Source organism: Rattus rattus, chromosome 6, assembly GCF_011064425.1.
Source record: "Rattus rattus isolate New Zealand chromosome 6, Rrattus_CSIRO_v1, whole genome shotgun sequence".
In the NCBI taxonomy this organism is placed as follows: domain Eukaryota; kingdom Metazoa; phylum Chordata; class Mammalia; order Rodentia; family Muridae; genus Rattus; species Rattus rattus.
Genome location: NC_046159.1, coordinates 39907921 through 39959484, shown reverse-complemented (window position 1 = coordinate 39959484; position 51564 = coordinate 39907921). Strand labels below are relative to the sequence as shown.

Here is a 51564-nt window from a genome sequence, read left to right as displayed (position 1 = left end):
TATCGTGTGTGTGTGTGTGTGTGTGTGTGTGTGTGTGTGTGTGTGTGTGTGTGTGTGTGTGTGTGTGTTTCTGTGTGAAGACCTACCTCAGGTCTTCAGACAAAAAAATATATGCTTTTGCATCTTGGCAGTAATTAAAACGACTTACAGGGCTGGGATGTAGCTCAGTAGGAGACACTTCCTTAGACTATGGAAGACCCTGATTAGACCTTAGCATTTCCACAAATAAATATTTTTTTTAAATTAATCAATACGATGAAGCTTTTCTTTAAAAATAAAAATTAAGTGACCAGATATTTTCCAAGTCTTACTCCAGTGCAGGCAAAGGAAAGACCTTCATTAAATGGATAATTTCTGAAAATCAATACCAGATACTCTTGCTTCTTATCTTATCTTACAAAGTCTTACTTAACACACTGCTCTTACTGCTCAAGTTAGAGGACTAACACATCAGCTGTAAACAGACAGCATATAGAAGGCATTCGATTCTTTCTCTCGTCCTTTCTTTTTTTCAAATAAACTTATCAGAGTTGTGCCAGTTTTCATCAAAACAATCCTGTCTCCTCCTTTTCCATGACATTTCCTCCCTATATAAGTGAATTTTTGTACCGATCATGGGCATGACCATGAAAGCAGACACGGCATTAGTCTTCTAAATTTTCAACAAGTCGGACATTTCAGGCTAAAGGGAAGCATTTCTAACGCAATAAGTCTGAGAAGCTCAGCTAACATACCCTTAATAACAACAGAGATAACTGCTGGTTCGAGTTATGAAAGCGGCATCTTTAGATGTCAGCATTTCCTGACATGATGCTCTATATGTCCTACCTTCCCTGCTTTCCATTAGCAGGAGTTCTAGGTCAGAAAAAAAAAAAAAAAGAAACCCTCACATTAATACACTGTCGTGACTTTTACTGTCTGGTAAAACAGGAAGTGTCTTAACACAGTGCTTGTAAAAATAACAAACATCTGTTTATCCTTTGCAATTAAATTGTTGAAGTAAATAATGACTCTGCTGAATATCTCAGTGGGGAAGTAATTGAATATTTTATATTAGTAAGCACTCTCCCCTAGAATTTACCTTGTCTTCTGATTTTATAGTGGCTGAAAATAGAATTCTCTTTCAAGTTTGGTCACTAAAACATTTTTTGAAACTAAGTTTTGGCCATTAACAGCAACATGATTTTTCGTACCTCCTGATTTTTTTATGCCTTAGGCAATGCTTTTGAGATATTGGACATCTCAAGGTGCCCAAATAGGCCACAAATATCTCAAAAATGAGCAGATAAATTTCGGCAAAGGCTGGATATTACCTGAGCTTTGGTATCTGAATATTTTGTTTCCTGTGCTTAGCTAACTCTGTTTCCCCAAGTTACTCTAGGTTTGGTCTCTTTGTGGCTTTTTAAAGCACATGAGTTTTCTGCAAGAGACATCATCTTTAGTTAGGGAAAAAGATTCATGCTTTTTTTCATACATTCAAAGTTTTATACTATTATCAAATGAGCTGTAAGTCGTCATATTAAAATATAGTTAATCTGGTAGCTTTACTTATTTATTTGTACAATCTCAAGATGACAATACGCCTAACTCATTTTTCTCTTGGCTACCAATTAAAATGAAATTCAAACCCATTACATTATTAAACTTTAGTGCAAATTCAGATTAAAGAGAATAAAGATTGCCTACCTACTGGCAGAAATCCATGCTCTCTATCTTTGAGGGTGATTGTAAGGAACTTGTTCATGTAACTTTTCTGTGAGTGATCTTAAATTTCTTGAGAGCCCTTCTTGAAATTTAGAAGACCAAAGGAGTGTGATCTTTTTCATGACAGATGTTTCTAGAAATTAAGTTGAGTCAGGCTTTAGCCATTAATGATGGACTTCCCCAATGTTCCTGAGAATCGGTCAAATTCTGTTGAAGTTCAGAAGTACGATTTTTCCCTTTCAACTTAATTTTTATGCCCGGAGTATTCATTTTACAACCAAAATTGTATTGGCAGCCCTGTTTTTAGAGCCTTTGTGTGTGACTTGTGGTAATGTTTAATTCCAAGCACAACCCGATTGGCAGAAATCGAAAAGCGGCTAGAAAGATTCATGCATTTTTAGTGTGTTACACGGAAAGATTTGCTTCCGCAGTTTAAGCCCGTACAGCGTAGTCAGCCAATTCTTTAGTGAGGGTTATGGAGACATAAAACAAAGGATGTGTTTAGCTAGGTACACCAGGTTACCCCACAGTGAAAAACTGGACATCCTCATAAAAATATAAATGAGAAATGAGATGACCCACACAGCACTTTATCTTTCCCACCAGCGGACTTCTGAATAATTGTTTAAACTATCCTAAAATACCACCCTCATTTTTAAGTTGTGGTCATAAACACAAACAGTCCATAAGACCAGACTCAAATACTTGCCACCCTCAGTATTCTGTACAGAGAGAAAATGTTTGCTACAAATACCTAACTCCCTCCCACCAATCTCATTTGGCACTAAGTATTATCCACATAGATGGTTCCTCATTGGTGGACATACCTGTCTGCAGATGATCCCTTCAGTTCCATGGGTTCTCAACATTAGAAGTTGAGAACCGCCACTGCCTGTGGTATCTGGCTTTCCATCATAGCTCCAGCGTGTATCACTCTACCGGGTCCAGGGCACATGCCTAATAGACTCGGTCCAGTGAAGAATGGGGACAAGTCATTACCCAGCCCCAATGAGGCAAGACAAGTCAGTTCAACATCAACAAAGAGATGGCTTAGATCAGCTGTGGGACTGTGCGGGGAACGCCTAGCAAGCCTAGCCTCTTGCATGCATTACTTAAAGACTTCCCCACATGCATGTTAAGTAATGCTAAACAAATGAGACAGTTTGATTTCTAAAACTTGATTATATTTCAAAATATAAATGTTTAGTAATCAACGACATAGATTGATCACCAGATAACTATTGAAGAGAGCATATGAACATGCAGAAATAACAGGTAATGAAATGCTCAAAATTATAATTCACTGAATTACGGTTTTTCCTGTCTTTCCACTCTTTTTCTGTTTATTTTATTTATTTATTTATTTAATTTTATTTTTTTAGATTCCTTTCCATTCATGCTTTCTATGTATCTGGAACATATATCTTCCCAGATATAGGTACCTAGTTTCTAAACGTAAAGCCAAAGGAGACATTCATCAGCCTTTTGTATATTTTAGATAAAATAAAAAACACAGATACCAAAGAAATTTCAGCAGACACCAGAAACAAAATAACTTGTTATACGATGACATCATTACCTCATTGTTGTTTGCCTCTGAATTTGTAACTTTTGAAATTGACTCTGAAACTTCTTCATGACTCTAACTACATCAATAACCTATTTTCTAAGCTCATATATTTTTGAAGAAGTCTTATCACTAGATACCTACTTCTTTTAATTTTGTAAACTCTTTGACAGCAGCAGGAAGCACATGTCTTCTACTTCCAGGGACGTTGACAAAACACAAGGTCTTACTTTAACAGGACTCACCTTGGGTGAAGTCACATTAGATACAGAAACACCACCAAAAATTGAACTGCATACCCCGACCTGTCCAGTGAGCTTCTTCAAGTTTGGTATCCCCAGTGTTAGCTCTGTGTCTGCTGATAACAGGGCTACAAAGTGTTCTGTTTCCTCTTTTCTCTATTGAAACATGTTCTGTGTTTACCAATTATTTCTCTTTTCCTGTCCCTCCTTTTGGTGGGGGGTCCTGGGTGTGTCTCCAGCCTAGTCATTGAAAAAGGTATTTATCTGCCCCACCAACGCCACAGTGAGTCAAGCTTACTGAGTTTGATTCCTGCTTACTGAGAAGTGGCTGTCACAATGTAAGCCAGCAGCTGTGCACCTCCTCTCTGGGTGCACTGGTGTTTGACTTGAAGGCAAGTTTTTTACTCTTTCATCATCAGAGCTGTCATAGTTAAGAAGACACCTGCAGTTTCTCTTACAATGGAAAGACCACATGACTGCTCTTTGGAGGAAGATTCCCAAGAGAGCAACCTATCAAAGCAGGCCCACACTGGAGTCTTAGTGATCGCATTGTTCACTGTCAAAAGCTTGCACGCTCCCCCACCTCCACATACACACACAAGCGAAGGTACTGTGTCTAGTCTTTATCCCAACAGTTGGCTCGTGAGTTGATAGGTCACAGGGCCTGACACATGGGCAGCTCCCTCCACCCTGATCCTGAAGTGTGCTTCTCAGGCCCTCCGACTCCTTCTGCTTTGTCATGAAGTTCTGAACCCTTAAGTGAACCTGTGGGGAGAGGAGTGCCTAGGAGTCTGGCTGTAATGAATTGCTAGAGTCTATCTAGCCTGACCCAGCTCATCCTTCATAAGCACTGACAGCGCCAGTTTCCCTGAAACATATCCCAGTGCCCAGTGTGGCACCCTGGCCTCTTTGTGGTGCTTAGGTTGACACAGACGCACTTCAAATCTCCTGCTTTTTGTTTTTTTTCTGGATGTCTCAGTCTGGGGGATTTCATGCTGAGTGACTAGCAGAACAAATACTTTCCCCTTTAACTATAGCTTAGATCAATGGTTCTAACAGCAACCATAAAATCATGTCCTTGCTACTTCACAACTGTAATGTTGCTACTGTTCCAAATCATAATGCAAATATCTGATATGCAAGATATCTGGTATGTGAGCCCTGTGGGGGTCACGTCCCACAGGTCTAAGAAGCACTGGCTTAAGAGTAAGAGTACACAAGAACTGTGTTCAGTGCATTATTATTTGAGCCAGATAATAGTACCTGCCTCCCAAAGGCCAGCTGCAGGCTCAGCTGTAGCAATACCTGGTACAGGACTCCTAGTCCCCAGAGAAGCCAGTACAGAAGCCTTTCAGAGAAGACGGGGCAGCCATCCCCTCTGAGCAGATACAGGGAGGCCATTGTGGAGGCTAGATCAATGTTTCTGTTTGTGAGATGATAAATGATAAGTCCCCTGAAGGAAGTTGCCACATGGTTCAGTGTCCGCATAGTGTAAGTACAGTACTCTGTGTGTGCCTAGGGTTCCCAAGGTAACCATCTGAAAGAGATGCCAAAATGAAACCAGATCAATTGTTGTTTGATGACCTGAACAATGTGATCTTCCTCGGGGAAAGAAGAAGTGAAACAAGAAGCAGAAAAAAAAAGAAACCTCCCGTTCTTTGCTGAGAGCTGTCCAGGAAAGTTTAGACAGAGTTTCAGCCATCTGGCTCGCTCTTCAGAGTACCGTATGTCTTAGTTTAGATGCAGCACATTCATTACTAAAGAGCACTGGAAATACTTGTTACTCATCCTGACCACAGAATGCTGTGTCCTGAAGGGGCTACTTTTAACATTTGCTGTATTTCTTACATGTGCTTATTCGAAATGTATTTACAGATAGATTTCAGATGTGCATAATGCCAGACCCTCTGAAGACTTTCAGAAAATTATTCTGGCTATGCCTCTGAATATCATTGTTTCCAGGGGTATGGTTTGATATTTTAACTTACTATACCAATAAAAATGAATAATATGCTCATAATTCTCCCATGTTTTCCTGTGAACTCAAAGGAAATAAACAAAGGCAAGAATCTGCATAGTTTATATTTTATGACATCAGTTTCATTCTTTAAGATAAAATATTAGTGTCCAAAGACCTAGCAGAAAATTCTAAAAGAATTCACAAAATTTATTGTTGCTTTGTTTTGTTTTGTTTTTTTTTTAATTTTCCTCCTTCCTTCAGAAGGAAAATAGTGAGGATTTAGCCAAATGGCTTAGGTGAAATCTGAATTGCAATTATATAGGAAGCAAGATTCACTGACTTCTCCTTGAGCTCTGGCTAAATGAGCTTATTAAAGTGTGATCTATAGAGCAAGGTTTATACAGAAGAGACTGAAACACATTGCAGGAAAAGAAATATAGGGATAGGTAAAAGACATACGGCTTCTTAATCTTAACTTGTGTGGATAATAAAATGGGTGATTATGATTGTGGTCAGCTTTTTATGGGTTTTTGTTTGTTTGTCTGTCTGTTTATTTGTTTGTCTAACCAGGGTCTTATGCAACCTAGACTGGCCTCAGACTAGCTGCATAGTCAAGGATAAGCTCAAACTTGTGATCTTCTTGTCTCTTCCTTCTGTATTCTGTATTCTGGGATTACAAAGATGTAGCACTTCCCATTATTATCAAGGACTTTTAATAAGTAGCTATTATAGGAAAAGAATGAGTGCGTGCATGCCGCATGCACACACATACACACACACACACACACACACACACACACACACACACACACACACACACACACACACACATTTTTGGGTTGTGAGCCTAGCCTTTAACGGCTGAGACATCTCTCCAGCCCCACACGCACACATTTTTAATGTTGTTTTAGTCAAATGAAGGATGGGAGGTTATATCTAAGTTGTAGGTGTCTTAGCTATTCACACAGCACAGACATGTTAGCTTAGCAGTGGTCATCACTGAAAGGCACCTGCTTCTCACCTGCATGTCTCATTTTTCACCGGAGTCTGGTTTATTTTGCATTGGGTTCCAGGTCACATAATGGGTTCAGGATTGATTCAGGCACCTACAGGACGTTTGGAAATAGGACTTCCCTAGGCATAGTGTTGTTACAAGGATAGCAGAAGTGACAGAGGGCAAAACCAACCATTTGAGCTCATGTTGAGTATCTGCCTAATTCTAAGGCTCAGAGCATACAGCAGGATAAAAACCAGAATCGAAAGTCTCACGCCTAAAGTGTTCTCTGTCATCCACACCTGTCAGGCCAAGGTAAAAAAACATGGATTTACAGAATGTACAGAAGGAGTAAAGTACTCCTTTGATGCAGCAAGATTAATATTTCTTTTACTTTATTCATGTTTCTTATATAGTACCTATAATACAAATGCTTTGTACAAATGCATGAACAAGACTTACTTAAAAATATTGGCAACATACTGATCTACTTAAAAATATTGAAAGCATACTGATCAGAAAAACAAAACTGACAGTTCAGAAGTAAACTCTTTGATTTATAGTCAATTAATATTTTTGGATATGATGTAAATGGTATGTATTTATGGGTGACCATGTACATGTATCTGTGTAACTTCAGAATTGACATCTAGTGTTGTCTTTGATTAATTTCCACTTTATTTATTGAGATAGGGTCTCCCAAATGAGTTCTGTAACTCAACAATCAGCTAATTTGACGAGCCAGCCTGCCCTAGAGCTCTCTGTCCACCTTAATGTACGGGCACTGTAGGTGGCTACCACAACACCCACAGCCTTTATGTAGGTTTGGGGGATCCAAACTCTTATCCTCCAAATTCTGGTCCTCCTGCTTGTACAAGAAGTACTTCATATGCAAAGCTGTCTCCCCTGCTCATGAAGTGATTTTTGAGAAGGAAACTAATACAATTCAATCAGGAATGACTGGTTCTTTCTACAAATAGTGCACTCTAAAGGGCAGAGAACTACATTGAACTTACTTTACAACATATACAAAGTCAACTGAATAGAGGTAAAAGACGTGAGCATAAGAGGTGTGATGGTTATCTTCAACTTGACTACACGTGGAATGAACTAAAGTCCAAGCACTGGGTACACCTGTATGAGATTGTTTTCTTCCTTTCTTCCTTATTTTCTTTGTTTTCTTTTGTTATTTTAAGACAAGGTTTCACTGTGTAGCCTTGGATGTCCTAGAATTTCCTCGGTAGACTAGATTGGCCTCTAAGTCAGAGAGATCTGTCTGCCTCTACCTCCCAGAAAAACTCACCTTTAATCTGGAACTTTTGAGACAGAAAGATCCACCTTTAATCTGGACCACAAGTTCTGGTAGCTGCCTATATTAGGAACACGGAAGAAGGGAGCTTTTGCTCTTTGCCTGCTTGCCCTTGATCTTGCCAATAAGTTCATTCTTCAGGATTCTAGCCTATACCAAAGACCAGCTGAGACATGTAGCCTCGTGGACGAAACAACTACTGGATTCTGGGACTTTCCTTTGTGTACAATTATTGTGAGACTAGCCTGATCTCAACCTGTAAGCCACTCTAATAAAGCCTGCCTGTCTGCCTATCTATATCTATCTGTCTGTCTGTCTATCTATCTATCTATCTATCATCTGTCTATCTATCTATCTATCTATCTGTCTGTCTGTCTGTCTGTCTGTCTGTCTGTCTATCTACCTACCTACCATCAATCAGGTCTAACGGTTCTGTTCCTCTAGAGAACCCTGACTAATAAAGAGGAAAATGTACAAAATACCCAGAAGAAAAGAAGTATAAGTTGCCAGAGTTTGGTGTCTTGAATAAGAATTGCCCCAATAAACTCATAGATTTGAATGCTGAATCATCAGGGAGTGGTGCTATTTTCAAAGGGTTTGGAGGTGTGGCCTTGTTGGAGGAAGTCTATCACTAGGGGTGGGCTTTTAGTTTCAAAAGCCCATAACAAGCCCAATGTCTCTCTTCTCTCTTCTCTCTTCTCTCTTCTCTCTTCTCTCTTCTCTCTTCTCTCTTCTCTCTTCTCTCTTCCCTCTTCCCTCCTCCCTCCTCTCTCTCTCTCTCTTTCTCTTCCCTCTTCCCTCCTCCCTCCTCTCTCTCTCTCTCTCTCTCTCTCTCTCTCTCTCTCTCTCTCTCTCTCTCCCCCCTTTGCCTATGGATCAGGATACAAGTCATTTTACATTTTCCCCGTCTACTGTTCCAGTGCCTATCTGCATGGCAGCATGCTTCCTGCTATGATAATAATGGACTAAACCTAAGAAACTGTAAGCAGGTCCCCTGCAATTAATTTCCTTGTTTTATAAGAGCTGCCTTGGTCATAATGTCTCTTTACAGCAATAGAACAGTGATCCATACCAAAAGCTTGAATGGCACAATGTTTGTTTTCTTATTTTAAGTAAATCATAAAACTACAAGCAACAAAACAGGGAGAGGTTTTCTGAGATTTCACCAAATATAACAGGGTCTGTACTTAGAAAAGTCCCACCAAGAATTTTTAAAGAATAGAGAATTTATAATTACAATTTTAAAATATGAACAAATCATAAACACATCAATAAAAAGAAAAATCATCTGTGTGAACTCATTAAAAATTTTTGAAGATATATATATTTAGAGAAAATTTATCAATAGTCAATGTGCATATGAAAAATTCTCAGATCATTAGCTATGAGAAATACTCAAATCAAACCACAGTGACACAACCTCTTTACACCCACTATGATGGCTAAGATAAAGAGGGTGACAAGTGTGGATGAAAACTTCCAATATCTTTCCTGAGATTGCAAATAGTGCCACCCACCCCTTTGGACTATAGCCTAGCAGTTCCTCACAAAGAAAACATCAGCTGCCTTTTATTCAGTGTTCCAAGGCAGACACCTACCCACCCTACCCAGAGAGTGGAAAGTATACAGTCAAAGGTTTATATGTGGTAGAACAGTGACACTCTCAGATTTCATTAAAGAACTAACTTTCTTTCTTTCTTTTCTTCCTTCCTTCCTTCCTTCCTTCCTTCCTTCCTTCCTTCCTTCCTTCCTTCCTTCTTTCTTTCTTCCCCTTTCTGTCTCTCTGTCCTCTCTTCTGTCTCTCTGTCTCTTGGCCTCATCTCTCTGTCTCTCTCCTCTCTCTCTCTCTCTCTCTCTCTCTCTCTCTCTCTCTCTTCTTTTTGTGGATAATGGCTAATACAGAAACTCAAAGTGCAGAGAAGGTGTCCATAGAGTTTATCACATCGGAATTAAACCCTTTATCCCCAACGCTCAGGGACCATTATGTAATAGGGGTGTGAAAAGATTTTAAAAGCCAGATGTCAGGGAAGACTAGGTCAAAGTAGTATTATCTGAACATTACAGGATTCTCCACTGATGAACTCATAGTAGCTGTGATTATCTGCATAAAACCTGCAAGATCAGGCCAGGCAACAGTTCAATACAGACTGAGGGACAGCTTACAATCCCCAACCCATAACTGAAGAGCTAGTGACTCTTGATGGAAGGTTTTGGAGGGAGACTCCATTTCCTTAAGGGTGTAAACTTTTATATGTCAGCCATGTTCCAGAGGATGGCCATATACCCAGGAGTATATGGACAGCAGCACAAAGATTACCAAAAAAGGAGATGTGAGGTTGGATGGGGTCATGGGAGTGAATATTGGAGGAGTTAAAATGAGGAAAGGGAATGAATGTGATCAAAATGCTGTCTTCATGCATGAAATTCTCAAAGAACCATCACAAACATATTAATGTTTATGCGATTATGCACAGCATTACCTGTAATAGCCAAGAAACGGGAACAAGTCAAACATCAATCAGTGAATAAACAATATGTGGTACAGAGCTTAGAAGATGATTCACCAAACAAGCACAAGGACCTGAATTTAAATCTATAGACCCCTCTTAAATCAACTGAATGCATGGTGTCTATAATCCCAGCAGTAATGGAACAAGATGGGAGGCAGAGGTAGGAGAGTACCTGCAACCTGCCATCCTGGAATATACAGCAGAAAAACAACAAAAGTGACTCTGATTGGAACAAGGTAGAAAATGAGGACTGCTACCTCTGCCTTACACAAGGCTACAGTGGTGTAGGTATCTCAGGCCTCTCTCACTGCACCTTCCCCTGCAGTCCACACACACACACACACACACACACACACACACACACACACACACACAGAGAGAGAGAGAGAGAGAGAGAGACAGAGAGAGACAGAGACAGAGAGACAGAGACAGAGAAACAGACACACAGAGATAGAGACAGAGAGAGACAGAGACAGAGAGAGAAACACAGAGACACAGAGAGAGAGACAGAGAGAGACAGAGAGACACAGAGAGAGACAGAGAGATACAGACAGAGACAGAGAGACACAGAGAGACACAGAGAGACACAGACAGAGACACAGACAGAGACAAAGAGACAGAGAGGAGAGGGGAGAGAGAGAGAGAGAGAGAGAGAGAGAGAATATATAGTACGAGCATCAATGGCACATTGATAACTAATAAAAAGGAAGAACTAATCCATGCTATAGAATAGATGAACCTTCAAAGCAGGAAGCTAAGTCAGGCTAGTCAGAGAGGACCAATGCGTGAATCCATTCTTTATATGAAGTGGCCAAAACAAGATAATTTATAGAGAAAGAAAATCAGCTAATGATGGGGAGTTCAGCTGTAGAGGGGACACAGTGGAGAAGAGACTGCAGAACGTGAGCAGTTGGGCAGTAACTGCTATCGAGTGTTAGTTTCTTGGGGTAATGAAAACATTTTATACCGTGTGGTGATAGCAACTCAACCGATTCCCTTAACTCATTGAGTTATATACTTTCCATGAATTCTATGACATGAATTATGTGCCAGTACAACTGTCATAAAAAATGCAAGAAAGATCTCGCTAACAAAATTTCATCAAAATCCCAGGCAGTTATTGAAAAAACCGTATAGTGTAAGCTTAGTGTGTGTAGGCTCACTGAGTTTCACTGAAATTCAAAGTTCATCTCTGTTCAGCAGGGACTCCCAGGAGCTGAAACTTCTCAGTTCTTTTTACAGCAGCCAGGGCTTTGCAAGTTAGACAGGAAACCAGCCAGATTGTTTAATAGCCAATGAAGGGGTAGGAGAGAAAGCTCCCAGCTAAGAGTATTCATATTCCCTGTGCGGCTGTGATGGCTTGAGTTTGGACACCTCTACTTCCATCAGAGGCTGAGTGAGGTCGTCCATGTGCCTGCAAACCCCAGTGTTGCAGAAGTTAGAGACAGGAGAACTGCTGGGGCTTGCTGGCTGACAGCCCAACTGAAAAAATGTGAGTCTTAGGGAGAGATTTTGCTGCAAAGGATACAGGAGGGTGCTCAACACTCTCCTCTGACCTACCCAGTACATATGCACATACAACACACATAATACACAATCATACAAAGAAAGGAAAAACATAACAAAAGCTGTACAGTTAAACACTCTTAACAAAGCGTATTATTTCGTTTCAGTGAAGAAGCTCTTTTGTGTCTGAAGTTGTCCATTGCTGTGCATGTCTCACTCTAGCCCCATAAACACATTTTACAGGTGTGTAAACTGAGGCTTAGAGAATTTACATAGCACAGCCTCTTTGTGATGCCTCCCAAATCCCATCGCCTGGAATGGCAGAAATATTAATTCTACAAGTACTGAGGTTGTTCTAGAAGATGATAACTGTTTGATTTGGAAGGAATATTTAGTTAGTAATGGCTGGTAAGTTTTCTTGAGAACCCTCTGACTAATTCACTAATTCACAATTCAGTCTGAATGCCCTCTGGTCCATGAAGCCATTTCTTGCTTCCCTCCTCCTCACTGACCTGCTGCTTGTCCATTTCTCTTTTGTGCTGTTACCTGATGTTTGTACTTCTGTCTCCACTGCAGTGATGACTGCCAGTGCATCCTGTCTCTAGGTGGATCAGAGGACGCATGTTTGTTTTAGTCCAGCTTCAATATTTCAGAATCTTTGCTAGGAGATGGCACACACAGCAGGTTTGGGAACTGCAAGGAAGGAGGTGGTTTCTGCCTTGGCAGTAGATTGTCTCGTGTGAACCTCCACTTAGAGCTAAACAATGCAGTAAAGAACGACACTGTAAGAATCTCTTTAGACTCTTTCTTTCTCTGATCTGAGGCTGCAGAAAACTCAGAATTTTGAAGGTGATTATTTTCAGTCTTTACCCTTGGGCCTCTGTTCTCTTAACTGTTATTGAAGTCCCATCTTTTAAAATTAATGACCCGGTATGAAATTTCAGAGCAGCTAAAATTGATTCGTCTATTTACTTACCTCTTTTAAATGTAAAATAAAATTGCATTTGTGTGTAAAATCCCCCAGCACCAATGGAAACTGCGATTCTACATTTGCTGAGAAATATCTTTATTTGTCCTCTGGGAGATCTTAAACTTTAGTTGGCTTCTATTAAACTTTTATGAGAACAAAACTAGAGAATGACTTTTCCTTCAAGCAGGTACGTTTTGTTGTTTCACAGAGGAGCACACATACCTGAAACAGAACTCCCCCACCCCCAACAAATTAGGGTGTGCCACTTACAAAGAAAAGATCCAAGGTAGGAAAGGGTAGGGGAGGAGACTAGCAGAACTCCTGAATTGCAGACTGTCACATCAGGTCACAATCTTTTCTTCATGACTTATCTAAATATTGCCTAAAATGTCTTCCTCAAGTGGATGACAATATTATCTCCTCACACAGTGAGAAGACTCCTTCTGGCATCTGTCAGTTCAAACTTCCCTGATTGATCATGGGTAAGCCAAAAGTTATCTACCTATTTCTCCTTCCCCAGTTCTGGTACTACAAGGCATGATGTGTGTGATCATGCCTGGCTTCATTTTATATGCGTTCTGGGTTCCAAACTTAGTTCCCCATGCTTGGATATCAAGCATATTACCAACTGAACTATTTTCCCACTCCTTCTGCCAAATTTGTACTGGAAATCACACAACCTGCCTAAAAGCCAAAAGGGGAAAGTACTCAGTATTATCTGAGGTGGCTAATGGTATTGCACCTTTATGGATATTCCCATGGTGTTCTTGTCCTCCCATCTGCTTAGTCACTCAAAATGTAGCAGGCTGATTAATAGGAGAACCCAGAGACCAGCCTCCTTCTGTAAAACACAGTTAAGGCGAGACATTTTCTGTAGATTGATTTTATGATATCTAGATAAGCAAATCCAGTTTTTAATATCCTCATGGCCTGGTGGCAGAAAAAAGCAGGGAGGAATGACCCTGTGCCCTGAGCTTTGAAGATAGAAAAAGGAATTCTCTTGGAGCCAGAAAAATCAATCTTGCTGAGTACTCAGAAGGAACACCACTCAATGGACTTGTTTTAGGGTTTTGACTTTGAGGTGGTTTGAATTAGAAGTCTCCCATAGGCTCAGACATTTATATCCTTGGTCTGCAGTTGGTAGTGCTGTACGGGGAACTTTAGATGTGGCCTTGCTGGAGGAAGTACATCATTGGGAACCAGCACTGAGACTTGGTAACATCCAAGCCCCGCTTACAGTCTGCTTTCCTCGCTTGCCTCTTATTGCTGTGCTTCTCCACAATGATGGAGGCTAATCTCTGAAACCATAAGTTAAAATAAACTCCCCTTCCATAAACCTTTTCTGGTCCTGGTGCTTTTTCACAGCAGAAGAAAAGTAACTAACACAGATGTCCAGAGACGTGAAATATATATATTTATGTGGTTTCAGTCTTATATTTTGAGTAGTTGGTTACAGCAGCCATGGGAAGCTAATGCAGCGGTTGCCAGTCATTTCCTCTCCTCGGTTCATCTTTGTCTTTTCTCAGTTTTCTTATAGTTACCATTCATCTCCCCCCCGCCCCTGCCATCCTCCCCAGTGCCACCAACATGGCCCATGCACATAAAGATAGCAGCTTCAGCCTCCTTCCTGGGCCTCCATGCATCAGTGATCACCCTTGGGAAAACACAAATGGGTTTATAGAAACCCCTGCTTCAGTAAAACCATCAACTCCTTACTATGAAAGTTAAAAATAGGTTCAGTGTCATCCTGTGTGATCTGATCTCTGTGGCCTCCCCCTATGTAATCATTGTTGAGTAACAGTTCTGAATCAGAATGTTTGAAGTAAAAGCATCAACTCCTTACTATTAAAGTTAAAAATAGGTCCAGTGTCATGATGCACAGTGTCATCCTGTGTGATCTGATCTCTGTGGCCTCCCCCTATGTAATCATTGTTGAGTAACAGTTCTGAATCAGAATGTTTGAATCCAAAATTCCACTTGAAGTCTGTGATGGCTATTCTTGGTTGTCAACTTGACTACATCTGAAATTTACTGAAACCCTAGGGGCTGCAGAGGATTTTTACTAATTAAATCATTTGAAATGGGAAGACTCTTAATCTGGATCTTTAGAGGTAGAAAGATAAACCTTAATCTGGATCTTTTGAGATGGAAAGAGGTCCCAACATCTACTTGTAGCCTATATAAAGGACATAGAAGAAGGAAGCTTCTGCTTGCTGTCTCTATAGTTGGGAAGTACATTTTTTCACTGTCAGTAGATCCTACTTCTTTGGGATTCTGTTATCCTGAAGACCAGCTGGTATATACAGACATCCAGCCTAATGACCTGAATAAGTACTGGATTCTTAGACCTTCCACTGCTGGATTAATAGTCTGTAAGTAATTACACACACACACACACACACACACACACACACACACACATATACATTATATGTATATATGTATACATATGTATGTGTATATGTATGTGTATGTATATATGTATATATGTATATGTATGTGTATGTATATATGTGTAGGTGTAGATATATATGCATATGAATATATTTGTGTACACATATAAGTATATATACACATATTATATATAATGATAGACACACACACACACATATATATGTCTAGATGGCTTTTATTACATATTGTCTTCTAATTGATGATTAGTAGTCTTGACCGTGGTTTGTATCTGAAATAGTAACCTTACACAGACCCTTACACACTGTACTCTGTACCATACTTACCTCAGAGTATAAAGAACAAACTCAGAGAGAATTCTTCCTGGGCTGTTTCTGTACTGAATACCAATTCTTCTGACTATGGAGTTTCCATTTCCTTTAAGGTTGGTTTGTAGTAAGAGATCATAGTAAATATCTTTTGGGAAGGAGAGAGTTTTGGATCTTCAGAGATCCTCATAGCATCCCGATAGTTCAATTGCACATTAGATGCATAAAAGTTTCTTTTAATTAAATAGCCTCAGAGTTCTTGATCTTGCTTTTGTAGACACTTCAATCGAAATACAAGCATTTGCTTTCAAGTGGAATTTTATGTTCTAATTGTTTTTCTAGTACATAAAAAGACATTTGGGGAGTTAAGTTATTTGATGTATGATTATGTACCAAAAAATTACCTTTTTTCAAAATCGTTTTTTAGTGTACTCTGTGTGTGTTGACAAGTTATATAGTCACAAGCTATGTCATCCCTAGGACAGTGCTTTCCTTTCCCTCCCTCTAACTTTTTTCCTGTTCTTTTGTAGTAATGGCTTCTTTTAGCACCTGTTAGCATGATGAGTTACCTCAACTGGTTTCTGAACTTTTTTTTAAACTTGGATATTTTTTAATTTACATTTTAAATGTTATTCCCTTTCCCAGTTTCTTGGACAAAAGCTTCCTATCCCATCCACCTCCCCTTCTTCTATAAAGGTGTTCCCTTACCCATAAATTCCCCTTTCCTGTCCTCTCCTCTCAACATTCCCCAACTTGGCAGGACTAAAGGCTTCTCCTTCCATTGGTGCTCAACAAGGCCATCCTCTGCTACAAGTGCAGTTGGAGCCATGGGTCAGTCCATGTATAGTTTTTGGGTAGTGGTTTAGTCCCTGGGAGCTCTGGTATTGTTGTTCTTATGGAGTTGAAAGACTCTTCAACTCTTTCAATCCTTTCTCAACATCTACTAACAAGGGGTTCTGTTTTCAGTTCTCTGGTTTGCTGCTAGCATTCACTTCTGTATTTAACATGCTCTGGCTGTGTCTCTCAATGAAACATCTATATTATTTATTGTCAGAATGCACATCTTAGCTTCATCAATCTTATCTAGCCTTGGTGGCTGTATATATACGGGGCACATGTGGGGCAGGTTCCTTCAGTCTCTGCTCCAAACTTTGCCTCCATATCCCCTCCTATGGAAGTTTTTGTTCCCTCTTTTAAGGAGTAAAGCATATGTGTTTTGGTCATCCTCCTTCTTGAGCTTCATGTGGTCTGTGGATTGTATCTTGGGTAATTTGAGCTTTTGTATACAAAATATCCACGTATCAGGGAGTATATACCATGTGGGTTTTTCTGTGATTGGGTTACCTCACTCAGGATATTTTCTAGCTCAATCCCTTTGCCTATAAATTTCATGAAGTCGTTTTTGATAGCTGAGTAATATTCCATTGTGTAGATGTACCACATTTTCTGTATCCATTCCTCTGTTGAAGGGCATCTGGGATCTTTCCAGCTTCTGGCTATTATAAATAAGGCTGCTATGAACATAGTGGAGCATGTCTCTTTGTTTTATGTTGGAGCATCATTTGGGTATATGCCCAGGTGAGGTATAGCTGGGTCTTCAGGTAATGCAATGTCAGAGCCTCCTGGGTCCCCTGCAATGTTTCACCCCCCTTGTCAGACCCTTCTGGGTCTCTTGCAGGGTTTGACCCCTGCTCAGCCCTGCTGATGCATTTGGAAGCCTTTTGTTCCTAACAAAGGAGTAGTTGGGTCTGGTACCAACACACCTGGGCGATGGTCAATTCATTCCTACCTTTTGTCTTCTCGGTCTTTGTCTTTGAGATTTAGGCTGGTCTTCCTGGATTTATCCCTAGTTAAATCAGGGCATGTAGTCTGTCTTTTGTTACCGAAGTCCCGAGTCAGGGTTTCCCACTGTGCTTCCCAGATATTTTCTACTTGGTGAACTTGGGATATATATTTGGTGAATAAAGCTACAGGACCAGGAGCCCCTTCCTCTTCTGGCTTGACACGAATAACCGTGTGTGTGTGTGTGTGTGTGTGTGTGTGTGTGTGTGTGTGTGTGTGTGTGTGTGTGTGTGTGTGTGTGTTTTTCTTTAATCCCGCAGGCTTTCGCCCATTTCTCGGTACCATGTTGGTGCAGGCATTGACAGTGCAATGTCCAAATTTTCTGAGGAACGTGGTTGTACCAGTTTGTAATCCCACCAACAGTGGAGGAGCGTTCCTCTTTCTCCATATCCTGGCTAGCATCTTCTGTGGACTGAGTTTTTGATCTTAGCCATTCTGACTGGTGTGAGGTGGAATCTCAGGGTTGTTTTGATTTGTATTTCCCTGATGACTAAGGATGTTGAGCATTTCTTTAGGTACTTCTCAGCCATTCGATATTCCTCCGCTGAGAATTCTTTGCCTAGATCTGTACCCCATTTTTCAATAGGTTTATTTGGCTCTCTGGAGTCTAACTTCTTGAGTTCTTTGTATTTTTTGGATATTAGCCCTCTATTAGGTGTAGGATTGGTAAAGATCTTTTCCCAATCTGTTGGTTGCTGTTTTGTCCTAATGACAGTGTCCTCTCTGCCTTACAGAAGCTTTGCAGTTTTATGAGGTCTGATTTGTCAATTCTTGATCTTAGAGCATAAGCCATTGGAGTTTTTTTTTTTCAGGAAATTTCCCCCAGTGTCCATGTGATTGAGACTCTTCCTCATTTTTTTCTTCTATTAGTTTCAGTGTATCTGGTTTGATGTGGAGGTCCTTGATTCACTTGGACTTAAGCTTTGTACAGGGCGAGAAAAATGGATGAGTTGCAATCTTCTACATGCTAACCTCCAGTTGAACCAGCACCATTTGTTGAAAATGCTATCTTTTTTTCCACTGGATGGTTTTAGGTCCTTTGTCAAAGATCAAGTGACCATAGGTTGCAGGTTCATTTCTGGGTCTTCAATTCTACACCACTGATCTACCTGCCTTTCTCTGTACCAATACAGTACAGTTTTTACCACTATTGTTCTGTAATACTGCTTGAGGTCAGGGATGGTGATTCCCCAAGAAGTTCTTTTATTGTTGAGTATAGTTTTCACTATTTTTTTTTTTTTGCCATTCCAAATGAATTCACAATTTGCTCTTTCTAACTCTATGAAGAACTGAGTTGGAATTTTGATGGGGATTGCATTGAATCTGTAGATTGCTTTTGGCAAAATGACCATTTTTAGTATATCAATCCTGCCAGTTCATGAAAAATATGGACCTGGACCGCTTCACGAATTTGTATCATCCTTGCGCAGGGGCCATGCTAATCTTTTCTGTATAGTTCCAATTTTAGTGTATATGCTGCCAAAGCGAGCACTGGTTTCTGAACAATAAGTCCAACTGGTATTTCTTAGATTCACTCCTAAATAATATTAAGAGCAAATCCTCCGTATGTTGTGAAATTCGGTTTGCTAATATTTTATTTTTGTTATTTGTTGATATTAGTTGGAGATTGTTAAACATTTTAAGTTATGTCCGTACAGTTATCTCTTTTTGTAGAATTTACCCAAATATCCACTTAAGTGTGCTGGGCCAAGGGATCTGAACTTAGTTTCCTTTCAGGCTTTGGACTTTGTCTCATCAGAGTTGGACAAGCAGTCTGTCGTTTCAAAAATTAAGACACCCATGTCCCCTGAAGATAAGAGACAGGGTAATAAGAAACAGAAATACTATGGCGTATGCACGTTTTTTTTCAAGGAAAACTAGGAAGATTAAGTCACAGGTCTGTTTTTCCATTCTCTGCCAGTCTCTCCACTCTGCATAGCACTGAATAAAATCCAAGTTCTTCACGTTGTACGCAAAGCTGTTAACTGCTTGGGTGGAGCGTTTTGACTGTGTCTCAAGCACCGAGAGAGGATCTTTGCTCCTTTTCTCCTTAAAGCCTTGGGAAGCAGGGGGGGTGGGGGGGGTGGGGTGGGGGGGGGGGGGGGTGGGGTGGGGGGTGGGTTAAGGAAACGCAGCCTCTCTTTCACGCAGGCGCAGGAGGATCGGGCGCCACTTAGTCAAACCGAGCCCTGTCCGGCGGAAGTGGGAGGGACCCGTAGTGCCGCCTCATTCGCTGCGGCTCTTTAGTGCGTGCAGACGTCACTGTGCCGCGACCCGGAAGTGCGCGTGCGGCCGGGACAGCGGGCGGGTAAGCCTGTCCTCAGAATAGGAACGCCGTTTCTAAGGCACCTTGCGACCCGCTGTGCAGCGTGCGTCCCAACGCGCCCTTGGGAGATGGCGGGAGGTGGAGGCTGCTCCCCAATCTAGGTGATGTCCGGTCTCTCTTCTTTGAACCGTGGGCGGCGGTCGTATCTCAGGGCCGTTTCCCCGCGGTTTTCAAGAGTTAGAGAAAGCAGGTGGTTCAGACCTGCCTGAGGGTAGCTGTCCTCGCGGCGCCGTACTTTCCTTGGGGTCCTTTAAGAGCTTCCAGCTCTTGGAGATCGAGCAGAAGGCGAGAACTGCCAAGGCAACCCCGCAAAGTTCCACACCCGGGGCAGTAACCTAAAGGCAGACGTTGGGTAGGGGAGGAGGGTGATGAGCACATGTAACTGATGTGTTCTGGAAACCTGCTCTTCCTGCCAGTCCAGTATTTTATTTTCTGGCACTCAAGTCCCTCCTGCTTCCGATATAGTAAACGTAGTAAGAGTACTTGGATAGCTGCCATCGAAGTGGTGTAGTGTTCCTTAAAGGATCACTTTGATGTTTTCGTACGCAGAGATGAGCTTGCTAGTTGAGCTGCCTGACAGCATTTGTTTGCCCTCCTTTTGGAGTTTAATTAGCATCCCCGTGTGTTTGCATCGTAGATGTGTGGTTGGTGACTTGTCTCCCGATGCAGAGCCTCTTGTACCCTTGGCACAGGCAGGTCCTGAGCTGTAGTTGGAGTAGATTGTGCCTTCTAAAGCGATACCTATTTACAATGAAGTTGCAGTCTCCAGAATTCCAGTCACTTTTCACAGAAGGATTGAAGAGCCTGACAGGTGAGACCTTAAGGTTGCCTTCCCGGCTTTGGAATTGTATACCACAGAAAATTAAAGGCAGATATTTTCTGCCAACATTTGAGATATTTTTGTGGCACCAATGAAAGAAAGACATGATATATTGAAAACAGTGGGAAGTTGACTGTAGCGTGAAGCACGACTTTTCTGTGTCCCCTCAAAAATTCCGCTTACCATACATTATGTAATGAGATCCAACACCTTTAGATATGTGTTCTCCTGAATGGAAGAGGAAACACATGCTTAGGAAGTGAAGTGTCTATCTGTTTGTCTGTTTCCCTAATAACTAATTGAAGGACTTAGATTTTAAATTACAGAGTCTGTCATACAGTTTGTTAACATAGAAGCTGTTTTCCTTTGTGTAATTGCTCTCTGAGAGAACAGAAGAAAATAGAAAAAAATTTCCCTCTATTTCTGTATATGCACCTAAAAAGCTTGTCTGTCAAGCAAACCGAAAATTGCTGCTGTCACCGTTTGGTCAGCATTTGGTTTTTAGGTGATCAAATGATGTTGAAGCAGCCTACAGCTGCAATTTAAAGCCTGCTGGTATGTCAAAAATGGCTTCCAGAAATACGTTGTGTGGTTGTGTAAACCACCTCAGAGACTTACATGCACTTGAGATGCCTTTTTATTACTGGGGTGAGCAGGGTGCACGTTCTATGTTGAGCTCAGGAGACTATTTGGAGGGGTCAGTAGTCTCCACTGAATGTGTGTTCCAAGAATGCAACTCAGTTATCAGCCTTGGTGACAAGGACTCAGACATCTCCTAGGCCCTTGAAGTACTTTTAAAACAAATGCTGGGATTCCAGTGCCCCTTAGAAGGATGAACAACTATTAACTTCGGTTTTGCTCCATAAATTAGTTATGTTGAAAAAACTAGGGAAAAACATTGCTTTAGGACTAGGCTACTCCCAAGACTACTTTTCTGCTCTTGAAATGAGATAATGGTATTTTAGGTACCAACTGAGGAGAACATTTAAGTTCTTTAGATGAAGTAGAGGGTTTCAATGCAAGGTTATGATGCCGTTTACACTGTGTTTTAATCAGGTTGGAAAATGCCAGAAATTCTCTGTCCAATAGAAAACTAAAAAGTAATGAGTGAAATTAATAGTGTATGTAGAATATATCTAATGCATATAACATGTCCATCAGACTGACAAATTTCAAGTGCTGAGTAACCATAAGTGGTTGGCAGTGCCTAAACCCTGCAGATATAACAGTTCCAATTTGGGCTAATTAAACCTGTTACTTTTTTCATATCTTCTCCCAGCCCCTAGTTTTCCCAGTCTCTGTTGCCTCTCCTTTAGAAACAATACTTAAGATGTTAAATATTATAGTTTCTTGAATATTTTTTAAAGATATTTTCCTTTTTTGAAAGTTTCATACAATTTGATCAGAATGAAACTAATTCTTAGTTTTTTCTCCCAAGTTCCTTTTTAAAAAATAACCCATCAATTCCAGTTTGTGCAGCCCATGTATTCATCTTACCAAGAGCCATACGTTTAAACACTATCTCACTGTCTTCTGTAAGTAGTTGATGTTACTGGACAGGAAGTTTGACCACTAGCCAGTGAGCAGGATTGAACAGGGCTGCCTAGAGTGAAGTACTCAAGGCCAAAAGAGTTGGAAGTGAACTGCAAGGAGAGTTTGTTGTAGGTAAAGTGTGAAGCAAAGATCAGAGAGAGGAGACAGAAGTTGGACATGGGAGCGTTTGTTTACTGTGCTGGAGAACTCAGACACTGCAGTGATAGTCTGTGGGAGAAGTACTTGCGAGTGTTTACTCTGGGGCTTTAGAGTAAGCCAGCCATGGAGGCTGGAGTTAAGGGGCCAGTGGCTTGGTGCTGGAGCAAGGAGGTAAATGAAGACACCTAGAGCTCTGGATCAGAATAAGCAGAGGATGGCAGACTGCTCTAGGAATTAAAGGTTTGCACAGCTTTTCTGTTGTTTGGGACATGAATGTCTCCATTAATCTTATGAACTTTGGAGATATAGTTTTTACATTTTAAAGACTCTTAACTGGGGAATGGGTTGTGAGACTTGATTGGGAATTGAGGGGACGTGAACCCTTATTGTAGAGAGCTTATGGAAGTGTTACCTTGTACCAGAGCCCTTGTTTACCTAAGGCAAGACTGCTTAGTCAAGCCATTTTAGAAAATCTACAGAGGGAGGCAGTTTGATTAGAGTAGGTGGAAGAGTAGGATTCAACAACACACGTTGAGGATTATATTGTGAGTTGTGATTAGGGAAGGGTTAGGCTGAATGCATGATCCCCAAGGATACACCAAGCTGCTTCTCGCAGGAAAAGACGAATGCTGCCTACACTGGCCCACAGGAAGACTTTGGAACTGACTTTACAACATTGGGACCGAGATTAGTTTGTTTTGGAAAGAATTTTGGAAGTGGAATCTGCATTATGGTTTCAGAAAGTAGAGACTATCTTTGATTACCAACTTATAATCTACAGCTCTCTATTCTAAAGGGCATCCATTTTAGTGTCCATATCTGAGAAAAACAGATTTAGGTTACCCCAAATTCATATTTCAACATGGAAGCAGGTTCATGAAGTTTTATAGTTCTACAGAACAGAGAAAGTCATAAGTCAATGCAAGTTTAAAATACACACAATGGGTGTACATCCTCTGATGTATTTTTCATAGCTACAATGAACTGAGGGGAGCTGTTCTATAGGACCAGGTTGCTATCTGATGGCATTCTTAGCTTTTGGATTGATAGAAGCTATTTGCTTTGTAGGCTGTCTTGAGCTTGTAGCTGGATGGTGAGAACTCAGATTAAAACTGAATAGAAAGCCAGGGTAGTCCTTCATGAACTGTGCAAGGCATGCCTTGGATACTGTTCCCACTGTACACAGAACAAGTACATGTTGGTTTCAAATAATATATAATTTGATGTTTTAAAAGATTTATTTATTTATTATATATAAGTACACTGTAGCTGTCTTCAGACACACCAGAAGAGGGCATCAGATCTCATTACAGATGTTTGTGAGTCACCATGTGGTTGCTTGGATTTGAACTCAGGACCTCTGGAAGAGCAGTCAGTGCTCTGAGCCACTGAGCCATCTCTCCAGCTCTATAGTTTGATTTTTTTAAGGGTTCTTTGCTATAATATTTTTCATAGGTTTCCTGCATAAGGGTACTGTGTCTACATTGTCTCAAAGAGGAATAAGAGTTCCATTCTGCAGTATATACACACATACACCATAGAGAAGCATGCGCAATTGTTTTCATTGCTTTTTTTTCTGCTGTGATAATCATACTTACAGTGATGATTCTAAGGCCTCTTAGAATTCTGAACTGTCTTCCTGATAAGAAAGAAATCTCAAAGACCTCTCCTGCAGTTCTAAGGGCCAGTCTGCAGAAGGAGAATCATTTCCGGAGATAGGACGTGCTTTCGTTCTCACACAGACTGCTCAGTTCAGTGATCTGGATTACTTGTAATATATGACAAGACCTTGTCCTTATATGATTCTTAGTCTTTAATCACACATTGTGCTAAAACAAAACAAAAACCAGAAAATCCTTCTTTCCTCAGAATTATTTGCCAAAGAGAATCATGAATTAAGAATAGCAGGAGGGGCGGTGAGGGATTTACTAAATGGGGTGAAGCCTCAAGATGTGGATTTTGCCACCACTGCCACCCCTACTGAGATGAAGGAGATGTTCCAGGCGGCTGGCATTCGCATGATAAACAACAAGGGCGAGAAGCATGGGACCATCACTGCCAGGGTGAGTGAAGCTGACCTCACTAGTTGTGCTAGTCTGTGACTATTGAAGTGTAACGTTTTTGTCCAATTTCTAAAAAGTTTAATAGAAATGTGCATGCCACCTATCCTCTGGAATCTTCCATACTCTTCTTCCATTGGAGCTACTTACGTAAGTTTGATACTTTGCTCACTTTTACATTTTCTGAGGAAAAACCAAGTTCTCTGTTGTAGATTATGTTTTTAATTTGTAGGTTGGAAGATGTTCTTCATTCCTGTGATTTAGCTTCCTTGCCACCCCTTTCTCCACAGCAAGCCCATATAGTTCCCCTTTGCCCATCTTTCTAGGGTATTGATACTGTAGTTTTTAATTCAGGTTCAGAGTTTGCATTTATGATGAGTTATTTATAGTTGCATTCTGGAAATGTATTCAGGCAGGTCTCCTGGGCTATTCCACGGGACACTATTCTTATCGTGGGAAGGACAACTCCAACTGTATAACTCCATAAGACCTTTCCCTGGGCCACAGTGATGCTGCTGATCCTCTCCACCCTTTCCTTCCCCATAGAATTAAACCAATCTGGGCTTTTTTTTTTAAAAGGAGGGAGTATGATTTACAACAGGACATAAACTTTTTATAGTTGTATCTTTTTTTTTTTTTTTTTTTTGGTTCTTTTTTTCGGAGCTGGGGACCGAACCTAGGGCCTTGCGCTTCCTAGGCAAGCGCTCTACCACTGAGCTAAATCCCCAACCCTTATAGTTGTATCTTAAGTTTCAAAAACTATTGTAAAAAGTTTTAAGTAAATGATATGAAATTGCCTAACAACAAATTTCTTAGAATATATCTCCTTTTTAAATGAATGACATTTGATATACATTAAAGTAACTATAAGAAATGTAGTGTGGTAAATACAGAAACTAGTAAAGAGTTTGTGCAGGCCAGTGTCGTGGCTCAGTAGGGAAAGGCACCTGCTCCCAAATCTGATAACTTGAATTTTGTTCCCAGAACCCCAGTAGTGGAAGGAGACAACAAATTTGGGTACATTGGCTGTGCCATGCACATGGATACTTAACTAAAAGTTCAGACAATAACAACAAAAACTTGTGTTTAATTACAGCTTCATGAAGAAAATTTTGAGGTTACTACACTCCGGATTGATGTTAGCACTGACGGAAGACATGCAGAGGTAGAGTTCACAACTGACTGGCAGAAGGATGCTGAACGAAGAGACCTCACTATAAACTCCATGTTTCTAGGTAATCTCTTGAGAAGATGGGACAGGTCTGTCTGAGTGCTTCCTTTCTGTGTTAAGCTTGTGCTATGAAAATGTTATCCAGCATTTAATAAGCTGAACTTACCAGAGTCTGATGGCTGAAGTTAACATCACTAGCTGTAAATGGAGTGTTTTGGTCAGTTTCCATTTTAGTACTGTAGTGAAGATTAAGGAAATGTCAGTGCTTAATGACAGGGGGAGATGAATAGAGGGGGAGGGAGGGAGGGAGAGAGGGGGGAAGGGGGGAGGGGGGGAGGGGGAGAGAGAGAGAGAGAGAGAGAGAGAGAGAGAGAGAGAGAGAGAGAGAGAGATTGCTTGCTTGCTTGAGAGATTTTAATAGGCTCACAGAGTACAGTGGAACCCAGAGTGAGGAAAATCTGAAAAACTTTTCAAAAACTTGTATTTTGACTTAAGGCTAAAATGTTATTTTTTGAGTTCTGGATTTTATTTTTTAACTTGTATTTTATTTATATGGTCTGCTTTTTGTTTTTGAATTTTGAATGTGTTCAGGTTATCTTAGAAACTCTTCTCAGTGTCTTGAATGCTGAATTAATATATGTTTTGCCATCTTGGTCTGTTGTTTTTTTTTTTTTCAAAATAGCTTTTGCATATTAGGGAAATTAACCATTAGTATCTTAGTACTGAGATATTTTCCCCAGAATTTTACCCAAGTTTGTAATTTTCCCTTTTTTACTTTTTGCCAATAAACTCATTTATATTTTCAAAAACATTTAAACCTTTTTATTCTTTTTGTAAATTTCACATCATGGACCCCAATCCTACTCATCTCCCCCTCACCTTATATCAGCCCTCCACCCTTGTAACCTCTCAACCAGAGGGGGAAAAACAAAACCTCGTTGTGGAAGCTATACTGTTTCACAGTATACTGTTTTATCCACACTTCACTCCAATGAGTCCTTGGTCTGGTACAAGGCCTCTGGCTTGTGCCACACCATCAATACTGAAACCCCACTGGGACTCCTCTTGGAAATCCTGTTGTTGCCTTGGGTCATGAAAATCTTGCAGCCTTGGTTTTGTAGGACCAGCCTGTTCACATGCTCCAGCAGGTCAGAGATGGGGTAGATGTTTTTACTACCATGTCTGTTCCAGTGTTTTAAGAGTTTCTTGTTTCTGAGTGTATGCAGATGTGTGTGTGCAGAGGTTGGGAAAGGCACTGACCATTCTGCTTTACTTCCCACCTATTCAGGGTCTCTCCTGATATTCTTATTTTAGGAATATTAAGTCTTATATTTAGAAGATCATCTATTGCTGCCTATGTTCTGTGTCTATCTGGTAACTTCCCCTCTATCCTACTTTACAGACCTGTGGTAAATTGATTTTGTTTATTCTTGAAGGTTCTGTCTCTCATTTAGTAGTAATATACTTGAATACTGTTACAACCTAGGTTTTCATTTTTAAGTCTTACTCTTATTGAACTTTACTGCTGTGGTAGTTTTCAGATGATTTTTTCTTCCCACTAAATCCTTGCTAATGACTTTTCTTCGCTCTTTTCTGATGAATAGGTTTTGATGGTACACTGTTTGATTACTTTAATGGTTATGCAGATTTAAAGAATAAAAAGGTTCGATTTGTTGGACACGCTAAGCAGAGAATTCAGGAAGATTATCTTCGAATTTTAAGGTATTTCAGGTAAGAACTTATAAATTTCAATAGAAAATTTGTTTTTCATATTACTTCTTGAGGCACCCTACGTCTCTGTCTTCAGTGTTGAGTAGCACCCTTTGGCTTTTATTCTGAAGTAAACATAATTAAACCAATCTTTGTGGTATGTTCTGTATAAAAGCTTTAAATCATTAATGCCTTTTTTGTTCATTGATCCTGTGGTTTCAGTCCTTACCACAGCCCAGGTACTGTGCTAGGTGCTCTGATTACAAAGAAATGATTTAAAGTGTCTGCCTTCACAAGCTTAAGAGTCCAGATGCTCTAGAACATATCTGATGCCTCACCACAAAGTAACAGAAAAAGAGAATGCTATTAGTGAGTGGTACAACAAATCAGAGTATAAAGATACTTAAAAGTTGGATAAACTTGCTAAGTGTGAAATGCATTGATAGTTGTGTAGCTGTTAGTGGTTTTAATTTTTGTAAATTTTTAACTGATGCATAAACACTAGCTATACATGTGTCTGTACTTACTGTCTTGATAAATTGGAATTGAAGGTAAGCACATCTCTTCCCGTAAAGCTATCATGTTATGACAAAAGCATTCAATCCCCTTCTGAACTTTTTGGTTATCTATAGTCCCTCTACTCTGCAGCAGTGATGAGAATGTCACCGTGTGTGTCCCTGTCCCTGTCCTCATGAATATATCACCTAACATCCTAGTCCTCAGCTTGTGAGCTTAACCTAGTTTGGTTGCATGTGCATTATGCATTACTTAGCTTTTCGTGTCTTGATTATTTAACTCTTATCTCTAACTTTGTTTATTGTTATCAACGACAGGATATTGCTTCTAGAGTGGTAGATATGCCTATAGTCCTAACACCGAGGGAGCCTGAGGCAGGAAGGTCAACATCAGCCTTGGCCACACACTGACTTTGAGGCCACTGTACCACATTTTGGTGTGTTTCATTTTCTGTCAGTTGACCATCAGTCCATTTTCATTTTTTGGCCACAGTGAACACAGGAGAGGCAGATCACCCCCGACACTGACCTGACTTCCTTTGGTTTATATTAAACTCTAGGGTGCATCTCTGTTCAGAGGAGCTTCCCCAGTTTTCACAGTGCTTGTACTAGTTTAGTTCTGGTTAGCTTTGCGAGTGGGCTTCTGTATGAACCCCACTTCTCTTGAACTTGCTAACTTTGATAACAGCTATTCTTATTGGAATAAGATCCTGTAATTTCATGTGCATTTGAGTTTCTTCTATAAATAATGCCTCATCAGATGTACCATTTTAAACATATTTTTTAAGTTAGATCTTGATAGTTTCTGACCAATAACTTTTTTTTTTAAATCCAAATTCTAAGGGAACCACCCTCCCCCTAAAAAAAAAAAAAAAAGAAGTTCCTGGCTAGTAAACACCTAAGAACATTCATTGTCACTGATTGAGAGCTCAGAGCCATGTAGTACAGCATACTTTGTCAATAAGTCCAAGTTTTCTAAACTTGAGTCTATGCACACAGTCTATTTAAAACAGGCCAAACATCAAGGCTTAAAGGTGTAGCACTGTTTATGCTTGGTTGACCGATCCCTCACCTAGATGTAGACAGGACAACCCTAGTAAAAATGGAAAATATTGGAAGTTGTGCTCCAGGTGTGCACAGAAGTAACAAAACTCTGAGGGTATATCTCTTTTCTTTGTAATGAACTTAAAAGTCACACATCAAATGTCTTACAGATTTTATGGCAGAATTGTCGACAAACCCGGTGACCATGACCGTGAGACTCTAGAAGCAATTGCAGAAAATGCCAAAGGCTTGGCTGGAATATCAGGAGAGAGGATTTGGGTAGAACTGAAGAAAATTCTTACTGGTGCCCATGTAAACCATTTGATCCACCTGATCTATGACCTTGATGTGGCTCCTCACATAGGTGAGAACAGGTTAATACCATGTGTGAGAACGGGTCATACCATGTGTGAGAACGGGTCATACCATGTGTGAGAACGGGTTAATACCATGTGTGAGAACAGGTCATACCATGTGTGAGAACGGGTCATACCATGTGTGAGAACGGGTTATACCATGTGTGAATTTCTAGCAACAAAATACTTAGTGTAAAGAGTACTCTTACTCTTGGGTTTTGTGTTACATACCTAAGGAATTTAAAGTGGTGAAATGAAATTCTGAGATAAACTTGGGGATTAAGGATGGAAACCGTTTATTTATGGGTAAAGAATAGCTGAGAGAACACTTGAATTTGATGAAGCTGTGCCACTTTGCAGGTCAGGTTGGTTTATCATCAAAAGGTCCAAAATAAAAGTTACTTCACAGAAAGGAGGAGGAAGCAATAAGTTAATGCATAATAAGCGCTTTTACAAGAATACTTTATAGAAAGGAGATTCATAATTATAGCCAATATATTCTAGACAGTAACTTTGACTCTATTTCACAAGAACATAAAATTACCGAGTATGGAATGGGTGCAGACACGACCATAATGAAGACGGCATATGTTGTGTACCTGCCATGATCACAGCTCCTAAGCTTTGAACTACATCTTGCTGTGGGACACAAGAACATAAGATTTTTCTCTAGGAGTTAAGGGAGTGGCCAATGGGCTGATAGTGGGCAGTGGAGAAAGAACACTGTACATTCTTAAAAGTCTGCATAGTTGAAGAGATGAGTGAGGGTTTGTAGTTAACAAAAACATGACTTTTTCCTTTTTTTATACAGGTTTACCTGCTAATGCAAATTTAGAAGAATTTAACAAAGTCAGTAAAAATGTTGAAGGCTTTTCACCGAAACCAATGACTGTTTTGGCCTCTTTATTCAAAGTACAAGATGATGTCACAAAACTGGATTTGAGATTGAAAATTTCAAAAGAGGAGAAAAACCTGGGTTTATTTATAGTTAAAAACAGGAAAGATTTGATTAAAGCAACAGATAGTTCAGAACCATTGAAACCATATCAAGACTTTGTTATAGATGTAAGTATGTGTTAAGTTTGATCAGAAAATAGTTCTCACTGGAGAGAAGTAATTTTTTAAACTGTAGATTTGATGTAAGTATTTAAATAGTAGAATGAAGTTGTGAGTGCTTAGTATGTGATAAAACTGTGTCACTTAGTCTAGGGAACCGGATGCAACTGCCCGTGTTTGTGAGCTGCTGAAGTACCAAGGAGAGCATGCTCTTCTCAAGGAGATGCAGCAGTGGTCTGTGCCGCCATTCCCTGTGAGTGGACACGACATCAGGAAAGTGGGCATTTCCTCAGGGAAGGAAATTGGGGCCCTGTTACAGCAGTTGCGTGAACAGTGGAAGAAAAGTGGTTACCAAATGGAAAAAGATGAACTACTAAGTTACATAAAGAAGACATAAAAACCGAGCTCCGCATGAAACAGTGGGAAGTCTTGGTAAGACTGGTTTCCTTCTGTCTTACTGAAACCCTAGGAACAGCACGAGTGTGCATAGACAAGCTTAGCTCAAGTCTGCCTTCTCTTAATGCAGCTGAACTCTGAATTGTCCAACTGCAGTGCCACGTGAGAAAGTCATAGCTTTCATAACTCATTTAGACTGCCTGTTGATCTTAAAATGTGGGAACTGTAGAAGAAAAAATGTGTGTGCTAAATGGTGTCTTAGCTGTTTCCTGAATTTTAAAATTAAGTAGTCCATAATGACATCTATTTATACAGGATTGTTTGATTTCAGAAAGTTGCAGGAATTACAGGAGGGTGGTGTTGAGACTCCTGCCTTTATAACTATCAGGTGCCACAGATAGTGAACACACTTTATTTTACTAATTAAATGGATATGGCTTAGATTTTTGATATTTTATAATTTATAATTAACTCTACTTACTGCATAGCCACTCGTAAATATCTGTGTACTTTGTAAGCAAACAGCAGCTTTTGGAATTTGAATTTTCTTATAAGTCAAATAGGGTTATGTTGTATAAAAGGGGGTGTCAAAATCTACTTCACCCAGGTCAGTAAAGACCTGGAGGATTTTAAACTATGGCATTCCTGCCTTGTCATCTGCACAGATGGAGTGACATCAAAGCTGCTATGTTGTGTAAAATTGCTTTAAACGGTACTCTCTGAAAGTGATGGTAACCAGCATGTGGATCTCCTCAGATCGTACTGCAGCAGTAAGGCATAATCCCCCCACTTCATTACTGCAGCTTCAATGTAGAGAAGTAGAACTTTAAAAAAAAATGACATTGAGGAGAAGCCTATTCTTGAGTTACATTTTATTACTGTACTTACACTTTAAGTATTTTTACCTGATTACTTTGACATAATTCACCTAAATAGAATAGATTTGGATATAGGTAGTGTTGGCCAGGTTTATTTAAATATGCCCTTCAGTTGCTTTAACTTTATTTCCTGAATGGTATAATCCTAGAAATATATATTGTTCACTTATATTTGCAAATGAAATGCAAATTGGACATATACATTAAAGGGATCTAGCACATGACAGGCTCATCAAATAAATAGTGCAAATACACCGAATGCTATTATTTTTTTCTGCTCAAACTGCTTATTTTACTCTTTAATATTTTCAAAATTTACAAATCAGTAGTATCTTAGACAAGCTAAAGAAAATTGAAAGGAGCAAAGTCCTTTTACAATTACACTGCCTTGCCTCTGTCTTGTGCTTACCAAACCAGCTTCTGGAACATTCATCATTTAGAGCAGCGATGCCTTTTTCCTGTTCCATAGCCATTCCCATTATTTCACTTGTGTATTCTTTTCCTATCAATGACATATATCCAACAGGATAATCACTGGTACCAAGCGACTAACAGCAAGTACTTCTGAATCCAACCTTGCATTTTATACGGCTTTCTCATTCCCTAAACAGGTTGCTCTTGAACTTGGTAGCCAAATGCTGTAACCCATTATACATATATATCAGAGGCAGTGATGTCTGGGCAGATCTGATTTGAGAAAATATGTCAGAAAGTCACTCCTGCAGGTGCACTTATAAGCAAAGTATTACTTTGTCTGGACTTATTTCATCTTCAGTCTCTGGAATTGTAGGTAACAGAGCAGAGCGAGTTAAGCCCCAAAATTTTTGAGGTGACATGTCTTTTTTGGTGGCTGTAAATTTCCATCCAATGTGGCTTGCACAGATCTTACACTGGGCAATGGTCCATGCATACCTATAAAAGGAAGGAAAGACATAAGCTAATGAAGCCTACCTGATTTTAACCTTTGGTCTAGGCTTGTCATGAAATTTCTCCTAAACCTCAAGTTTACAAAACTACCTTGTTATATATAATTTGATACTGTATTGATATTAATGATTTCATAATTTATTACTGTACCCATCTTTATGTTGCCTTTTGCTCCACCTCACTGCTTTCTTCTACATTTTTGTTGGAAATGCAGGTGAGGTAAATAAAGGAGAGCATGAACTCCTCAAAAACAAGGCACTTTTTGCTCTTAAGTTACTATTTTTCTCAGGTGGAGGGTTGTGCATATAGCACTTAACATCAGCAGATTAAATCCAATGCTAGCTTTACAGTCCTCAAGGATGAGGCCACATAAGAGGATTTTCTTCTTCAAGAGCAAGGATAAGGCACTAATTCTTCTGCCACTTCCAAAGTAAAAGGGAGACACAGATTAAAAAACAAGCCAGAAAAGCAGGATTTACGGTTTCTATATCTCATATGTCCTTGCTTTAATCTATTGATGAAATGATCAAACTATTCCTGTCTTGTTTGTTTTGTATCCTTTCTAGACGCTTCGTTTAACACTAAATGAAGAGTCAACAAAAAAAGTAAACAGCCGTATTACCCGGGAAACCAGCTGTGCACTGTAGAAGGCCGGCCTATCAGATTCAGGTTGGAAGCTTTATACACAGTCAGTGTCTCATGTACATATCCATGGGGATTCACATATGCTGCCATTGGACCACATAAGGATAAGCTACAAACAAAGAAACAATGTGGAGAATAAGACAAAAGAAAAATAGTAATTCCAGATTTTTACTTATTTGGGATATAAGTTATACTTTTTAACCTTTGAATTTTAGGTATTATACAGTACTTTGTGCAAAATGTAAGACCAGTACAGGAGGTTGGCAGATATTCTGTTGGCTTGCAAATGTTCTTTGATGATTCAAAGGGAAATATTCCAGTGTTTATAAAGCCTAGTGAGGTCACATTTTTATCTTTGGACAATTAGCTACTTTCCCCAGATGTCAATTTCCTTAACTAAGTGTTATGTTTAACAGCATTGGCACAAGTTCAGAGACCCACTCAATTTTGGTCCTGTGTGAATTGTTATGTGAATTGAAGCATTCACATTATACTTGAAGATGGCTATCTCTAAATATAAATTGAGGCGAAATGTTATATAGACATTAGAGATGTTTCCAGGCTGGAAGGTGGCCTCCCTGTGTTTATGTGCTTTACTGAGGATATTACATCCTCACTGGAGGAAATATGGAAAGTGGAACCACAGATTCTGAAAGGGAAGATGGAGATATATTGAGACAGATTAAAATATAATAAAGATCTTACCTAAATATTTCATTCTTTGTTGTTATTTCTGTTTCTTGACATTGTTTACAGCAAAGGGAAGTACACTAAAAAGGTTAAAGGGAAAAGTAGGCATGTTACCCAGATGATGAATAAATTTCCCTAGGGCACTAATGTATTGAGTTGTAGGTCACACTTGCAAGCAGACAAATTTACATTATGGACTGCAAAAATAATTTGAAATGGCTTAAATTTTCACACTGAATATACCTTATTCAAAGTTGGACAAGACTTTCTTTACATATTGCTAATTCATCAAACTTGAAATGATGTAAGTTACAGAGCATTTCAGATAGAGATGTTTTAATAAAAACTGTAGCAGGTAAGCAAGTGTTTCTAGTATCTGGCTGTATTACTACAGAATTGAGGTATCTTGTGATCTCAACTGTCTATGTAGCCTGACTGACATCTAAACGACAGACATGGACGCTTTACTCACTTTGTTCATGATGTCTAACTCACAGCGAAGCCGTTGAATAGCACTGCCAATTTTAAGGAGCTGAATTCTTAATACATCATCAATAGGAAGACAAGCAGCTACTCTGTAAGAAAAGTCTTAAAAGGCAGAGTGAGGTTTTCAGGCTTTAAACTTAGGAATCATTATTATACACTTAAGATATTTTCCTTTAAGTCAAACATACTTGAACTGACTTATAAACAGAGATAAGATATAAAGCTGTCTTGGAGCCAGCTTCACTTGTAAAAGCTCTATAAAGAACAGGAAGTATCTGCACGACAGTCACTTCTGCAATTCAAGTTAGAAAAATAACTAGATACTGTGGCTTGAAATATTAATTTAAGAAAAAGATGTTCAAAGTAAAAGAAATGTAGATGCCTTTTCAGAATTCAAAGGTTGGTTTAAACTGAGTAATATTTAAGGCTTTTCCCCCTTTTCAACAACATGCCAGAGACAGCCAAGTACTTGCCATACCTATTGGGTTTGCAGGAAGAGAGTCCTCTTTGAGATTTTCATCCCATTCACGTAGCTGTTTCTTAATTCTATCCATTAATGTTTCCTAGTTTAAAACAAAAGCCACAATAAGGTTCAGCCCTTAAAAACATACACTGGTAGTAAACCCAAGACTAGGTCTGTATTTTTAAGGTAAACTGGTTGAATTTAACTCCCAGGCTTCTTGCCTTTAGGCTGTCTATCCCAAGAAGTATGATTGTAAAAGCCTTTGGATGCTCTTCTAGACTGGTCCCTCTTCTGACTTTTCAAGTCCTTTTCTGACGTAGTGCAAATGGCAGTGTGCTCCTGTAGTAACATCTGCTGCTATCTACAGACTTCACTTGACAACTAGTTTTTATAGAAGGTGCTATCTGCTCTTTCCCAGTCATTAGCACACTTACACAGACTGCATCTGAGCCTTTGTGATGACTCAAAAGCCTGCTGAGAAAGGCAGAGGCCACCCATTCCCCTTCAGTGGTATGTCACAGCATAGGTGCTCAAAGTCCTTGTTCACTTTGCCTAGGTTTTGGATTGCTTGGCAGGGATTCACTAAGAAATACAACATGTTTAGTGCTTACTCTGTGTAACTGACATTGGGCTTTGAAGGCAGTCTGTTCCAAATCAAGATTCTTTTAGTTACCCTAGTATTGTTTCTTAGTGGGTTTGTAAGCAGTGGCAGTGTACGCTTTTACCTGACAAACACAAGCCTTTGCCAGAGATATGCAAGAATATACTTCCTGGGAAATAAGTATTGAGATGTAACAATTCTTATATTCTTACTTTCACATGACCCTTTATAATGTCAGTAACCAAAATTTGTCATCATACTTTGCTAAGTTATGTTATAGGACTATGAAAATTCTAACAAAAGACAACTCCCAGAAACACCTGCCTGTTTTTACTTTAATAAATTACAATACTAAAGAAACATACAAGTTTCAGTCAAGTTACTTACAGCATCATATAATGAATACAGCCAGCGAGGCCATGATGTCAGATTTGCACAGTGAAACTTCCTCTGAAACAAAATGTGTCACTTATTAAAAATCTGAAAATGATTAGTCCTACAAAACACTTCAAATTTTAAAAAGATAATCACCAACAATTACCTGAAATGTATTCACAATCTGAAATGTTTGACAGTTATACTTTTATGTACTAGATCTCTGGAATCCTTATAGAGATATAAATACTTTGAATACCATAGTGACAAGGATCCACTCTGAGAAATGCTGCTCACAAAGTACACTCAACATGACCTGAGCGGTGAAGCCACACACCCATGCTGCATGGTACACCCTATTGCTGCGAGACTACAAGCTCCCATGGCTATGTACTGAATACGGTAGGCAACTAAACACAAGAGTGTATTATAAACTAAGCTTTAACAAGTATAAAAGAATAAGTGATGTGCTAATAAGGGATCTTTACCATGGATGGATTATGCAGAACTACTAACTGTTCTGGTGGGGGAGAAGGAATAAGAAAACCTAGGCTATTACTGTCTAAATATTGCTATAGACTATATGTAATACATATTAAATATATAAATTATTCTCTACAGCAATCTTGGCCAAGATAAATTCAAGTAGAGGGTTTAGAGGTGTATTTCAAGAGGACACGATTTTTGTTTGCAAATATTTTAGGAATTACCACATGGTGTAGATTTTCTGAAGCACCTATTGGACTACATCTCAAAGTAGATACTCAAAAGGAAAAAAAAAATACAGCTTGGTATAAACTTCTGTTTCAGCCTACCTAAAAGTGATCTGGACGGTTTCCTACTCATGCTTAGCTCAGGGGTCTAGCCTAATGAGCCAGAACAAAAACTTAGGTCCTCTCCAGTAAGCTGTCCTTTGCTTCTAAGGCCATGCGTTACTGTCATAGTTCAATTAGAGAGTTTTAAAAATGTGCTACTAATAACACATGACTAAGGAGTAATCACCATGAAAACTATTAATACTATGGCAAGACTTTCATCTATTATAATACCAGACGGCTACCAGAAGGGTCTCCATTTTAAAGGTAAGTAAACCCAAGCACAGGAGGTCACAGACTTCATAATGGAAGTAGCTACGATTTTGCCAGTGCTTACTCAATGTGTTGATCATTTTTGTATCTTTGGGATATTATACATCTATAAGTAACATAAAAAAGTAAACCACAGCCCATGACACTTATACTTTTGGGAAAGAAGTCTACTTCCTAAAATTAGAAATTCTTTAAATTACAAATAACAGTTTCTGTTGCAGTCGCTGACACATCCAACTAAGTAGTAAAACATACTTTCATACTGAGATGATTACTTCTGTAGCAGCAAGCATTATAAAGTGTAGTGCAAAAGTGTAATCTGCTACAAGATAAAGACAAGCTCAATGCATTTATTCACATAATCATAAGCAAAAGATAGATGGCATCTTAACAAGTAATGGGGATACACTGAACCATGCCATCCTTCTGTATGGCCCCGATGTATAAACAAGCTGGTGTCTCAATTCCCTTTGAAGCAAAGGACTTCTAAAAATCTTTATTCTGAAATGTGTTTAATATGCTTTTAACAGCAATCATACAAACAGAAGGGAGAGCTGTTAGTTCTTACAGAGCAACTGTCTGAACTCAACACTCATCCATGAGTCCTTGATTTGCTGGCAAAGGGAGTGGCTCCTCTCGTGTCAGTGCTGTTGATAACCTTCAGCAGTTCATGGGTGTTCCTAAGGTTTAATCTGTAAAAGGCTTACCCTTTAATAATCTGTAATACTAGCGAGAAAGCTAAGGGCCATCTTCACATGAAGAATACTAAGGCAGCACACTAAACTATACTTACATAAAATCAAAAACTCCCTGTAAAATAACACACCAAAACAAAAACACCTGATGACAACCGAGAGGAAACAAGTGTGATTACAATGACAAAAATCACAAGTTCTCAGAAGCCAGAGAGCCAGTAGGAAAAATCTAAACAGAAACTTCACAAACACACAAGGCCCTTAAATAAAATGCTAAAGGTAATTAATTATGCAAGTGAAATTCATAAGGCACACTTAACAGTTCAACAAATGTGGTTGTGTACTGTGAAACCATGGGAACAAAGAATATTAACAGTATGAACCTCTTCCATAGGGAGCTGTTAAAGTCCACCCAAGCCTTTGCTGTCACTTCACCTCAGCACTAAGGGTGAGCATGTGGACCTGTGCAGAAAGAATCTGTCCCTTTAGTGCAGGTCAAGGAGGCCTGGTGTGTTGTTAGAATGTAACCCACAGCAGCCTGCTGCAGCTTTAAAGAAGGAAGACCATGTCTACCAAAGGATGCAGAAAAGTTTCCTGAAAGACACTGTTAGCAAAGAGAAGGAGAGTGCCTATCCTTTTACATAATGTGTAAGAACAACCACCAATTTCCCTGTATTTATAAACTCTAGGGGACTAAAAGCTAGCCTTTGGGAGAATACTTGAAGGCCAAGCTTTTGTTAGTTAGTGCCCATTACAACCCTGCTCTACGGGATGCATAGGAACAACCTTGTGGATGAATCCAGTACTACACTTACTTCCTATTTCAGTGAACTCTTGTAAATAACATGGATAAGCTAGGACAGAGGTAAATTCAAGTTTGTCATCTGAGACAATCTCTTCCAAACATTATAGTGAGCTCAGGAAAAGAAAAGAAAACGCTGGTTTCAAAGCCCACCTATCAGGAATGAATTCTCTAGTAGAATGGATGGGCTCGAAGTGTTTCTCAATTAGCTAATGTTTTTCCCTTCTCAACATCCACCATGTTGAAGTGTGTATGTCTATCAGGTGTCTGCCACTTGTCATGTCTATCAGGTGTCTGCCACCTGTCACAATGGGACATTGTATAGAATACTTATGGAAGCTTCAACACTATTGAGGGAGTACTTTATATATGTTGAAGATTAACTAACTGTATCCCAGGAAGACCATATTCTCCAAGATCCTTTTCTTCCTTATAAGAGGTATGACAACTACCTTCAAATCATGCCAGCAGTAGTCATGCAGCCATTTCAGAGGAATGAGTATCTACTTACAAGCGCGGGAGGCGGACTTAACAGGAAGTGCTGACTACCCTTCCCTGGAGCACTCCAGTTCTAAAGTCTATAATTTTTAGACACAGAATGGGTCTAAGACGTATAGCAGAGCTTACAAGTAATTTTCTAAAAACAGTTTTTTTTTTATTTGAACCAAGAAACCTTTGAAACAATCTGAAAAATTCAAAACCTGAAGGACTCTTTTTCTTTTCTTATTCTCTTAAAACCTCACACACACACACACACACACACACACACACACACACACACACACACACACACACACACACACACACACACACACTTCCTTCTGTTGAGGGCTTGGCAACTCTGACAATCAGCAAAGGGCTCCTGAGGGCAAGTCCGGGATGACAGAGAAGACCACTCAGTAATGCAGTAATGTCATGAATCTGTCCCCAGACAAGCAGAGACCAATCTTTGCTTTTTGAGCCAGTGAGCAATTCAGTAGCAGAAAAAAAAAAAAAAAATCAGTATTCAATGTAAACATACCAAGGAACTTTTGCCATAGAATATGAAGAATTTAAGCAATAAATAACAGAAAAGTTCAAGTTCTTAAGTTGTGTTATGTATTTAACTGAAGTTCAAGTTTAGAATGTCAAGGCCCTGTGGGCAGGACAGGATTTGCTACACAGGGTCAACAAATCCATTATTAACCACAGTCCCAACATATACTCAGAACTTTCCAAAGAGTTAGTTTAGAAAATCAATATAATTAAGGATTCCCATTACCATCCCAGTTTGAATTATAAATCTCAATGTAAGTCCTCCTGAAAAAGTATGGAGCCATTGAATGGACAACTAAATATGGGCATAACATGCAGTAAGCATGCATCTTGACAGGAGGAGTTTTCCACATAACCACTTCACTAGGAAACAAGAGGCAGAGACATGAGTAAGCATTAAATAGCCTAATTTTAATGAAAAATAAAATCTCCGTGGTAGAGTTATCTTTTGACATACTTAGTCTAAGAATTATTATTATTTTTTTTTTTCCCGGAGCTGGGGACCAAACCCAGGGCCTTGCGCTTCCTAGGCAAGCGCCCTACCACTGAGCTAAATCCCCAACCCCTAAGAATTATTTTTAAAACCATTGTGAACATAATTCCCCGCTGTTATATTTTAAAAGGGTAGATACACTGAAATTCTCTATACCCAGTTTGGAAAAGTAAGTGCTGTACAGATAAACCAAAAGCTGCCTATGACTCAAGGCAATAACAATGTCAAAGTTTCAAAATATATTACTTTCGTTATCCTTTCTCATGTGTTTAAGAAGTCTAATTATACTTTTTAGAAACACTACGTAAAGCACTAGGTAAAGTATTATTCATGAATGGCTAACAGAATGGAGAACAGGAAGAAAAGTTAACTGTATACCCTAACAGTTATGAGACCATCAAACAAAACTTTTCTAGAAACTAAACACTAAATGTGAGAGAATAGTGAAAAGAAAAATTACATATTAATTCAAATCAGTTTATGATACCATGCTACTTATATAAAAATGTAAAGTTTCCCTAAGCTACTAACTTAACAAACAGTAAGGTAATGATTCACAGAATTTTTTATAATGAAAATAATACTTTTGTACTTTTACAAAGTACTAAAAAAAATTTATTTTCAACTTACAAATTAGTACATTTCTCAGTTTTGGGGAAATTGTAAATTTAGGAAGCGTGTTTTGTACTTACAGTTGTATTTACATGTCCACCTACAGTGAGGTTAGTGCCTCACCAATGAGGGAGAAGAGCTTTCACTTTGGTCCTAAGAGGTGAAATAACTTAGCCAAAGAAATACACAAGAAGCAATGCCCAAGCAAGCACAGCTGGGTTTCCTCAGCTGGGAAGGAATGCAGGGCCTTGGACACGCTAGGAAGACCTCAACCACGGAGCTACATTCCAGCAGCAAGGGAGCCACACCTTCACCTCCCAGGTCAATTTCTGAGCGGCAGGAAGCATGGAGGAAACAACTGACAAGATCATTCCTCTGAAAAGTCCCAGGACAGCATTCCTTTCTACTGCCACTGAATGCCAGCCCAAGTCATTCTGTCCCTTCTTCTATGCAGCACTTAACTCAAAGCCAAATATGTGATCAGAGTTCCTATGGAACTCTGGTTCCTACGGAAACAGAGCCACAGGCCATTAATACATGTGTGATAGGCATAAAATCAAGAACGTCTTACGATTGTGTGACATTTCACCACTACTGTAAGCTACTTTTCATAAATAACGGCTGGGGAATTATGTTTAAATCCATCTATAATCAAGGGAGCTACAGTGTCTATACAATGACATAAGAGTTGTGACTTTTTTAAAAGCAATCTGTCTTCAGAGCTAGAAGACGCGTAAGAAGTTAGCATCTCACCTTCTGGTATTTCTGCCACCATTTACATGAATACTGGTCTTCCCAAGAGATAGGTTTTGAAGGAAATATCTGGCACTTATTGAGTGATTCTAACTGAACTGCAGACATGGTTGACGGCAACACACACTCTGGCAAAATTTGCACTTTAGCTTGCTGGATTCTAAAATAAAGAGAATCAAGCATGTTGTTCATTTTTAAGATGCACTAAGTTAAACTATAAGTTTCTTGACATAGGATCATTTTAAATATTAAGATTTTTCCAAGTTTCCCCTAGTAAGCAAATTGACCAAATGGTAATATATATATATATTCTCAGCACAATTTTAATAAATCTTAATATAAAGTATAAGATGTCTTAGATAGGGACTTCGGTCTCAGAATTATAATCAAGAGATTATACATTTCAGATAAATATGCAGGCACAAATGAAGCAAAATTTATTTTAAAAACTCATCATATAGGCTACAGGTTATCTTGATACATCTAATTTCTTCAATATTCTTAGACGATACAACTTTCCATTCCCTAATGTCTAGACTGAGGCCTCACACTCATTATTTGTCATTAATATCCAGAGAGTCACAGGCCAAACACAGGTAGAGAAAGAATGGACAAAATCTCACATGAATGTACTCTGGACAGCAGGACTACAGCATACCACCCTCCCACCCGCACCCCAACACACAGACACAGACACACAGTTCCTAAACAAAAATGTATTATACCAAAGACATCGTGGAGCCAACATCTTCTATATCATCCCAGACCTTTGTTTCTAGCACCAGCTTTCCAAACTGCAGATGAGAGAGCCTTCATGGTCTCTATTCAACGTGTCTGTGGGTGTGGGCATGCATGCAGGTGTGGGTGTGTGTGTGTGTGTGTGGGGGGGGGTCTGTTGGTTTTCCCTAATGTGTTTATGACAGTTTTTATGATTATAGTAACACTGTTTTATGACAAAGGTTATAAAAGCGTGTGAAACTGACGAAAATCTGAAAACTTTAGGATTTTGCACTCACACTGACGAGGGGCTATTTTTATAACACTTAATAAGGAACTACAAGTGTAGATGGTTAATGTATAAGGAAAGTCCCAGAGCATCTACCTATATCCCAATGGATCTACAAATGTAGTTCAAAGAAAACAACACTGTCTCTCCAAAACCAAAATGTTACACTACTTTAATTTTCAGCTAAAGTGTTTGTGATGTATATAGTTCAAAGTTTTTAAGTACAAATTACTTATCTCAGATATGACAGATAAGAAATCTTCCAATTCCAGCAGGATATGAATTTTTCTTTTTCTGTATACTTCTAAGAAAGTTTCTGGAGAGTCCTGCTCTGAATCAAACATACCCTTCTATATATTATCATATTATATATTATATATATAAAATATATATAATATATCAAAAACAGACTTTTAACAGGAAAGACTAGAATGTAATACTGCTTTTCATACATGAAGTGTAATTTAGGTTAAAAACAAAAACAAAAATTGAATCTTAAACTACAGATTTCATAGGGTTAAGTTTCCAATATGCTAAAAAGAAATTCTGGTATAATGGTCAAAAACTAGTTTGAAAGTGAGAATATAGAAGAAACCAGCTATTTCTTACTTACTTTTATAATTTTGAGTAAATAACCTCTCTGGTACTTAAGCTTACTCACTTCCAAATGAAGACTGTCCTAGACCACCTGAAGGTGTTCTATCATTTGACCATTTTAAGTGACAGTGGACGAGGGTGGAAGTGGGGACAACAGAATCTTATTCCAGAGAGCTTTTTAGTGGAGACGTATCTTCTGAGAAGACTCAATACACAGTGGTATGTGGAGTACTAGAAATGAGTTTCCTCTCCGAGGCCTGTCCGCCTGCCAGTGTGATGCCAATCCTCTCTGGATTTTAACCATGCTTCTTGCTTTACTTTCTGACAGTGACTACTTCTAGCTTATGTTTTAGAGTTTTACACAACTAATCATTCAAGTCACATACAGAAATACACTATCTCCCAAGTCAGTTTCTTTTGTAGCTTCTAGAAAGTAATATTCAAAAATAACCAATCTGTATCAAGATGTATACAGGAAGTAAATTAAAAATTGTTAGGGTCAAGGAAATCCTCAGTAACAAAACAAGCAGCCAGTTACTACGATACAGATCACTGCTGCTTTCACTCACACAATGCTAGCCCAAATGTAGACCACACAAGCCAGTCACTCCTCCACCAGCTTGTCTGCCAAGTGACTCAGGCATGGAACTTTATCAAGGTTTTGAATCTTATACAGATTCAATAAAATGTTCTAAAGAAGGACCAGGAGTAAACCAAGTCACTCAACACTGGATACCCTACACAATTTTGTTGTTGTAAAAATATAAAAAAATAAAAAAGTAAGGCTGTCTTTTACCTCGCTAGGTTCGGCACCGCAGTGCCCCAAGATATCTGCTAGATCTCTTGACGGAAACACATCCCAACTCCACAGAGGCGGCCCAGTGTCTCCAGCCACCGCACACTTTCCTACACTCAAACCGTCACATAAAAGAACACACAACACAATAGTCTTTGACCCAATTGGTAAGATATAATTGCCCACCCTAAACATACAAAGCCCAATACACATCCATCCCTTAAGAACATTAATAACAACCTGTAAATACATAGAGCAGAATCTTAACATCACCTGCCATGGCTTCTCTCCCTCCTCTCTCTTCCTTCCATTCCAGTCTTCTCCTCTTCCTTCAAACTTTTCTCCTGCACATCCTTCCTTCTCGTCCAACGACAGATCTCCTTCTATCTTGTACCTGCCTCACCTGTGACATCATCCCACACCATTTCTTGTCCCAAATTGCTGCCTGTCTTGTATCTACTTCAGTTACTTAATATTTACAGCTGTGTACAATATGAGCACCGTGGATAGTAAATCTTGCCCTCGAGCAGCTTGCATTCTTGTTATTTCTACAATCTTCAAAAGCCTTCCTGTGCTCGAATACCACAGGAAATAAAGAGTCTGCCAGACCACACACTAGTGAACGATTCCCCAGAAACAGATAGAACCTAGGCTGTCTCCTAAGACAGAACAGGTGCTTCCTGTGTGCCAGAGACAAGACAGGACACGAGGTAGACAAATGCCTGCTTCTAATTCATTTCCTCTTTAAGAGGATGGGTTAAGTTAGCAGAATTTGATGGGAAAAGGACACCATATTTCCTGCTCACATGAAAAGCTATGTTAACTCTGTTGCTATCTCGAGGGAACTTCTAAGCTTCACAGAGAAGAAACAACAGCATTTCTTCATTACTCACATAAAAGACATCTTGGGATGATATACAACTGACACTGCAAACAGCCACAGATCTCCACAGCTGGTACAGCTGAAGTGTAGCAGTTGGCAAGTGTACTCAGTGTGGCCTTCGGCAGCGCAGGAACGCTGCCAATCCCACACCTGTCCTGCTGGGCATACTGATTACAGCTCTTGCCTTCTTGCCTGCCTTAGACTCTCATATGCTGCAGAGAGCTCTTCAATTCCAAAGTCTTTCCCCCAGCGCTACTACCTTTGGGTTTGTATTAGTGTTCTCAAGCCTGGAGTGGCATTACAATCACCTAAAGGTATCTGTAAATGATGCGACAGCCTCACCGCACATTAAGTCACACTCAGGACTGCGAGATCAAAGTGAAGCCTCTACAGTTTTACTGACAGGCGACTGGTAAACATCAACATTGGAACTCTGTATGGGCTTTCACCTTAGCAGGCAAAGAGAACAACTGACGAAGTTATAAGGTCACTCGTAAACTATAAACAGTAAGTTAGACAAGATCATCTTCCCGTAAGATGTTCAATGTTTCTTACCCATCTGACTGTGTTCGAAGTTCAAGGACCTTGAACCTCTGCCGTCCGATTGCTTTCACTTTCACTACTTCAATTCCAAACTCCTGCTCCTCTCGATACGCATAGATCTCTGCTGTAGTTCCAAACTGTGCTTCCCTTTCTTGCACATTACTTCCAAGACAAAAATGTACAGAGTTTTTAGCGTGGGTTTATAATTATGCAAAACTGGCCAAAGCCACACAGAAGCAACTTACAGCAGCCAACCCTCACTGTCAAGCCAACAGACAAGGCTCCAGAAGGCGAACAGTGCATTTTAGAAGAAAGGTAGACTTTTAGGCTTCACTGAAATAACCCAGGGCTAAAGAGTTTTAAATTGTTATTTCACAAAACGAGCATTCTTTTGCTTCGATAGGCTAACCAGCAGTACTGTGCACATGTGGGGGAGGGGCAGGGGAGCGGTGGGAGGCTTCCTGTTTCCATCTCCGGCCTCCACCAGTTTCCCCCATTTACCACAGGATATTTGAAGAACTGCTTCAGTGCAGCACGGTTTTTGTACTGGCATGACATGAGTCTTGAAAAGGAAAAGTAACCTTTACACGAAAATTTAAAAGCTTATCTAGCTTTAAATAAAGATAGTTCTGCACTCAGATTTCGGGCAGCTTTTGACACAGCTAAACTGTGAAAGTAGTGAAACCCAGAAAGTGTGAAACAAGGCTGTTTGCTTCACGCCCCTGTCCAGCATCTGCAGAATCCCAGCTGCCCTTGGCTGCCACACCGACCTTGGAAGTGCGGTACGCGCCTCTGTCTCATCTCTTACCTGTATGCAAGAACTGCAAAGGTTCTGTCCTTCTGGATTAAATTCCGAACCATACTGACTTCTTGCGGGTGAGAAAGCTGCAGTGGTAACGTCTGCCCAGGAATCAAGATCATCATCACCTCAGGAAGAACTGGAATCACCTGACAGCTGTCGTCGTCGTGCAAAGTCCTGCCGTGAAACTCTTCCATATCAGCTCCCAGGTACTGGTCAACAACAGAGTGGACACACACTTACTACACCTCAACCCACTAAAGAATAAAGCAAAGTAAGGAGACCAGACAGAGCTCTCGTTTATTTGAATAAACTTGGTTACATATGCAGGCCTCCATCAAACTAATTTTTTACCTAGTATTTCCTATTAGAACTCCCATTTTTATGAAGAATCTATCAGTATCTTGTAGTTCAAAATATTTTAACCAAAACTCCTCTATGTCCAAAGGTGGCAAACCCAGAGAAGAATTTTAGTACCGAGAATACTGCCCCACATCTCAACAGTTCTGAGATGACATTAAGAACACTTAATAGCTCACTTATTAGTAGAACCATTCAAAAGGCAATTCCTCAAAGAGTCCTACCCACAATAAGTTTAAAAATTAAAGTTTTATGTTTACATATTAGAAAATAGTAAGAATCACATGAGGATACAGTATTACATTGCTGCCATGGTTAAAATTACATGCGTATGCACTGGAAACTAAGTCTGTTCTCATCCATGAGTTCTAGGATCAGCTAATATTCAGGAGCCCTTGAGGAAATCCCAGCCATAGTTAAAGGTCCACCTACTGTTTTGCTCACTGACTAAAGTACATACTGTATGCGAGGTCGGCAGACTGGTGTCAAAGTTTATGATATTTGGTTTTCTGGCTTCTTTACTGTCCTGGTCTTCAACTTCCATTTCAATTTCATCATCTTCATCTTCACTGTCAGCTGAAGTAGAATAATAGAGGGAAAAAAATAAGATTCATTATAATTAAAAAAAAAAAAAAAGCCAACTCTGTTCCCATTCACACACCCTGAGTTGAGGAAAGACAAAGCTGATAGACACAGCAGCAGAGGCTGGGTCGGTGCCTGTTCTGCCATGGTACCACTCCCTTCCCTTCCCTTCCCTTCCCTTCCCTTCCCTTCCCTTCCCTTCCCTTCCTTCCCTTCCCTTCCTTCCCTCCCTCCTCCCCCCCTTCCTTCCCTTCCCTGACCTGGCCCCACCCTGCCCTTCCCTGCCCCTCTCCTGCCTTTCCCTTCTTTTTTTCTTGTTTTTAATAATCAACTAGTTTAGGACACTTTTAAGATTTACGGGAATGCTGGAAAAATAGAACTCTAGCATGTCAAGATTATCGCACAGTACATTCATCTGGTATTCTTGTCACAACTAAGTTATCAATATTGGCAAATTACTGTTGACTAAATTCCTTATTTTATTTGGATTGCCTTAGATTTTCAGCTATTTATTCTCCATTTCCTGTTACCCCTCCAGGACATCACATTATATTTAGGTGCCATGGCTCTTGTGCTGCCTGTGGTAGGTGCATGCTGGTTATTCTGTCTTCTTTATCAGGATTTAACACAGCATCCCTCAATAGGGGAAGACTAGATGTTCTTTCTGCTGAGGGACAGCGATGTTTCTTCCCCTTGATTTTTGATCAGAAACAGCCACCAGCCTCCCACACTGTAAAAATCTTCCCCACCCCATCCATGCTACATTATTAGAAAGTAGATTACTAGGTCCAGTCCGACAAGAGATAAACTACGCCAATCTCCTGTATACATGATTTTTATCTTCTTTATCACTATGAATTCTGACACCTTACATAATAAGTTCCAATTGATTAAAGCTTAGCTTCTTCATCTGAAAAAAAAATGAGGCTTGAACAAAATAATCTCTGAGATTCTTTCAAACTTTAGCTACAAGGAGTTTCTCTGTGAAAAAGAAAGCAAGGAAGAAATGAGCAGGCAAGAAAGATCTGTTAATGAAACTGGGGGAAAAATACCATTTAAACTTGGCTCAGGGCACTGCTTTTCCAGTGACTTCCCTCCTGGCTTGTACTATCATATTTAAAAATGAAATGTTTGCAATTATTTTCATAAAACACTGCTTCGTCATTTTAAACTTAAAAATAAAGTTGGCACAAAGAAAATATATTTTAAAAGAGATGTCTTTAAGAACTGTACTTTTTGTTTGAAATGAAAGCTAAGCTGATCCACTTGAAAACTTGATGCTATGAAGGGCAGAGTGAAAAAAATCAAAACATACCACACTACTTTCTAGAAGTGGTGTTCAAACAAGTTCAAGTTGTTCTTCTCCTGCCAACTGTGGATTCATTTCCCACTCTATGACTTTGTCCCTTGTGGTGTCTGGAACTGTCTGAAGATATCTTTGACTGTCACAACTATAAAAGCCCTGGTAATCCAGACTAGGAGTCGTCCAGGCATGCTCTTAAAACATACTGTACTGTTTAAGATACACCTTATAACAAGGGGTTCTCCAGCCTGAAAGGGTGACAGTTTCAAAGTTGGGAAACTATGACCTAATCTAAGATTAAAACCTCCAAAAAATTTTAAAATGCATAAGGTTTCATTATAAATTGGTCAGCTTTCTGATTTATGGAAATTATTATTTATATCAAGTTATCTGTAAGTAGGTTAACAAATACACAAAGATTTCACTTTATTTTTATTATAAATTCCTATATATAGGGCTCTGTCAAAGAAAGAACGTAATTCAAGTTGTATGCATATAGTTTTTATGTAGAACATTTCTGAAAACGTTTTCCTTGACATTAGGGAAGTTTATCAAAAGATAAAGACAAAACTAAAATAAGAAAAACATTCTAAATTTAATTTTTTTTCACTCACAACTCTGAGAATATATATTTTACTTGACATTTGGAGAGACACAATCTCTTCTTTACTACAGCAAGTTTAAAATACCTGCTATTAGCTCAAGGGCTAATACACCTGAAATTTCCTATGTTTATTCTTTAAAAGAGTTTGTTCTGTATGGTGGCCATTTTCTTAACACTTCTCCCACTTGGTTCTGCTTATCTTTGAGCAATTATCTTGTCCAATATAGGGTCTTCACACCTAGCACGCTAAGCACTGGCCCTGCATCCAGAATTTCTCTCCCTCTGTTTACACTACTACCAAGGAACAGACTCACAGCAGAAGCACAGCTTTCCTGAGGCAACTAACCAAAATCTGAACTATCCCACAAAAACGTTCCTAACTGAAATGACTACAGATGCAAGTTTTCAACTACTCAGGACTAACCTAGTCCACAACTGTATCCTAAGTAAGTCTCCATCAGAAGATTTTCAAATTCCAGAATTATCCCTACCCATTTATAATCAAAGGAGTTGGAGACATAGCTCAGAGGATTTGGGAGTACCCGGTTCCAATCCAGCAAAGAAATACAAACCCAGAACACCCTAACAGCAGTTGCTTATACCGCTCTAAGTGAACTGCACCTGGGGTTGTAATTCTTCTCAACAGACTTACCCTAACTGTGAACCTCCTCAAAGTAGCACAGTGACAGTTTTCATACAACGGTTAACACACTGCCTGGCTGATAGCCATAACCAAAGGGCTCTGACAATAGTCTGTGCTGTCTACAGCATTCTAAGAGCAGTGTGTACCACTAGTTCAAGACCTTTCAGTGAGTCTTCAGTACTGCAACATACGTTGTCAAATACCACAAAAGCATAAAGCAAGAGAAATCAGTAATACTAATTCCCTTGAGTATATTATTTGCAGACTTGTGAAAAACTACCAAATAAGTGCCCCCACAGAGAGACAGTTAAGAGATACCAGCTGTGATGACAGACCAGTCCACTGCGGAGCCCTCGCTCTGCAACTGTGTGACCTTCCACGTCACTGAATGGTACACATTTAATAATCCGTCGTTAAGTTTCTCCTCTACGAGCAAGGCTCTGGACAGATGACAGGTGTAATATTAAAAGCAGAAATGCATGCAAAGCATTCACTGCGGGGGCCCATGACCTGCAAGTACCTACTACACGTTAGCTGTCAGTCTTATTCAAAGGCGTAAGAGCAATAAAAGTTAAGGGCTGCTAATATGACCCGGTTCCCAACTTTGCCTAGCCCCAGAATATTTTCACGGACGTTTGCTTGGGAGAAAGATGGAGAGGAATGGGAAACCTGTTCTGGGCAACGAAAGACCGTCGCCCCAACATCCCGGACAGCCCAGGAAACAGGCCCGGAGGAAGGCGCAGGGCTGCGGCGGGCGAGGCTCACGAGAGGCTCCCACTGGCCGCTGAGCCAGGGTAGCTGTCCCCATACTCCCAGAGGAATCGGCCCCGGGTCTTGGTCTCCACCCATGACCAGGCGCCCGTCCCGGAGGTTACCAGGCAGAAGCGGCAGGTGGTTTCCCATGTTGTGCGCAGCGTCCTGGTGATCTCCCTCGCCGGCCATGTCTGTTTACCCGCAAAGGAACCTGGGAAAGGGCGGTGCCGCGACGCAGGGGGAGGATCTGCGCAACGCTGCCGCCACGCTCCCGGGTCACAGCGCCCCCTGGCGGCTCCAACGAGGCGAGCCGAGAGCGACACAGCCGAGCGATCTGAAGGCATGGAGGATGATCATGTATAAGGAACAAGAGACCTAATGCTATCCATAGCCATTCATGACACTGCCTTACACAGGTTATACAGCTCTCTTCTCTTCCCAGCCACGAAGACGGTTTTACAGGTGAGGAACCCAAGTCTGTTTTTAGTGTCCACTTGGAGCAAATACACCTCCTTATACATCATCCTCTTGTCTGGAAAAATAGACTGATCCAGAGGCCATAGCTGGCTTTTTAAAACAATTTCAGTAGCCCTCGTATATAGCCTCAAATTAACATGTATCAATATGAAGCGGACTGACAAGAACAGAAAAAGGCTCATAATCACCTGGAAAATAAAACTGTCAGTATATAAACTAGCCCAGTCATAATGGCTTCACTAAGAGAAAAAGGGATCAATGTAGCATAAAACAATTACAATATGCTAGAAGAAAGAAAATTGTTCTAGCACTGGAATCGTGGCTGAAATTTTTTTTTAATTTCAAGAGTGTATACAATGTATTTCCAACATGTTTACATTGAAGAAAGAAAATTTGAAAAAAAAAAAGGAATGATGAAAGATATCTAAAGAAGGAAGTAATTTCGGTAGGCAGGGGAAGGAGAAAACAGCAAACTAATGAGGTTTTAAGACAGTTTACCCCAAGAAGAATTGCTGCATTAAAAAAGTCACAATCTGAAAACATTTTGGAATGGTAGCTCGATATGATAGGCTCTCCCTCGGTGACCTACATACATTCAGGACAGCTTAGGACAGCTTAAAAGTAGGTAAAGAGTTGTTTATTAGGAGACAGCTCTAAGGTGAGTTCACTGATCTCACACGTAGAGGTCAGTGAAGTCAAACATCCATGCTAAAGCAACGTGATTTTATAGAACATGATGATGAGCTGTCAGCTAGGAGCTGGGATTGTGCCCATACCTGGTGAAAAACTGAGCCCCTGGTCCGGTACACATGGGTGGATTCCCGGAGTTTTCACTCTGTGGTTGGTGGTATGGGAAGGAGGGTAGGCAGGGTTTCCCAGCTTGTGCAGGGGATGAGCAGGGGTTCTAGACTAACACAATCAATTCCCTATCACTCAGCCTTCTGTCGCTGAGTCATTCTGGCCTTGACCAAGCCAATTTTATATCCTCAAGTTAAAATGGCTGCATGAGCTGTTGTAATGAGTAACTGGTGTTAAGGTATTATTCTAGTTAGAGAGAGGACGAGTCAGTTCTATACCAACATAGAGCACTGGGCATAGATAGCAGCTAGTAAAGAAAGAACAAAAAGTTCAACCAAGTGATGAAAGAAAGTGCATAGCTCTACACATATATTATGTATTTTTTGTTGTCGCTGGATCAATTTAGG

The 51564-nt window shown here is 39.8% G+C and overlaps 2 protein-coding genes and 1 non-coding gene across 3 annotated transcripts; 1 reads left to right on the top strand and 2 right to left on the bottom strand.

Annotated features, from left to right (window-relative positions):
- Window positions 1-18705: 18705 nt before the first annotated feature.
- LOC116904814 lies at window positions 18706-18816 on the bottom strand. The gene has a single exon (XR_004388465.1). It is a non-coding gene; the product is annotated as a U6 spliceosomal RNA (small nuclear RNA).
- Window positions 18817-19607: 791 nt separating this feature from the next.
- On the top strand, window positions 19608-33637 carry Trnt1 (tRNA nucleotidyl transferase 1). Its single transcript, XM_032906001.1, has 9 exons — window positions 19608-19751; window positions 20288-20461; window positions 24032-24225; window positions 25319-25457; window positions 26998-27124; window positions 28833-29026; window positions 29830-30083; window positions 30223-30506; window positions 32842-33637. The coding sequence occupies exons 2-8, from the start codon at window positions 20314-20316 to the stop codon at window positions 30469-30471; spliced, it is 1305 nt and encodes a 434-aa protein (XP_032761892.1). The 5' UTR covers window positions 19608-19751; window positions 20288-20313; the 3' UTR covers window positions 30472-30506; window positions 32842-33637.
- Crbn (cereblon) lies at window positions 29298-50094 on the bottom strand. The gene is made up of 11 exons (XM_032906000.1): window positions 50005-50094; window positions 46458-46573; window positions 45647-45849; window positions 44851-45000; window positions 41014-41173; window positions 35548-35610; window positions 34575-34659; window positions 34083-34198; window positions 33626-33690; window positions 32898-33029; window positions 29298-32260 (listed from the first exon to the last, which is right to left on the bottom strand). The coding sequence occupies exons 1-11, from the start codon at window positions 50069-50071 to the stop codon at window positions 32080-32082; spliced, it is 1338 nt and encodes a 445-aa protein (XP_032761891.1). The 5' UTR covers window positions 50072-50094; the 3' UTR covers window positions 29298-32079.
- Window positions 50095-51564: the final 1470 nt, after the last annotated feature.

What these genes read in the sequence shown, in the direction of transcription:
- Crbn (XM_032906000.1), bottom strand. Translation starts at nt 50,071, where the DNA reads ATGGCCGGCGAGGGAGATCACCAGGACGCTGCGCACAACATGGGAAAC. An exon ending in CCACCTGCCGCTTCTGCCTG is followed by an intron (nt 46,574 to 50,004) that starts GTAACCTCCGGG and finishes ATTCTACTTCAG; the next exon opens with CTGACAGTGAAGATGAAGAT. An exon ending in CTTCGAACACAGTCAGATGG is followed by an intron (nt 41,174 to 44,850) that starts GTAAGAAACATT and finishes TCTTTATTTTAG; the next exon opens with AATCCAGCAAGCTAAAGTGC.
- Trnt1 (XM_032906001.1), top strand. Translation starts at nt 20,314, where the DNA reads ATGCAGAGCCTCTTGTACCCTTGGCACAGGCAGGTCCTGAGCTGTAGT. An exon ending in TATAAACTCCATGTTTCTAG is followed by an intron (nt 25,458 to 26,997) that starts GTAATCTCTTGA and finishes TCTGATGAATAG; the next exon opens with GTTTTGATGGTACACTGTTT. An exon ending in ATCAAGACTTTGTTATAGAT is followed by an intron (nt 30,084 to 30,222) that starts GTAAGTATGTGT and finishes TGTGTCACTTAG; the next exon opens with TCTAGGGAACCGGATGCAAC.